This window comes from Ornithodoros turicata, chromosome 9 (genome assembly GCF_037126465.1).
Source record: "Ornithodoros turicata isolate Travis chromosome 9, ASM3712646v1, whole genome shotgun sequence".
Lineage (NCBI taxonomy): Eukaryota > Metazoa > Arthropoda > Arachnida > Ixodida > Argasidae > Ornithodoros > Ornithodoros turicata.
The window spans coordinates 8,668,995-8,740,455 of NC_088209.1; the positions used below are offsets into that span (position 1 = coordinate 8,668,995).

Sequence of the window (71,461 nt, forward strand, 5' to 3'; positions counted from 1 at the left end):
AGTCGATTGTTGGCAGATGTGACCATCCCTTTAAAACTTCACTGCATTGTTCCTCAGGAGCATGGTCGTAAAGAGCGTATGTCAGATTATCGGGGGTCAAATTTACAAAAGTTCATTGTATATGTGTTGGTGTTTCTCAAGTCTCTGCAGCATTGGGGCCATGGGAAGAAAGGGGAAAGCTAATTCATTGTGGCACAAAAGAAGAGAAGTCACTTTATTGGCTGTTTAGGACTCAAAAAGGGTTCATCACATCATGCACGCATTCTGGTGCATGTCAGTGTATTGAGTTTGCACGTCATAGTTTGAGACACTACCCCTTGATGCACACCCTTGTCAGGCTCTGATGTTAAAAGAGAATTTCACAATATGATGGTACCCCCTTATTTATCTTTTTTTTTTTGGGGGGGGGGGGGGGGAGGGGGTTACAGACAGCTAACCTACTTCCAGTGCGTATTACCGCTTTCGTATAGAGATTCGAATTCAGGTTCATGTTGATGCATCTAACTCTCTCACAATTATACGGCATAGCTTTGGGCACAATGCGTCGTCGCAACCTCTTTCCGTCAACTTCATTTCACCTTTATTTATTGGCACCGCTACAAAGCCGCTACGCCGGGCTTCTGGTAAACAGAGTGTGCCTTTGCGGAAACCACTTCCCCTTGCCGTGGCCCCTTAATAAAAATACCAGTCAAGTCCTTCCCATAAACGCACCCAGTGTCCAGGCCCGTACAGTGTGGCCACCTTTGCATCAGGCGAATCGCATCGTGTCCGAAGTAGACGTGGGCTGGACCGTTCCAGAGGCTTCCCCAAGGCACAGATCCTTCTACCACCTTTTTCGTCCCCTGCAGTCCCCCTTCCTCCCACGGGTCTTTAAAGAGAATGTCTCTCATGCCGACCATCTCTTCGATGGAGGTTCCCTCGACGCCTTTTCCCGGCACCAGCCCCGCATGGACCACGACCGCGTTGAGGCTCGGGACGGATATCGTGTACGGAAGTTCCTGGAGGAAATGTATCTGGTCCGCACTGAGCTTTTTAATCCAGCAGTTTTGAGGCGCAAGAATGTAGCCCGGGCTGCGAGATCGCAGGTATTCACGGAGGACCACCTGCGAGAAGAACGGAGAGTTAGCGTAAGAGCGATCGTTGCAGCGGTGGATCTAGATCCTTGGTTTGAGGGGATGCTTTGTCGAAGCTTACGGGGTGGTCAGTCACAAACATTTTTGCGGAGAAACCTAAAAAAAAATTCGTGGTCGCAAGCTACCGCGTAACAAAATAAATGCGGCCACGCAAAACTTTCGTCTTCGAGCGTTTCCTACGCGCCATACCGATGGATGGAGGCGAAAGTTTGCGTGGTCGTATTTATTTTATTACGCGGCGCTTGGTAACCACAATTTTTTTTGTACGTTTCTCCGGCATAAATTCTTTACTCTGAGGCAGAAGAAGTCTTGTGCATCTAGGAGGTAACGCACAAGGAGGTATCACGTCTTGCACGAAAGCGTGACTGACCTTTTAGAGCACTCACCCTGGATAACTGGGGAGGAGGACGAATAATGTGTAACCTAATGGTTACACATTATTCTTCCCCGAGCGGTAGCAAGGTGGAATCTGCTTCCCCCCCCCCACGATGGAACCACCACTGGATCATTGTGAAAAAGTCAAGTTGGAGATATAATGCATAATGTAACCCCCCCCCCGAGACTAGGGAACATGAAGGGACAGACACAAACACGAAGTCTCAAAGAGACTTCCTACAAATTGAGACTTCGTGTTTCTGTCTGTCCCTTCGTGTTCCCTAGTCTCGGGGTTTTTACATTATGCATCATCTTCACCAGCTCGCTTACTTCCTAGCCATTTTTTCATGGAGATATAAACCCTTTAGGTAACAGCTTGTAACAGCAAAAAGCTGCAGGAAAAAGTGTTTGCTGAAAACCTATTGACAATATGCGAGGTCGCATAGTTTGAATAATTCGTCTCACGAAACACATGACTTCACCGAGCCAGTGGTGGTGTCTGCGAATGACCTGAAACCTCCAGTTCGCTTCTTTTGCACCTTTGGTGTTAATAATTAGATGCGATTAGATTAGCTGTGGGGTTCACATCTAAGCTGGGTCAGCCTGTTTGATGTCGTCCGATGTCGCAGTCCCTTATCTCTGATGTTTTAAAGGGACTACATACTTATTTGCTTGTGTACGCACAAACCTACATAACCGTAGCGTGGGTCACTGCTCTGTTCACCAAGAGGAGCGCAGTTCCTCTTGTGCTGGGACTCGGACAGTTCCACAGAACTGCCCACCACACACAACATATATGCGAGCATCCCTCTATAGCCTTCCTGAACCAACAGTAACTACCAGGATGATTTGCAAAAGTCACCCCCATCAGTGCATCCATCAAAGGAACAAGCGACCTGAACTGCTCAATGGTCCCAAAGCATAGCGGTCTGTGTGTTGAAATGCAGTAATGGACACCAATATTGGCATACCTCGTCGTGATTTCCACGGACACTCTGGCATGTGGTGTTATTGTTCATGAGAAAGTCGAGCACCTCTTCGCTCTTCGGTCCCTTGTTGATGACATCGCCAACGAATAGTTTCAGTGTGTCAGGCTTTGAGGAATTCGATTTTTCGAGGAGTTCCACTAGCTCGTCGAAACAACCATGAACATCTCCGACAACGAGGATATGATCGAAAGAATCGACAAATTCTTTACTTAGTGTCAGATGCGGAATGCTGGGAAGCGGTAAACCCCAAGGATGGACTAACGGAACAGGCTTGAGGTAAGACCTCACGATAGAAACAAAGATCGAAGTGAAAGCTCCCATGGCATAGGACTATAAATTACACTTTTTAAAATACAGGCTGAGACAAGAGCAGAGCACTCCTACAGTCACTATGTGACTATAAGCACTCCTATCGCTCCGACGATGTCGCCATACGCCTGTTGCATGCATGGCAGTCTAGTTCCACTTTCGAGACCCATTGTTGCTTACTTAGTTACGGAGTAGTAACTTTTCAACACCGATGCAACCAGATGCAACAACCGAAGTGGATGAACCGATGAACGATTTGTTGCACCAGATATTGGAGATGCAGACGCAATAATGGGGTGAGAGAGTTACCTGCACAAGAAATATGCATAATCATTGACTGCTAATTCTGCCCGATTTTTTCGTTGAACTAAGCTTCTTCCATAATTGTACCCGAAATTATTTTCACAAGAATTATTTACTATTTTGGAACCCATTTTGGTACACGTTTTACACATGTGTTACATATTTACATTGCTCCCATGTGGCCTGCATGTTATTATGCGGAAATTACACAAGTTCAACATAAGAAAAGCAACTGGGAACGAGATTACCGGAAGTGACGTCATTTTTCAGCGTGAGGCAAGGCGGGTCGTTTTTTGAATAGATGCCGTAAGTTTTCTAGCTCCATTTGAAATAATTTAGCGTTTTTATTAAAAATAACTGCTTAATATCGATAGATTAGTCTTTCCTCTACCTGCTGCAACCGTTTTTCTTTCTTTATACACGATTAAACAATAGTTAACACGATTTTGCTGCATGTCGTCCCCAGCGACGGATTATTATGCTTTTGTCATTTTTCCTAGTCTAGTCCTCATATCACGGAACACACTGACGCCAAATATCAATTGATTAGTGCATTCTGCGTCTAAATACATCTACTTCTCTTCATATATCCGCTGTTTTATTACAGGATTCTCCCTTACTTCACGTTTTCTGAAGGAGCACAGAATCCACGGCTACATGGCGCACACTAAGCAATGCAATATTGTCCCTAAATACGTTACCAAGACCATTTCAGAAATTGAACTCATTTAATTTGACTAATGAACTACCTCACGCGACACACCTCCTGGCCGAAGCATTTCTTCGCATTTCAGTGTAGAGCTCAGAGGAATGTTTTTTAATCCAGCCATAGTATAACTCTGCTAAAGAAGTAGACATTGTGGTATATTCCAGAAATCAGTTTCACCTCCTTTCCTCAATTTTTTTCATTACTCAATTCCCACACTTGACGACACGACGCATCTCCTAGCCACTTGCCGATGATTCTTTCCAATCTTAGAAATTTTACTCCCCCACTGAGTCTAAATATATTTATGTTGTCTGTAACTAGAAAGCATGCCCTGCCCTAGAAATGAATTTCATGTCATTTGTTCAATTCTTTATTTCCAGAAATTACATGGTTTGTCCTACATTCCATCCAAGCCGTCAGCAGAAATTATTGCATGTTTTAAAAATATTTCTTCACTGCTCAGACTAAACATATATAGAGCCTACAACTAGAAATCAAGCTGTGCTCTAGAAATGCATGTAATGCCATTTGGTAAATTTCTTATGTGCAGAAATGACACGTTTGATCCTGCACTCCACCTCCCAAGTTGTCATCGTAATGTTTTGCGTATGTTAAACATATTTCTCCCGCACTCAGACTAACCATATTTATATAATGTTCATTGCTTTACCACTCAACTTGCACATTCCAGGGCACGACCTCCGAACCACCTGTTGATATTTCTTGCCAAATTTAAAAATATTTTGACCTCACACACATTCAAGGTAAGTCCATAATCTATAAATAGACATTCTGATGCTTTCCAGAGATCAATTTCACCTTATTTCCCAATTCCTTTCGTCGCTCACCCCACAAATTTCGCTGCATGGCTCATTTTCGGTGCACTTGCCCATTTCCTTGAAATGTTAAAAATATCTCTACCTCACTCAGGCTCAAGATGAGTTCACGTTTGATAAGTAGAAACCCTGAAGCAATCCAGAAATCAATTTCATCTTACTCACTCTATGTTTCGTTCACATAATGGACACATTTTGAAAATACTGCTCCTGTCCTAAGCAATCTTACATGCGAAATTTCTACTAAAAATATTTCAACCCCACTCAGGCCAAGGTAAGTGCATATCCCATAAATAGATATTCTCAAGCACTCGAGAAACAGGTTTCCTATCAGTCACTCAATTATTTCACCACTCAACTTGCACGTTCCAGGGCGTGTCATCTCTCCCAACCACCTGCCGATGTTTCTTTCCAATGTTCAAAATATTTTTACCTCACACACATTCAAGGTAAGTTCATAATCTATAAATAGACACATTCTAAACCCTTCCAGAAATCAATTTCACCTTACTTCCCACTGCTTTATTCACTCACCTCATGCATTTTGCTGCTCGTCCACATTTTTGAAGCACTTGCCTAACTTTCTTTCCAATCTTAAAAATTTCTCTACCCCACTGTGATTCAATTGAAGTCTCTATCCTTCAAATACGCACTCTGATGTCCCCAGAAACCAATTTCACCTAATCTACTCAATGCTTTCCACACACACCACTCACATTTCGCTGAATGGGCCATCTCCGAGGCACTTGCCGACATTTCTTTCATATGTTAAAAATATTTCCACCCCAACTGGATGCAGTTTAGGTCCGTATCCTATAAGTAGACACTCTGTAGTTTTCCAGAAACCAATTTCACCTCATTTGCTCAATGCTTTCCCCACCAAACTCTCACATTTCGCTCAAAGGGCCATCTCCGAGGCACTTGCCGACATTTCTCTCTTATGTTAAAAATATTTCCACCCCAACTGGATGCAATTTAGGTCCATATCCTATAAGTAGACACTCTGTAGTTTTCCAGAAACCAATTTCACCTCATTTGCTCAATGCTTTCCCCACCAAACACTCACATTTCGCTGAACGGCCCATCTCCGAGGCACTTGCCGACATTTCTCTCTTATGTTAAAAATATTTCCACCCCAACTGGATGCAATTTAGGTCCATATCCTATAAGTAGACACCCTGTAGTTTTCCAGAAACCAATTTCACCTCATTTGCTCAATGCTTTCCCCACCAAACTCTCACATTTCGCTGAACGGCCCATCTCCGAGGCACTTGCCGACATTTCTCTCTTATGTTAAAAATATTTCCACCCCAACTGGATGCAATTTAGGTCCATATCCTATAAGTAGACACCCTGTAGTTTTCCAGAAACCAATTTCACCTCATTTGCTCAGTGCTTTCCCTACCAAATTCTTGCATTTCGCTGCAGTACCCATCTCCGAGGCACTTGCCGACATTTCTCTCTTATGTTAAAAATATTTGCACCCCAACTGGATGCAGTTTAGGTCCATATCCTATAAGTAGACACTCTGTAGTTTTCCAGAAACCAATTTCACCTCATTTGCTCAGTGCTTTCCCTACCAAATTCTTGCATTTCGCTGCAGTACCCATCTCCGAGGCACTTGCCGACATTTCTTTCTTATGTTAAAAATATTTCCACCCCATCTGGATGTAATTTAGATCTATATCCTATAAGTAGACACTCTGTATTTTTCCAGAAACCAATTTCACCTCATTTGCTCAATGCTTTCCCCACCAAACTCTTACATTTCGCTGAAAGGCCCATCTCCGAGGCACTTGCCGACATTTCTCTCTTATGTTAAAAATATTTCCACCCCAACTGGATGCAGTTTAGGTCCATATCCTATAAGTAGACACTCTGTAGTTTTCCAGAAACCAATTTCACCTCATTTGCTCAGTGCTTTCCCTACCAAATTCTTGCATTTCGCTGCAGTACCCATCTCCGAGGCACTTGCCGACATTTCTCTCTTATGTTAAAAATATTTGCACCCCAACTGGATGCAGTTTAGGTCCATATCCTATAAGTAGACACTCTGTAGTTTTCCAGAAACCAATTTCACCTCATTTGCTCAATGCTTTCCCTACCAAACTCTTACATTTCGCTCAAAGGCCCATCTCCGAGGCACTTGCCGACATTTCTTTCATTTTTAAAAAATATTTCCACCCCAACTGGATGCAGTTTAGGTCCATATCCTATAAATACACACTCTGTAGTTTTCCAGAAACCAATTTCACCTCATTTGCTCAATGCTTTCCCCACCAAACTCTCACATTTCGCTGAAAGGCCCACCTCCGAGGCACTTGCCGACATTTCTTTCTTATGTTAAAAATATTTCCACCCCAACTGGACGCAGTTTAGGTCCATATCCTATAAGTAGACACTCTGTAGTTTTCCAGAAACCAATTTCACCTCATTTGCTCAATGCTTTCCCCACCAAACTCTTACATTTCGCTTAAAGGCCCATCTCCGAGGCACTTGCCGACGTTTCTCTCATGTTAAAAATATTTCCACCCCATCTGGATATAATTTAGATCTATATCCTATAAGTAGACACTCTGTAGTTTTCCAGAAACCAATTTCACGTTCTTTGCTCAATGCTTTCCCCACCCACCTCTGACATTTCGCTGCAGTACCCATCTCCGAAGCATTTGCCGATATTTCTGTCCAATTATAAAAATATTTTCACCCTAGTGAGGTTTAGTCTCGGCCCATATCCAAGAAAAAGACACTCTGGAGCACTCCTGCAATCTGTTTCTTCTCATTCACTCCACTTTTTTATTCACAGAGGCCCAATTTTGAACACGCTGCTACTGTCCAGAGCAGCTTGAACAATTTCTTTCCAATGTTAAAAATATTTCTTCCCCAAACAGATTGTAGATAACTTCATATCCTATAACTAGACATCTCGAAGGAATCCAAAAACAGATTTCACATCATGCACTCAATTCTTTCATTACTAGCCTCACACATTTTGCATGCATGGCTTACTTCTGAAGCACTTACCGGTGTTGTTTGCCAATGTTAAGTATATTAGGTTAGGTTGCACCTCTACTGAGGTTGTGGATAACTCCAGTATATTATACGTAGATAGTCTGAAGAGCTCCAAAAATTAATTCCATTTCATTCAATTTTGTGTTAACATATTTGCAAAATGTTTAAAAGACTGCTTGTGTCTGCAAGAATTTGCACCATTTCTTTCTGATATTAAAAATATTTTCTCCCCAATGGGATTGAATTTAATTGAGTATCCTATAAGTAGACATTGTGAAGCATTCCAGAAACACATTTTCTGTCATTTACTGAATTTTTTCATTACTCAACTTGCACATTCCAGGGCACATCTCCAAACCGCCTGCCAATGTTTGTTTTCAATGTTAAACATATTCTACGTTACATTCCAAAAATCAATTTCACTTAATTTTCTCAATCCTTCATCACTCTCCTCACACACTTCTCCTCACTGCCCGTTTCTGAAGCATTTGCCCATATCCCTTTCCGATGTTAGGTACAAATATTTCTCCTCCACCGAGATACAATTTAAATCAATATACTAAATGTAGCTATTCTGAAGCATTCCAGAAATCAATTTCGCCTCATTCACTTCATGATTTTATTCACAGATTATGAAAAACATTTTATATTATATTTTACACATTATTTTATATTATTCAGTGGCCACGTTTTCAAAATACGGCTCCGGTCTGGAGCAATTTGCAAATCTGATATCCTGATGCATTCCAGAAACAAATGTCATGTCATTTACTCAATTCTTTCATCACTAAACTTGCACATTCTAGTGACAAATCTTTAGACCACTTGCAATGTTTCTTTCCAATGCTAAAGATATATTTCTACCTCACACAGATTCGAGGTAAGTTCATGAAGAAAATAATATGAGGCACACCAGTGAATGTAGAAAGATGCACTTGAGTTTGGCTAAGATAAGAAAGTTAACCACACACACTGGGCTCAGACCATCAGATACTTTTAATGGACTTAGAATTCATAGATAAAGAAAGTGTAAAATTGGAAGGGGGAGTTCAACAGAAGGCATGCTGGTGCATCAGATTGCTGATGTTGTTTGGAGAGATCATTCTTCCACATGACTGGAAAGGTGGTTCCACTCCATAAATCAGGAGACAAGCATTGTGCAAGAGAAGCAGCAATTATTGACCCATAATTTCATGTACAATACTAGCGCACATTATCTAACACCTAAAATTCTGTTCCTCCTTCTCTCATATCAACCCGCTATTAGAAAACAAATCGTTGTGAAACGCGGCTAGTTCCTTTGCTCATGACTTTCATGTTACACTGGATCACAAGTTCTGCACGGACTGCAGATTTCTTGACTTCTCGAAGGCATCCAATAACGTATCACTCTCTCTCTCTTTTTTTTCTTTTTTTCATAAATTGCACAATCTTGGCATTGATGATAAAATTCTATCTTGTATACATTCCTTGACTAATCGCTCACAGTTTGTCTCTATGAACGATAATGAGTCCAGTCTAACGCCTGTCCTCTCCGGAGTTCGCTAAGATTCTGTCCTTGGACCACTTCTCTTTCTCATATACAGTCAGGTCTCATTATCCAGACACTTCAGTAGTCGTCCCTTTTCATCTGGATACCAGATAACTCAGCCAAGCAAGCTCCTGGGAAAACCTTAAAATTGATACCCCTGCCTACTCCCTGGGCCTTTTTTGTTTGTTCCCTGGCACATGAATTTTTACCAATTTGAAGGTATGGGCCACCAAACAGTCACATCTTTAGCCCTTTCCGGGAGAACCCGACATTTTTGAAACTCTCCTTTATAGCTCCAGAAAAGGGAACAAAAAAAAAGATTGTTACTTCAAAAAATCATGCAAAGGGAGCTGATTGCAATTAATAGTAATGTGTGACAGAATTCTGGTCACACCCACAGCATGCACCGAGTCAACCTGCTAATGTCTTAGAAAGTTGGTCTTCTTCCAGGATAACCGGGACCAAGTCCTATGGTAGCTGGCTCGTTCTCGGTAATGCAAGTTTTCCAGATATGTGAAATCCGGATAAGCGAAGCATAACTATATATTAACGACCTTCCAAATGATCTTACATCAGTGATTTATCCAGACACCCCCCCCCCCCCCCCCCCAGAAAAAAAATATCTGGAGGCCCCCCCCATAAAATCTGGTGAGATTGCGGAATATTGAGTGACAAGCATGTAAATATACCCTCCCCCCCCAAAAAAAAAAGAACCAAATTCTGGTGATAATTTCGCGCTCTAATAAAGTGCATGTGACTTATTCCATTAATAACATTCCATTTGAATCAGTATCACCACGGTCTCTGGGTATCACTTTACAAATACCTCAGCATTTTCATTTCATCTAACCTGTCCTGGCTCCCTCATGTTGAACACATCACTACCAACGCATCTCGAGCTCCAGGTTACACCGCTGAATTTTTTCATCCACTCCAACTAACACTATAGTGACTGTATAAATCACTAGCCTTTCCTAAGTTGGAAGACATGGCTCTGTGTGGGATACCGACCACATCAACATTTCAAACTCAATAGAAACAGTACAATGCAAGACAGCCTGTTCATATTTGGTAACTACAACCCCAGTATCACTGCTATGAAACATATCCTCCATCTGCTTCTACTTTGCACTTGTCGAAAAATAACTAGTCTTTGTTTCAACAAGATTTATTATCATTCATAATAATCACCTCAGAGAATATTTGGTCTAACAGGCTACATATATCTCATATCGTGCCGATCACCCGTAGAAAGTGGGTATTCCCTCATGCTCAAGGAAGTCATTTCTGAATTCATTTTTTCCTCGTATGTCGTTGTAGTGGAACCGCCTTCCCGGTACCATTGTCAAGCAATTCAAGAACTGGTTATGTGTGTGTGTGTGTTTCCATTCCACATGTTGTACACTTGTGCTGTATTTTTTGCTCTCTATTAGGCTGAATACCTTCATTTTTTTTTCACATTCTTTTCAATTCACTTTGTGCAGTTTTGTTCATGTGGACCTCATTTGGAAATATTTTTGTATGCTGTTTATATTAACATCGTACCAATTTTTAATCCATTCAGGCTCGATGTAAAGAAAAACTAAGATTGTGAAGCTACGTGGAACCCTAGTGAGAATCATTGTGCAGTATGGTGCATATATATATATACAGTCAACCCTCGATTTATGAACCTTCGATATATGAATTCCCTCGTTTTATGAACACGAGCACGGGGAACCAAACTTTTTTCCATTCATTTTTCCCTCGTTTTATGAACCTCGATATTCGAATAATGAATAGAATTTCTGGGAACCAACTAGGAGTTGCCCAGCGTTTTTCCCCTCAATTTATGAACGGATCATTCCGAGGTCAACAGAAACCTTCAAAGGGATAATTCCGTGGTCTTATGAATGACGCCTGAACGGACAAAACGTTTTCCAGGTATTACCACCCTCGGTTCTTAACCCCTCGAAATCCGAACAACAAACCGGTTTTCCGTTGTGCGGCCAAGTGTTCCTGACCTCAGTTGATGAATAAGGTGGTTGCTGTCACCCGGAGGTTAAAAATTCCGGAGGAAACCCGAGACCAGTCCAGTGCGAATGTGGTGACATCTCTTATTTCCAAGATTGACGCAGCGGAAGGCATAATAAACAGTATGAATGCGCTAACGTCTGTTCTTTGTGAGATTGATACAGCAGAAAGCATGGTCAAAAGCAAATTTACACAATATATGGCATTATAAACACAAGCCCAACTTGGAAATACTGTTGCATTTGCTCGATAGTACTCAGTTAACTGAATTTTCGATTTATGAATCCCTCGATTTATGAACGCTTTTTCGGGGAACCGAGGTGTTCATAAATCGAGGGTTGACTGTATATATATTACATGAAAATAAAAAAGAAAAGGTGCTAGTAAATATTGTATTGTGGTCGTCAGTCTGAACATATATAATGATAATCATGCACTGTGTTGAAAGAACAAATTATCTCGTTTTGTGCCCTTCTTCCTTTCAGAAGTGACTAGGTTTATCTCAACAGTGGACAGCCAGATTCTGAACATTCCATCTGTTTGATCCACAGGATTCCATCTGTGCAGCCCAAGTCTATAAAAGAGAGTGGTCAAACAACAGCAATGATGCCCGAGGTGCCTGTTCGCCCCACATGAACGCCAACAGTGTAAAACTATCAACTTTGAGGACAACGAATCCGTCAAGATTATTCGTAATAGTGAAAGCGGCACACTTCATCGGGTGACACCTCTAGAGTGAACACCGCAGATTATAGGACTTCATATGTTCCTGTCATCCACCACAAAGGTCCAAGTGTTTCACGATGTAGGCAACGTGCAAGAAAAAAAATGACCTTTGGCGGCCTGCAAAGGCGTGCCAATTAGTCGGTTGTAACGGCAGTGGTCACGCATGGGGCCAGAAATGTGCGCTCGCTTGTGCATTCCATCACTGCCAGTCAGAACTCATGTTGAGGAAGGCCATCTCCTCCTCATGGTCCTGATGGTGAGGAAGACTCCTCTACTAGAGGAGTAAGAACACACCATGTGATGCCATCGAGAACATTCCACCTCTCCAGCAATCTTTCCGTCCTGTGTGAGTATCACCATATCTGTCGTGAGAAACACTATAGGGGCACAGAGTCTTGGTAGCACCCATCTAAGCCCTACACAGCCACATCCCCCATTCCCTGACACACATCCTTTGCCAGCAGCAACATTAGCAAGGGTGAAGCAAGTTCCTTAACTGGCTTAAAACTGTGAGTAACGCGTTTAGCTACGAGACAACTTTAGCCCCTTGGTATGAGTTAAGGAATCCTAATTGAATTGACAATTTTAGTGTACCGGATTCAATGTGCAGAGAAACTTGTCTAAGATTGTGAAATGTAAAAACATATGTATAGTTCAAAATAAATGATATACAATGCGAAAACATCTATTTATCTTGGTTAGAATTAGAAATAAAATTGCCATATGAATACAGAAGAGACGCAGGAATTGCTTGGTTACATGGTTCTTGGTTACATGGCTAGCTGGCTAGGATGCAGCTTGGAAGAAGGTACATGAAAGTGCTCTTTCTCCACGTATGTGAAGTTCAGAGAAGGAGATCGGAGCTCTGAAAAACAAAAAGAAAAACAGGATACCAAGACGAAAGCACAGCAATATCAGAAGTAGATGTTGGACAGCATATATTTCATGACATGCAATTGTCATAAAAAGGAAGAAGGCAAAAAAAATTAACTGTAGTAACCTGCACAACAGCATAGAACTTGTAGTCATAAAAGTCACACATTAAGCATTGCAGCATTTCTTACATTTGCAGGGATTTCTTAGAAGGATTCGGCATTATAGTATAAGGGGAAAGGAGCAAGGTATCAAAAAAGAAGAAAACTTGTATGGCAATGAAAATAATTTACTGGCATGCTTCATAATGTCCCGTTACAGGGTGTTCAATTTCTGTATAGATTCCGAATGTCAACTTATACGATATGGACTTCGATTGAAATCAGTGGAGAACAATATTTAACATTGGAACGAAATTTTGTGAACTGCTCCAGACAGGAGCTCTATATTCAAAATGTGGCCATTATGTGAATAAAAAGTTAACTGAATGAGATGAAACAGATTTCTGGAGCACATCAGAGCATCTACATGCAGAATATGGACTTGAATCTCTGTAGGGTAGAAATCTTTTTGACACGGGAAAGAATTAAGTTAAGGCGGAGATTTGGGCAAGTTGGTACATAACTAGGTAGAAAACAGCGCAGAGACGGGACACGAAGAAGAAACAAGTGCACACACGGAGCGCTGTGTGTGTGCAGCGCTCCGGACAGCGCTCTGTGTGTGCACTTGTTTCTTCTTCGTGTCCCGTCTCTGCGCTGTTTTCTACGGGAAAGAAGTTTCTCAAACTGCTGAAGACACAAGCGATATCTTGAAATTTGTCCTATGTGAATAAAAGATGGAGTGAATGAGATGAAAATGATTATTGGAGCGTACCAGAGCTCTATTTACAGAACATGAACTTAAATTGGATCTCAGTGGGGAGAACTATTTTTAACATTGGAAAGAAACCTCACAAACTGTTCCGGACAGGAGCTGTGCCTTCAAAATTTGGCAAATATGTGAATACAAATGAAGTGAATAATGAGGTGAAATTGATTTCTGGATTGCTTCAGAGTGTCTATGTCATATGTTATGTTACAGTCTATGTTATAGAACATAGACTTAATTAAATTTCAGTTCAGGTCAAATTATTTACCATTGGAAAGACACATGGGCAAGTGCAGCAAAACGTGCGAGGTAGGTGATGGAAGAATTCAGGAAATTAAGTAGGTTTCTAGAACGTTTCAATGTGTCTATTTACAGAATATGAACTTGAATATATGTGGGGTAAAAATATTTTTAACGTTGGAAAGAAACATCGGCAGGTGGTTTGGAGATGTGTTGCATCCTGGGATGTGCAAGTTGAATGATAAAAGAATTGAGCAGAATGTATACTTATAGGATATCGACTTAAATTGGATCTGAGTGTGGGTGAAATTATTAACACAGGGAAACAATTTTGGAAATTGCTCCAAACAGGAGCACTGTTGTCCAAATTTGGCAATTGTGTCAATAAAAAAAGAAAGTGAACGCGGTGAAATTCATTTCTGGAAGACATCAGAAGGTCTCTTTATAGAATATAGACTCAAATTAAATCTCAGTGAAGCAGAAATATTTTTAACGTTGGAAAGAAATATAGGCAAGTGCTTCTAAAATGGGTCCTGCAGCGAAATGCATGAGGTGGGTGAGTAAATCATTGAGTAAATGAAGTGAAATTGGTTTCTGAAAAACATATCCTACAGGATATGGACCTAAAATGAATCTCGGTGGAGTAGAAATATTTTTAACATTGGAAAGAAATGTCGGCGAGTGCCTCGGAGATGGGCCGTTGTATGGGTCGGACGTAAGAGTTTGGTAGGGAAAGCGTTGATCAAATGAGGTGAAATTGGTTTCTGGAAAACTACATAGTGTGTATTTATAGGATATGGACCTAAACTGCATCCAGTTGGGGTGGAAATATTTTTAACATAAGAGAGAAATGTCGGCAAGTGCCTCGGAGATGGCCCTTTGAGCGAAATGTGAGAGTTTGGTGGGAAAGCATTGAGCAAATGAGGTGAAATTGGTTTCTGGAAAACTACAGAGTGTCTACTTATAGGATATGGAGCTAAACTGCATCCAGTTGGGGTGGAAATATTTTTAACATAAGAGAGAAATGTCAGCAAGTGCCTCGGAGATGGGCCGTTCAGCGAAATGTGAGAGTTTGGTGGGGAAAGCATTGAGCAAATGAGGTGAGATTGGTTTCTGGAAAACTACAGAGTGTGTATTTATAGGATATGGACCTAAACTGCATCCAGTTGGGGTGGAAATATTTTTAACATATGAGAGAAATGTCGGCAAGTGCCTCGGAGATACGTACTGCAGCGAAATGTAAGAGTTTGGTAGGGAAAGCATTGAGCAAATGAGGTGAAATTGGTTTCTGGAAAACTACAGAGTGTCTACTTATACGATATGAACCTAAATTGCATCCAGTTGGGGTGGAAATATTTTTAACATAAGAAAGAAATGTCGGCAAGTGCCTCGGAGATGGGCCTTTGAGCGAAATGTAAGAGTTTGGTGGGGAAAGCATTGAGCAAATGAGGTGAAATTGGTTTCTGGAAAACTACAGAGTGTGTATTTATAGGATATAGATCTAAATTACATCCAGATGGGGTGGAAATATTTTTAACATATGAGAGAAATGTCGGCAAGTGCCTCGGAGATGCGTACTGCAGCGAAATGTAAGAGTTTGGTGGGGAAAGCATTGAGCAAATGAGGTGAAATTGGTTTCTGGAAAACTACAGAGTGTCTACTTATACGATATGGACCTAAATTGCATCCAGTTGGGGTGGAAATATTTTTAACATAAGAAAGAAATGTCGGCAAGTGCCTCGGAGATGGGCCTTTGAGCGAAATGTAAGAGTTTGGTGGGGAAAGCATTGAGCAAATGAGGTGAAATTGGTTTCTGGAAAACTACAGAGTGTCTACTTATAGGATATGGAGCTAAACTGCATCCAGTTGGGGTGGAAATATTTTTAACATATGAGAGAAATGTCGGCAAGTGCCTCGGAGGTGGGCCTTTCAGCGAAATGTGAGAGTTTGGTGGGGAAAGCATTGAGCAAATGAGGTGAAATTGGTTTCTGGAAAACTACAGAGTGTCTACTTATAGGATATGGAGCTAAACTGCATCCAGTTGGGGTGGAAATATTTTTAACATATGAGAGAAATGTCGGCAAGTGCCTCGGAGGTGGGCCTTTGAGCGAAATGTAAGAGTTTGGTGGGGAAAGCATTGAGCAAATGAGGTGAAATTGGTTTCTGGAAAACTACAGAGTGTCTACTTATAGGATATGGAGCTAAACTGCATCCAGCTGGGGTGGAAATATTTTTAACATATGAGAGAAATGTCGGCAAGTGCCTCGGAGATGGGCCGTTCAGCGAAATGTGAGAGTTTGGTGGGGAAAGCATTGAGCAAATGAGGTGAAATTGGTTTCTGGAAAACTACAGAGTGTGTATTTATGGGATATGGACCTAAACTGCATCCAGTTGGGGTGGAAATATTTTTAACATATGAGAGAAATGTCGGTAAGTGCCTCGGAGATGCGTACTGCAGCGAAATGTAAGAGTTTGGTGGGGAAAGCATTGAGCAAATGAGGTGAAATTGGTTTCTGGAAAACTACAGAGTGTCTACTTATACGATATGGACCTAAATTGCATCCAGTTGGGGTGGAAATATTTTTAACATAAGAAAGAAATGTCGGCAAGTGCCTCTGAGATGGGCCTTTGAGCGAAATGTAAGAGTTTGGTGGGGAAAGCATTGAGCAAATGAGGTGAAATTGGTTTCTGGAAAACTACAGAGTGTCTACTTATACGATATGGACCTAAATTGCATCCAGTTGGGGTGGAAATATTTTTAACATAAGAAAGAAATGTCGGCAAGTGCCTCGGAGATGGGCCTTTGAGCGAAATGTAAGAGTTTGGTGGGGAAAGCATTGAGCAAATGAGGTGAAATTGGTTTCTGGAAAACTACAGAGTGTCTACTTATAGGATATGGAGCTAAACTGCATCCAGCTGGGGTGGAAATATTTTTAACATATGAGAGAAATGTCGGCAAGTGCCTCGGAGGTGGGCCTTTCAGCGAAATGTGAGAGTTTGGTGGGGAAAGCATTGAGCAAATGAGGTGAAATTGGTTTCTGGAAAACTACAGAGTGTCTACTTATAGGATATGGACCTAAATTGCATCCAGTTCGGGTGGAAATATTTTTAACATATGAAAGAAATGTCGGCAAGTGCTTCGGAGATGGGTGCTGCAGCGAAATGTGAGAGTTTGGTGGGGAAAGCGTTGAGCAAATGAGGTGAAATTGGTTTCTGGAAAACTACAGAGTGTCTACTTATAGGACATGGAGCTAAACTGAATGCCATTGGGTTGCATATATTTTTAACGTCGGAAAGAAACACAGGTGAGTGCTTGAGAAATGGGCCATTGAGCGAAATGCATGGTGGGTCACGAAATGATTGAAGTGATATGAAATTGATTTCTAGAAGGGTTTAGAATGTCCATTTATAGCATATGAAGTTACCTTAAATATGTGTGAGGTAGAAATATTTGTAAAATTGGAAAGGTGCTGAGGAGCGGATGGTTCGGAGGCGTGATGCACCCTGGAAAGTGCAAGCTGAGAGGTGAATTGCATGAGGTGAGTGAATAAAGCAGTGGGAAGTAAGGTGAAATTGATTTCTGGAAGGGTTTAGAATGTGTATATTTATAGAGTATAAACTTACCTTTAATGTGTGTGAGGTAAAAATATTTTGAACATCGGAAAGAAACATCGGCAGGTGGTTCGGAGAGATGACATGCCCTGGAACGTGCAAGTTGAGTGGTGAAATAATTGAGTGATTGACACGAAACCTGTTTCTCGAGTGCTTGAGAATATCTACTTCTGGGATATGCACTTACATTGGCCTGAGTGGGGTTGAGATATTTTTAGTAGAAATTTCGCATTTAAGACTGATTAGGACAGGAGCAGTATTTCCAAAATGTGTCCATTATGTGAATAAAAAATGGAGTGAGTAAGATGAAATTGATTTCTGGATTGCTTCAGGGTTTCTACTTATCAAACGTGAACTTATCTTGAGCCTGAGTGAGGTAGAGATATTTTTAACATTTCAAGGAAATGGGCAAGTGCACCGAAAATGAGCCATGCAGCGAAATTTGTGGGGTGAGTGACGAAAGGAATTGGGAAATAAGGTGAAATTGATCTCTGGAATGCATCAGAATGTCTATTTATAGATTATGAACTTACCTTGAATGTGTGTGAGGTAGAAATATTTTTAAATTTGGAAAGAAATATCAACAGGTGGTTCGGAGGTTGTGCCCTGGAATGTGCAAGTTGAGTGGTAAAGCAATGAACACATGACATGAAATTTGCTTCTAGAATGCTTCAGAATGTCTGCTTATAGGATATGGAATTTGATTGAATTGACTATTGAATATCAGTGGTGAGAAATGGAAAGAAACTTGGCAAACTTCTACAGACGCGAGCCGTATTTTCAAAATGTGGTCATTATGTGAATAAAAAATGAAGTGAATGAAATGAAATTCATTTCTAGGGGAAGGCATGATGATTAGTTGTACGCCATATTATATAAATATGGTTAGTCTGAGTGCGGGAGAAATATTTTTAACATACGCTAAACATCTTGGGAGGTGGAGTGCAGGATCAAACGTGTCATTTCTGCACATAAGAAATTTACCAAATGGCATTACATGCATTTCTAGAGCACAGCTTGATTTCTAGTTGTAAGCTCTATATATGTTTAGTCTGAGCAGTGAAGAAATATTTTTAAAACATGCAATAATTTCTGCTGACGGCTTGGATGGAATGTAGGACAAACCATGTAATTTCTGGAAATAAAGAATTGAACAAATGACATGAAATTCATTTCTAGGGCAGGGCATGCTTTCTAGTTACAGACAACATAAATATATTTAGACTCAGTGGGGGAGTAAAATTTCTAAGATTGGAAAGAATCATCGGCAAGTGGCTAGGAGATGCGTCGTGTCGTCAAGTGTGGGAATTGAGTAATGAAAAAAATTGAGGAAAGGAGGTGAAACTGATTTCTGGAATATACCACAATGTCTACTTCTTTAGCAGAGTTATACTATGGCTGGATTAAAAAACATTCTTCTGAGCTCTACATTGAAATGCGAAGAAATGCTTCGGCCAGGAGGTGTGTCGCGTGAGGTAGTTCATTAGTCAAATTAAATGAGTTCAATTTCTGAAATGGTCTTGGTAACGTATTTAGGGACAATATTGCATTGCTTAGTGTGCGCCATGTAGCCGTGGATTCTGTGCTCCTTCAGAAAACGTGAAGTAAGGGGGAATCCTGTAATAAAACAGCGGATATATGAAGAGAAGTAGATGTATTTAGACGCAGAATGCACTAATCAATTGATATTTGGCGTCAGTGTGTTCCGTGATATGAGGACTAGACTAGGAAAAATGACAAAAGCATAATAATCCGTCGCTGGGGACGACATGCAGCAAAATCGTGTTAACTATTGTTTAATCGTGTATAAAGAAAGAAAAACGGTTGCAGCAGGTAGAGGAAAGACTAATCTATCGATATTAAGCAGTTATTTTCAATAAAAACGCTAAATTATTTCAAATGAAGCTAGAAAACTTACGGCAACTTATTCAAAAAACAACCCGCCTTGCCTCACGCTGAAAAATGACGTCACTTCCGGTAATCTCGTTCCCAGTTGCTTTTCTTATGTTGAACTTGTGGTTCAGCCTTATTATGCGTGCGTGGTGCGTGCGGCTAGGTAGTAAATAGTTTGTTTTGGTTCGGCGCGTTGCGCATTGGATTCGTTTCTTGCTTCACCGGATAGCGCTTCGTAATTACTTGCGCCTACTTTACTTCCTCGTTTTTGATTCCAGTGAGCAGTGTAGGTCGTGTGAGTGAAGCAATATTTCATCAAATTTCAGCGTTTGTATAGTTCCGGTAGTTACAGGTTGTAGTCTGCTAGCCGCCTGCTTGTAGTATAGTGTCTGGCAGGAACGATAAAAAAGCAGTGTTTACGTTGTTAAAACGTTGAAACAGTCTTCCCTTCGGATGGACCATGCCTGTTTCTTCGCAGCCTAATGTGTTGGTTTCCGATTTCGTCGTATCGTTGTGATCGCTTCCATTCCCCCTTCTTTTCTTTCATTCGGTAGATAAGACAAGCAACATGCACTGTGCGTTTCGTGGTGTCTTTTCCAAAAGCATTCAAGCCAAGAAGCTATTTCTAAGTCCACTATCCACGTACAAGGTACGGGTAGAGCGTAGTTGTTTGCACTGGCGTCAGCCTTAATCGCTCGCAGCTTAATGTTGGACCCACAATGTGCACGATTAACGGATTGAAACTGTATCATTAATCCCGCTGGTGCCGTTGCCATCTGTAGACGAGGAAACCACGCGGGGTATATCCACCTAATTAGGTCATACGACCGCCGGATCAAGAGATTCTTGTAGATTTTTTGTTATCACGATCTCCACATTGCTGCTCAGCAATTTGAACCATTTTATCACCTTCGTCTTCCAGATGTGCACGATGGCAAATGTTGTGGAACCAGCCCAGCGACTGAAGGGAATGCAAGAGAGTGTATGGTGAGTTGCTGTGTGTGTCACACTTTGTTCCCTGTCATAAGCCAACCGTTGCGCTCCTTAAGCATCGGTGCTTGCAGTTATATGTTCAGTCTGCGCTGCCTCAGATATCGTGGTGCGTTTCTGTTGGAGGCGTAGTCATGTTCATCATAAGAAGAGCGTCGACAAAAGCGAAATGGTGCTTACAACCTGGTGCGTAACCGCTGAACCCGATAATTTGTCTGTACTCCTTGTCTCTAGTTTGGTTTTCAGTAAGAACAGCTCGTCTAATCCTACGCTCGTCACTTTTGGTTGCAGTAGCACCCTGCGTCACGACAAGTAATGTGCCGACCTCCAAAACTATAGAAGCTCTATAGGTAGCACATACTATTTCTCCCAGACTTTTCAAGGCAGCAAGGGTTCACTGACTATATTTCATGCTGTGCTTAGTTTGAACATAGGCAACAAATGTTCTCAGTGACACGTGTCATCATACAGTGATGAAACAAGCTTGAGCATGTATTTTTGCCACCAGCTAGACTACGTTCACGTTATTTTAGCAGCCATCATACGGGGTATACGGGTGGTGCAGGCAAATAATGGGCTATACGGGAGGTGCAGGCAAGCTCTGGTATGAACTCATAGTAAAGGGCACCGAGAGAGAAGGGACAGAACAAGGACGGACAGCAGATTTGTTGTCCATCCTTGTTTGACCGTGTCTCTCGGTGCCCTTCACCATTATACGGGATATTTTATTTTCCTTCGCGTTTTTCACACATTTTTTTTTTTTCTTCTAAGAAACTAGGATTCGCTAAAATTCGTTCATATGTTTACCCTTTAATTATGGGCTGTTGGGCAAAAGTGAGATAGCAGAATGTGAGACAATCCTCATTGAAAGCCATTCCTTCTCTTCAAAAAAAAATTCCCGATACTGGAACGTATGTTGAAATATCCGCAGGATAAATATTTTGCTGAGCTGAATTATTTTATGAACTGAAAGTGCGCGGATCAGGTGAGCCTCCATTGGCGAGGGTCACGCACTCCTGCGGCATGTAGTTTTGGCACGTTTGCATAGCAAAATTTGTTGAAAGGGTATTTCTAGTGTCACCAAATAAGCTTCGCTTCAGAGTACCGACACTGAGTTCCAAGAGCGAGCACGCGCCATCTTGTTTCCGCGCCACTGTAGCCATGCGCAATGCGCACTTTAGCGCACGATGCCATCTATCGTGCGCGGGTGAAATGTTCCTTTCATTGCAAGCAGCAGTTGACGGCTTTGAATGCGCCTTGACATCCTCGGTACGCTCTCTGTCTCTATGTTCTCTTTGAGACAGCATTACAACAGATTTACCTCAGGTTTAGCTTGTTTGTTCGTTTGATAAGCCAAGTGCAGTACACTATAGATAGTGTAGTAGGCTACCTAGACCCGCAGAGAGCTAGGCCCACAGAGCATCCATTTATACTTCATCTCACTTTCGACTTCATCATCCTCATCATCTTCATAATCTTTCTCGTCCTCAGTCCACTACAGATAAAGCCTGACTTTTTAGGGTTATGCCCGATGACAACTGACATTCTCCCCCCCCCCCCCCCCCCCCCAAATTCAAATCGGCAAAGACTGGATTCAACCCGATGTTCCCCTGAAAACTGCTGAATCGGGGGATCTAACGCCATCACAACTAACGTGGGACTTTGGAAACTCTATTGTAAATGCATAACTTTGCTCGTACAAATGCCAAAACAGAAATCCTGCTGCCTTTTAGATGCATTGATTAAATACTGATACTCTTTGTCTAACGGTGTATCGTGCGCATCATGCTGAGTAAACCTAAGATTTACACCCGATTCAACCAGAATTGGGTTGAAATAAATAGTGGCCGTTATTTTTCACTTATGGAATCTGGTTGTTAAGCCTAATGGGTTTCAATCCCGTCTTCCACCCGCAAAGGAGAAATAAACTGAAACTGGTTATGGTCCCCATTTGCTAGATTTTGTTGCCCCGTGCTGTTCTGGTGCTCCCCCTCCTGTTGAATTTGTCACGAGTTAGGTCCCTGGTTTTCTGCTGCGACAAATTCTAAATTCTGCGGCACCGACTCGCAAATTCCACGATTTTCTGCGGCAAGGAGTCACTGGCTGCTTGAAACAGGAAACACTTTATTTTCTCGCGTAATGCGGGACCAAAAAATATTTTGCAAACCTAAATATTCTAAGCACTGTTACGGCTCAGCATTACACAATATCTTGCGTTCTGCTCTCACAGCAAATGCCGTCTCTCACCTACAATCATTTTATACCTGCTGAAAGATCTTTCAGCATCTGCAGAGTTTATGGGAATTGACAAATATTTGCAAATTCTGTGCAAAACATTGCAAAATTTCGAGCAAAATACGGGATTCCACAAAATTACGTCACACAGAATTTTCGTACTGTTCGTCTGGCACGTAATTTTGCGGAATCCCTTATTTTGCACGAAATTTTGCAACGTTTTGCACAGAATTTCGCAGAAATTCGATTGGGTCGAAGGAGCGATTGGCACAACGTGAACAATTATTATGACACGCGGCATCTCAGGAGAAATATTGCACTCTCACGCAAAGGAGTGGCAGAAGAAACAGCGTGCTGTGCATGCTCCAAGCTACTCCAAGGTATACACGACCCTTCGACATGCATTTGGGTCCATAACTTAAAAACCCGAGACTAGGGGACAAAAAAACGACAAACACAGACATGGTTTGTCCCCAAAGTTTGTTTTTTTGTCCCCTAGTCTCGGGTTTTTAAGTTATGGATCTATACCACCAGCTCGCTTGCTACTTCTCTATCCTCTCGTTATGCATTTGGGTTTTGGAACTGAATGAGGGTGCTTGCTCTGAATTCAGCATCTATAGCAATCACGTATTTGTCAGTTCCCATAAACTCTGCAGATGCTGAAAGATCTTTCAGCGGGTATAAAGTTTAATAATAATAATAATTGGGGCTTTACGTCGCGAGACAACTGAGATCATGAGCGACGCCACAGCGGTCGGTCTGTGGATTGCTTTTGCCCACCTGAGGGTTCTTTAACGTGCGATGAAAGCTCATCACACGGCACCCCGTATTTAACGTCCCTCGCGGAAGACGGCGTGTCTAAGCAACTTGTACCCTGCCACCAAGTTGCTGGCGTCCTCGGCCGGGTTCGAACCCGCGATCTCGGGATCAGAAGGCGAACACGCTACCAACTGAGCCACCGAGGCCGGTGGGGGTATAAAGTGATTGTAGGTGAGAGACTGCATTTGCAGTGAGAGCAGAACGCAAGATATTGTGTAATGCTGAGCTGCAACAGTGCTTAGAATATTTAGGTTTGTAAAATATTTTTTGGTCCCGCATTACGCAAGAAAATAAAGTGTTTCCTGTTTCAAGCAGCCGGTGACTCCTTGCCGCAGAAAATCGTGGAATTTGATAGTCGGTGCCGCAGAATTTAGAATTTGTCGCAGCAGAAAAGCAGGGACATAACTCACGACAAATTCAACAGGAGGGCGAGCACCAGAACAGCAACAAAATCTAGCAAATGGGGACCAAACCGGTTTCAGTTTATTTCTCCTTTGCGGGTGGAAGACGGGATGACAATGCATTACTCTGTTCGAAATTTCATGCCAAGCGAAGGACTTCACGTTGAACCCGAGATTCTGCAAAAACTCTGCAGAATTTCACGGAATCGCTGAAAACCCAGGGCATGAGTCATGAGCGAAGTCAAAGTGTACGCCTCAGACACCCCTACTGAGCATGTCAAGCACCTTATCAGAACTGGGACTGTTTCAGGGTGGAGTTTATTGCGTTGGCACTGGAGACGAACCCGGTGAATTTGGGTCAGGGCTTTCCGGACTTTGCTCCACCCGAAGTTGTGGTGAAGGCACTGGAGAATGTTCTGTGTGGCCCCAACGTTCTGCTGCACCAGTACACCAGGGGATTTGTAAGTTGTCATGTGTCTCCTATTTTTTGTATAGTTTTTGCTTTTTTTATGTGCAACGAGTGACTTCATTGATATGCACGCTTTTCATTTATTTCATTTATTTGGACCCTCGAAGAAATCATTACAGAGGGAGTGTTGATGATATTTCGAAAGCGATTGGGCTTAACACATAGAAACGAAGAAGTTCCAGTTGGTACTTGTTTTTCGCGCAAACGAATTCAAGACTTAGTCCGCCACTGCACTTGAATAATGTGCCATTTGTACATGCTCCAGGTAATGTCAGATGTTAGCGAAAATCACCTAGGCACTTACAAATAGTAACAGTTTCAGGATGGGTATTGCTTACAGGGTACGAGCTAGGGTCTCTAAATAGGGGTACAGGGTATTGCATTCCTTTTCCGCACAGAAGCTACCGTTCCGTGTTTGCGATTGGGCCGACCATATCACATGGTTACTCCTTCCAAGAATTCACCGTCCATGTTGAGTCCCCTCCATCCAAAACCGGTTTCCTCGGTTGCGAGCTGGCTCGACTGCGCGCAGTCCTTCGGCAGAGAAAGGGGAGATTGGCATCCCACTGCTAGGCGACGGGGGAGCACCGGAACCAAGACGGCAGTCCCGCTTGCTTGCCGGTGTGGCTCAGTGTCACTGCTCTGCTCTCTGTTTAGTGACTCTAGTACGTGCAACCCATGGTGGGTCTATGATACACTCGCATATGTTTTGTTGGGTTTGGAGATAGTGACTTATCTCGCGGCCGGTGCAGCCGGTTATCATCCGTTAATATCGTACACGTGTAGTAGTAGGGGGCGCTGAAGACTGTCATCGATACCCTTAAAAAGACGGGCGTGTTTGTATTGTGGGACTTCCCGGGAGATCCTCGAGCTGGTCACGGATCATTGGCATCGCAGGGTATGCAAGTATGGTAATAAATTGTTGTATTCTGCTATTTGAATGGTTGTTTCGTACTACCTCCGGCGAGGCGAACGGATGCGGAAGGCCCCGGGAGTGGGAGCCCTGTGCCTAGTTGGGCAGGGGTGGTAGTTTTCCCACAGTTTGCATTTGGGGAGGCTAAATTCCGTGCCCCATTTCTGACAACAAAGCAACACTCGCGACGTACGTATCAGACTGGATGTTGGGCGTGTCAATACTGTTGAGAATTTCACGATATCTTACACAGTTGTCAGCGCATTAATCATGTTGATGAAAAGAGAGAGAGTTTGGGAGATTGTTGACGTAAATAAAGAATTGGGGTAGACGTATAGCAGAGCCTCGTGGCATTCCAGAAGTAATCTGTAAGTAGAGTTAGTCACTGTCAGTTACGATACTGTTAGAATAGATAGGAAGCGATAAAGGTGGTGATATAGACCCATACTCAAGAAACCCTGAGACAAGGGACAAAAAAAAAAGAAGAGAAAAAAAGAAGAAAGGATGGGGGGGACAAACGCGACAAAGTCTCTAGTGTTTCGATAGTGATACTTGTGGACATTGTTGTGGTTGTCTTTCTTGCTTTGGTGCTGAGCAGTGAAGATCGTTTCAGACTGTGCATCGGTGTTTTTAGTTCATGCGGCGCGTGCCATGCCATGGAGCAGTCTAGGAGTAAAACATAGTACGCGTTGTGAAGGGGACTGGTGTTGCTGTCCGATGGATGCGAAGATAACTGTAAAGGAAACATTTGCGAGAACTGTTGTGGGCTACAAGTCAGTGAATCTGCATTGAAAAATGCTGCAGCGCGCACCATGACGCGCATATACGGAACACTACGATCAGACCTGTTCTGAATCCACACAGATACGATAGGTATATGGTCGCTTCTCCTTGTGTCTCATTGGATGCTGCCAATCTTTGCCTCCTGGGCATAGCATTCGTTGCCGCCAAAGGCGTTCTCATTGTGTTTCTATTCTAAATGGTAGCGCTGTGTGAGCTAATTTTGCTTGCATTATGTTAATTGGAACGCAAAATTTACTTGTAATGCAAGTTGTTTTTGCATTTTGGTGCCGCTTTAAACGTACCCCAATTTTCAGGAACAGGAGGATAGTCAAACCCACCCAAGAATACATCAGTAAAGCCTTGGGGCTGGCTCCGGGGAATTTTCTCCCCCAAAGTGAGACGCTGGCACCGAAGGGGACCATACGGAGTGGCAAACAGGTAACTGGGCTACCCAGTCACATGTCCGCCTGTCCGTATGGTACCGTTCCCTGCTGGCATGGACACTGTCTGCGTATTCACACGAGCAACATTCCCACGGAAGATTCTAGTGGAAGAGAGAGCAAATACACTCCTTGCAGAGACGAACTTCCATCCCGCGTTATGTTGGGCATCCACACGGTGCGGAATACCGGGAGTGGCGTACTGCGCACTTAGCAGACGACACCGTCTGCGTCTTCCTTGTCGTCTGCTACACAATATCTTGCGACTGCGTTGCAGGATATTCCCGGAGGTTTGCAGTGTGCATGAAGACAGGACGTTGACCGCTTGCGCTCAGAAAGCTGCGACGTTTTTCGCATCTTCCGTCTCCGCAGGGAATGTCGCTCGTGCGAATACACGGTCTGAGGAAGGAATGCGTCGGGGCGTGTTCCATAATCTTTTGTCCAGCACTGTGCCTACCACGTCTTACTCACTGCGAGAGTATTCAGAGTGCAAGATGTCTTGATCTCCCTTACTGCGCTGCACCAAAGACAATCTCTGGAGTTTTTATTCGCCGTATTGCCTGTGGTGATGATGTGCACGTCGAGAAGCTCCTCTGTGGCCATTAGGGTGTCAGAGCGAAACGAAAACCAGAACCAAAAACCAAAAAAAGAAACACGCTATTTTGGTGTGAACCGGAATTGAATCGAAACTGTATACTTTTTTTTTTTTTTTTTCACTCACGTGGGAGATCGAAAAATTTATTTAACGGTTTTTGATCCAAGAAAAAAACTTCGCCATTTTGGACTACGAATAGGCGAATGAAAGTGACGGCGTGTTTTCTGAAGTCATATAATGGATGCTTTACGAATGTTACGGTCACGGTGGAATGTACGTCGGTATACTATGACCCTTAGGCTCCCTTTGTAACATTTTATCGTTCGCGCACATAAACTTGGAGGTACATATGTGACCGGTTGTGACTCTCTACTAATGTGCCGTAGTGTTCGTTTTAATTTCAGCCGCCCAAACTTTCCTCAAGTAAACAACGACCCAAGGGGGCTGCGTAACGGCTTCTCCATCGGTAACGCCACGCATCGCGTCCCTTGTATGAGAGCAGCGAAGTTGAATACATTTAGGTATCCGCGAGGGCAAGCGCGTGCGAAGTGGCGCCTCTTTGGTGGACGAGACACGTGAGTGAAGGTGTTCCTCAATTTGTCTCGTGTGGTGGTGCTTGTTGGCTAGGCAGCAACAGCAGACATTCGGATGGGATGGGATCGCACCAATCCAGCAAGAAAGTTCTTTACGTATGACATCACGACAAACAAGTCCGTCCGTATCATGCGCTTCAAGAAAGGAGAAAGCCTATTTGAACAGACAGTCACCTACAGGAACCAGGCGCTATCAATTTCGCTGCTGCCTATTAATATTAAATACCATGTATGCGGAATAAACGGGTTTACATTTTGCAACATTCATTTTTTTTCTGGGAATGAATATGGCCACCAGAAGCGGAACCAGTTAAAAACGGTATGAACTGCGTTTCTTTTTTTTTTTTGCTCTGGAGCAGAACCAGTACCATAACGTTTATGGTAGAACCGACACGAAAACCGGAACGAAAAAGGTTTCGGTTGGACACCCTGGTGGCCATGACAGCTTTCCGGTAGCATGTGGGAACGTTAACGGCTAATTTGGAGCTCTAGACTTGCTGAACGAAGAAACAAAAAAACAAACAAACAAACAAAATCCAAGCCTTTTCTTTTTTTCTTTCTTTTTTTGTGCTGGTATTTCAGCAACTGTGGAGTAGCGCTTTTGTAACTACGAAGTACCAACGAGGCTGTAAGCCAATTCTTTGACATTCCAGGGTCATCCAAGACTAGTGAACGCCCTGGCCAAGCTGTATTCACGATTGACTGGCCACTCCATTGATCCAAAGAAGGAAGTCTTAGTCACTGCTGGGGCCTACGAAGCACTCTACTCCACTTTCTTGGGATTGGTGAATCCTGGTGATGAGGTGACCACCTTTTTAAGGACAGATACATTGGACTTGAACTTGACATTAACCAGAATTAACAGAAAACAGACAAATACTCTAGATTTCCTTTTGAGTTCAAAAGGATGAGGTGATCGAGAGCGTGGCACCACATATATGTTTCATATGCGGTACGGGTTTCTGGATGTGGACGTTCTTTGAAGAACGTGCCTCACAGACGCAAAGTGATTTGATCACGTGTTGTATTGACATTGTATACGTGGAATGCCAATGTGAGAACCTTGCAACATGACTTTCTTTTTGAACAGGTGATTATCATTGAACCCTTCTTTGATTGTTATGAGCCAATGACCATAATGGCTGGTGGAGTGCCTGTCTTCATCCCCCTGCGTCCGGTAAGTCGACTACATCCACGAATTCCTTGGAGCAGAATGAACAACAAAATGTATTCGCAATCAATGTTGGGTTGCTTTAGAAGTTACTCATTGCCGAAATGCTCTAACAACTTGAATCTCATATTTTCTCGCAAAAGAAAAAAGGAAATGCCCAGAAAATGCAAGTTTGCATAATTTGTGCACCTACATTTTTTCTGTGCTGATATCTGGCCTGTGAAATTTTAATGTTTTTTGCTTGACAAACAATTTTTTGCAATACCATCAGTGCTGCCAAAGTTACTGTGTCGGTACTGTTTCATTTCTGTTCGCCATCCGATCATGGTCTACTGGCACGATAGACTGCACTGTCACTCGAACTGCGTAACAAACATGAAAAAAAAAAGTGCACAAACACTATGAATAAGGTCTCTGGCTTTCTGCTGCGGCAAATTCACAATTCTGAGGCACCGACTTGAAAATTCTGCGATGTTCCGCAGCAACGAGTCAAGGACTGCTTTGAACGGGAACCACCTCATTTTCTTGGAAAATGGGGAACAAAAAATAGTTTAGAAGGTTACAGGTTCAAAGCACTGTTGTGGCAGAGCATTACATACATGGTATCTTGTTTTGTCCTCTGAGAAAGAATGCCATCTATCACCTGCAATCATTTTATACTTGTTGAAATACCTTTCAGCATGTACGGAGTTTGTAGAAACTTTGTAGGAAGTTTATAGAAATGTATACGAAGAGGGGAGTCCAGTCCTGTAGATCACATAAACAAAATACAGAAACCGACACTGAAGATTTTTGTTTAAGTTTAATTTGTACAAGCTTTCGCGTGGAGGTCCACGCTTCCTCAGGTACAAAGTGAAGTAGTGACACACATAAGTATATATAGTATAGACATATACACGACTAAACACACTGCTGTACAAAGAAAGGGAAGGGGAAAGGAGATATGGTGCCACATGTCTGTGTACAATGAATTGCTGGGCAGACAGATAAGTGACCTCTAACAGTTTAAGAACAGTAAAAGGTCGGAAGGGGGGTCAGGAGTATGGGAAACGAGTGGCCCAGAATGGACAAAAGGGAAGGTTACGGATTATCTAACTGAGAGCCAGACGATGACTGAAGCGAAGATTCAAGGCTTGTGCACAAATAAATATAGATATATAACTATTAAATCTAAATAAGCGGATATAACGAGCCAGGACTAAGATTCGGACCATTTGGTGTGAGACGCTTGAATTGCGAAATTAAGTAGAACTCTCCATTCTTAGGTTTAATGTCAGTGCAGAACCCAGATTCTAGCAATATAATTTTCAAATCAGTTTCAAAATTATGATTAGGTTGATTGAAATGAATGGCGACAGGAGTTTGGCAGGCATTTAAGGAAGTTTAAGGGCATTTAAGGAAGTTTATAGGAAGGAGTTTACAATACATGCTTCTTGAATTCAAAGTTCGGAATTTGCCCATGAAAATGCCCATGAAAATGCCCATGAAAATGCCCATGTTGAAATAGCCCATGACTTTAGTGTAATTTTTTTGTCGTTCACTGTGACAAGAGATGTAATTCTTCTGTGGGCCCCTACTCTTTAATGGTACATGATCGTGTTTCATGCTTTTCAGGTGAATACATACTGGGATAACTACTACCTTGATTTCAAAATTTGATATCAGGAAGTGCCATGTTATGCAGATATGCTGTAATTATTTCTGAATTGCTTCTTCTTTGCTGGAGTGTGTTTGTCTCACCTCGGAAGGTTACATTTTTGGGACACCCCTTTTTGTTCCTGGGCTCTAGGCATTATTTAAGAGTCTTAATTTTTTGAAGTGCACACCCCAGACATCAAATCTAAATCCCCAAGTGCCACAGCTAAACTGCACACGGGAGGGACGTTGCCCCTTCCTCAGGCAAAGTACGCACAATAAAGTTGGGGCTCACATTATCTTAAGCTAAACTACACTCTGTCTGTGTTAATCCTGCAGAATGAGCAGTTTCGTAAAGCAGGCTTCACCTCATGCACGGAAGCGTCAGGTGAAGCCCACTTTCAGGAGGTGTCGTTCATATTCGGCAAATAAACAAAATACAGAAGCCGACACTGAAGATTTTTGTTTAAGTTTAATTTGTACAAGCTTTCGCGTGGAGGTCCACGCTTCCTCAGGTACAAAGTGAAGTAGTGACACACATAAGTTTATATAGTATAGACATATACACGACTAAACACACTGCTGTACAAAGAAAGGGAAGAGGAAAGGAGATATGGTGCCACATGTCTGTGTACAATGAATAGCTGGGCAGACGGATAAGTGACCTCTAACCGTTTAAGAACAGTAAAAGGTGTTGTTGTGAACAAAAAGGCTCGCCAACCCAGTTTCGCGGAAGGGGGGTCAGGAGTATGGGAAACGAGTGGCCCAGAATGGACAAAAGGGAAGGTTACGGATTATCTAACGGAGTACCAGACGATGACTGAAAGTGGGGATTCAAGAATCGTGCACAAATAAATATAGATATATAACTATTAAGTTTACATAAGCGGATATAACGAGCCAGGAGTAAGATTCAGACCACTTGGTGTGAGACACTTGAATTGCGAAATTAAGTAGGACTCTCTATTCTTACGTTTATTGCCGGTGCGGAACCCAGATTCTAGCAATATAATTTTCAAATCAGTTTCAAAATCGTAATTAGGTTGATTGAAGTGAATGGCGACAGGAGTTTGGCGGGCATTTAGGATATCAAATTTGTGGCCATAAAATCTTTTTCTCATTGTGTTGGAGGTTTCACCGATGTATTGTGAATTGCACTTGCAGCAGAATATCAAGTAACAAATATTGGGTGAATTACAGTGGAGTGAATGACGAATTTTCAAACAGAAGTCACCCAAAGTGCTACGGGCAATGGTGGATAAATTGGCGCGATAAATTTACAGGTCTGGCACCGTGTACTACCACAGGGATAGGGATTTGATTTCGCAATTCAAGTGTCTCACACCAAATGGTCTGAATCTTAGTCCTGGCTCGTTATATCTGCTTATGTAAATGTAATAGTTTTATATCTATATTTATTTGTGCACAATTCTTGAATCCCCACTTTCAGTCATCGTCTGGTACATAATCCGTTAGATAATCCGTAACCTTCCCTTTGTCCATTCTGGGCCACTCGTTTCCCATACTCCTGACCCCCCTTTACACGAAACTGGGTTGGCGAGCCTTTTTGTTCACAATAACACCTTTTACTGTTCTTGAACGGTTAGAAGTCACTTATCTGTCTGCCCAGCAATTCATTATACACAGACATGTGGCACCATATCTCCTTTCCCCTTCCCTTTCTTTGTACAGCAGTGTGTTTAGTCGTGTATATGTCTATACTATATATACTTATGGCTAGTTCCATCTCAAATCGAACAATCCGGTGCACTTGATGTCTCGAATGAACGGGAAAAAAATATATGTTGAAGCCATCGGTGAGTTAGGAGAAATAAACGGTTTCCGAATTCTCTGCGCTGCGCGGTTCGGGAAGTAGGAGAGGAGGAAAAAACTGCCTCTCATAAGACGATGTCGTCACGCGCGGGTTTGAGCGTTCGCTACAAGGCTATTTCTTGTCGCATTATAGAAATTTCTTGATCTGGCTTTAGACCACTTAGGGCACAATAGGATCCTGCACTGGCAGTGCTGTCTCCGTTTTTGTTTGTCTACAAAAAAATATCAAAGTTGACTCAAAGTGCCGAAAAGCACCGGATTCACTGCAACTTTGCGGACGATGTACAAAACGGATAAGATTGAGCTTTATGCCGTTTAATTTGTCATTCATGTGGCTATCGAATGATGTATAATTTGTTGCTCTACTCTGTCAGGAACGTAAGCGATACCTCTTTCAGTAACACCATACCACCGAAAAATGACGAATTTCGGAAGCCTTTATCTAAAAAACCCCACCAAAAACTTGCCTCGAAAATTTTATATTGTGTAGGTAGTTCCTTAGACTATGCGCAGAAGAAAAATCAAAAGTCGGACTTTATCGGTAGGCGCACTGTGAATTTTTTGCCAGCCCTATACGCAGAGCGCATTCAAGCCTTGGCACCTTGTCCCGCCTGTTGCAAAATCGAATTTTCCAAAGGGACTTTCAACTTCTGTCTTCACATAAAAAGTAATTGCTATCATTTGCAACCGTTCTGAGCGCTTGCGTTCATAATAGTGTTGTAATCGCTGAATGTAGATTGTGGAGCAACCATATGTGCTCACATTTTTTGCGGGATGACGCACATGCATTGCAAGTGCTGGGAGCCCGTCAAGAACAGAATGCTTTAGAATACTTTTGCGTCTTTATAAGAGGTATATTTGTCCACGGTGATCATATCGAAGCATATTTACAGTACACAGAATAACAAGAACTTGACAGCGAAGAAGACAAGGTGACGAAGGTAAGAAGGTAACGTAAGTTATCCAGAGCATTCTGAGTGGATGAGAGTGCTCATGTCATGAACTGCTTTAGGCCGTTGTGGAAGCCACTTTCCTTTATGTTACTTTTGACGGCAGGTTCTTGTTAGATTTTCTTTCAAATGTGGGCAACATTGCTGCGTGTTGTGATTCAGCCACATTTGCTGTGAAGTACTTGAAGCAGCTTCTGCATAGCTGACCCACTTCTGTTACGCCTTCGGCTTGATCTGCTGGAACCACAGTCTTTATGGCAGCTACGCCGATCTCCGAAGAAAAGCGAAAATCCTTTGTCTATAGCACATTTTTCTTGTGTATGGGGCGGTAGTCAGCGAAATCCACACGATCAGCACTGTACAACGAAGAAGTCATTGAGGTAGGTGTGATACCAGGACGACACACTACAGTAATGCAGATGTCGTCGCACACTCTGTATAAGGGCACTCCATGCACTTCTGTAGTCGAGAAGTGAGTGAAGCGTCTTCTGTGTGTAGGCGAAACTTTGCGCAAGGTGTCTTCAGGGAGTAAATGCGATCAGGACCTTCCCATGGTCGCAGCATGTCGAACCGAATGACATATTGGACAGCGGCGCCGGTCGGGCTGTTTCGGCAAGGTTCACAAAAGGCACCATGAATTAGCCTTGAGTGTGTGCGTATGACACTACAACATTTTCCTCAGTGTAATTTCCCCCCTCCGAGGTCATGAGGCCGTAGGAAAGGAAATGTTTCAAAGAATACTGGAAGTCACTGCGTCCCTCCTGCCATAATGCGTACAGTAAATATGCTTGTTTAGAATAACCCTGAACAGATATGCCTCTTACAAAGATGTAAAATCATTATGTTCTTTCCTTGATCCCAGCACTTGCAATACATGTGACATCCCGCAAAAATGCGAGCACATCTGGTTGCTCCACAATCTAGATTCAGCGATTACACCATTGTTATGAACGCAAACGCTCAGAGCCTTGAAAAGGAAACCTTGAAACCTCAGAATGGTTTCAAATGACAGCAATTACTTTTTATATGAAGACAGAAGTTGAAAGTCCCTTTGGAAAATTCGATTTTGCAACACGCGGGACACGGTGCCTCCGCTTGAATGCGCTCCGCGTATAGGGTTGGCAAAAAATTCACAGTGCGCCTACCGATCAAGTCCGAATTTTGATTTTGCTTCTGTGCATAGTCTAAGGAACTACCTACAACATATAAAATTTTCGAGGTAAGTTTTTGGTGGGGTTTTTTAGATAAAGGCTTCCGAAATTCGTCATTTTTCGGTGGTATGGTGCTATTAAAAGAGGTATCGCTTACGTTCCTTACAGAGTAGAGCAACAAATTATACATCATTCGATAGCCCTATGAATGACAAATTAAACGGCATAAAGCTCAGTCTTATCCGTTTTGTACATCGTCCGCAAAGCTGCAGTGAATATGGTGTTTTTCGGCACTTTGAGTCAACTTTGATATTTTTTTGCAGACAAACAAAAACCGGTACAGCACTGCCAACGAAGGATCCTATTGTGCCCTAAGTGGTCTAAAGCCAGATCAAGAAATTACTATAATGCGAGAAGAAATGGCCTTGTAGCGAACGCTCAAACCCGCTCGCGACGACGTCGCCTTATGAGAGGCAGTTTTTTCCTCCTCTCCTAGTTCCCGAACCGCGCAGCGCAGAGAATTTGGAAAGCGTTTATTTCTCCTAACTCACCGATGGCTTCAGCATATATTTTTTTCCCATTCATTGGAGACATCAAGTGTACCGGATTGTTCGATTTGAGATGGAACTAGCCTTATGTGTGTCACCACTTCACTTTGTACCTGGGGAAGCGTGGACCTCCACGCGAAAGCTTGTACAAATTAAACTTAAACAAAAATCTTCAGTGTTGGCTTCTGTATTTTATTTATGTGATCTACAGCAGCGTTTCCCAAACTTTTGGCGGTGACGGACCCCCGCAAGCGATGAGAACCAATTCACGGACCCCCCCATAAACTTCAAGTATTCTGGCAAGTACGTGCGAGTTTTCCCGCTTACTTCTTTTGCGCTCCGGCTGCACGAGGCACCCTCGTCGTCACTGTTTGCGCCAGCGTGTGCTCCCTTCGCTGTCTCCAGCTAACGTTTCATTAGGCTGATGGTCAACGTGTCCCCCTTTATATTTATGAAGACAAAGGCCACACACTTCTTGTTTGTATGTGTATGACGCAGACAAACGTGCATTGCAGGACTTTTCTATCAGAAATTAGAAGCTAGCCGTTGAAGCATGCTTGTAGCAATTTTGGAAGTCCTGGGTGTTTGGAAATCGGGCAGCATGTACGAGCGCGTGTTTGTCGGGACGAAAATCCTCCGAAATGTGAGAGACGGTCGCGGACCCCCACGGACACTCTCGCGGACCCCCAGGGGTCCGCGGACCACACTTTGGGAAACACTGATCTACAGGACTTGACTCCCCTCTTCGTATACGATTTGGCAAATAGTTGAATATTCCCAAACCCGAATATTGGGTATCGAATACTTCGAGTGATTCATATTCGATTTGAATATATGTCAGACCCGAATATCCGTACCACGCCTAAAACTAACTGATTCCGTGAAATTCTGTTCGCGAAATTTCACGGAATCGCGGAAAACCCAGTGCCTTAACTATTATCTTAGCGCACAACGCAATGAAAAAGGCGAACATAGCATGCTTTCAGTTACCAGTGCGACTTGTGACGTTTTCAGCACACTCTCACTGTATTTCACCTGTAGGGTGAACAGTAGTGGGCAAGGCACTTTGCTTCCAGATCATCGATGGTTGCGTGGTAGATGACTACTTCTTTCACACTTGTGCATGCAAAAACTGGTGTATAAAAATCTTGGAATTTTGTGTCATTTTAATATCGTTACGAATGTTCCCATGCAGTTTGCGCGCCCTGAACTTTTGTGACTTACGTGGGAGAAAAAGTGCGAGCAAATACTGTAGTATACAATTCGCATGGCTTGTCTTGAAACTGATGAAAGTTTTCAAAAATATTTCTGCGCATTTCTTTTATTCATAGTGCTCATACATCTTGCTGTCGTCGTGTATGCTTGAGATGCATGTGCAACAGAATATATTTGTATTTCTAGCTGTAACATCTGAGCGCACAAACAATATGTGACCCAAGAAAGCTTCCTAATTGTCATCATCCTATCATTGGGTGCATCTAATGGCAGCAAACGAGAATAAGCACTAAGGCTATTAAAACTTGTGTGACTGATATTATTGGTAAAGTATAGATTTGCAATAACAGTTCTTGTTGATAGAGGCAAGAACAACTTGTTTATGTGTAGAGCCTTGTGTTGTAGCGCTAAATGAAGGAAAACTCTCGATGATAAGATCACCACCACGAACTTGCTCTGTGGTGACAAGACATTTTCTCCAATTTTATTGTTCTAGAGGACAGCTAAGAATTTTGTGTCGTTAATAGGTTTGAACCGGTTTTGCAGGGAAGTAGAACAACCATCTGTACACTGTTGCTATGCTGTATGCTATTTACATAATTTTCCGTGACAGTTACCGCCAAACTTTTCCGACTTCTGGAGGCCACAGAACTGTCGCGAGTTAACAGCATATTCCTACTATCCAAATAAATTATCGTTATTAAGTTATCTAAATTATCAAAGTATGCATTATCAAATAATTATGCAAATTTAGCACATACAGATGCTGTAAGTGCTAAGTGACATTCTCTACTCCTTCAGTGATGTAGTTGACAATTCTGCAAAAGCTATGCATGTACAGGCTGTGTAATTGAACTTTTTTTGTTTCACTGTTACGGGCTTTCAGAAGAAGGAGAGTGGAACCATGTCCAGTGCAGATTGGGTTTTGGATCCTGAGGAGCTGGAATCAAAGTTCAGCAAAAAGACGAAGCTAATTATCGTTAATACACCGCATAATCCCCTTGGAAAGGTATGCACGAGAGCTTTTTGTTCAGTGTGTACTTACGAAAAGTGTCTTGGAGCTCATGTATGGGGCTCTCTGAGGCAGGAAATTGACATTTCCGCTAAGTGAGACTTATAAATCCATGGGATTCACAGATCTATGGGATTCCTCAGGCAACAACGACAAAATTGAAATATGACTGGGAAACGACTAGTGTGGTTCCCAAAACGTACCTATTTTACGAGTGAGGCAAATTTGCATTTTTTTATCTCCTCAGATGCAAGCCTTAAAACCTTCAGAACTTCGGAGGCAATGCTATCCACCCCTGACAATATGTGAAAAAAAAAAAAAAATTCAGCTGAATATGTTGAATAGTTATGAAGATATGCGGCGTCAAACTTTGTAGGAAACGCAATAATAAAAGATTCCTACAAAGTTTGTCGTCGCATATCTTCATAACTATTCAACACATCCAGCTGATTTTTTTTTTTTTTTTTTTTCACATATTGTCAAAATGCCCACATCTGGATGATGATTCATTAAGAAATAACCACCAATTATTTTCAGCTGCTTTCAGCACCCGTATGCCTCCTGGGGATGAGGCTTTAATATACGTTTGAAAGAAAAAATTGGAGAGGTCGACGGTAGCACCCTGCCTGATTCGGCGTGAAATCACCCAGCAGTAGAACAGCGTAGAGCAGTCTCTTCTCGATATATCTGTGGCTTCAGAGGCGGATCCAGGATTTTTCTGGGGGTGGGGGCCTTGCCCAGCGGCATAGCACAAGGGGACAGGGGTGCAAGATTTTTTGGTGAGCAAATTATCGACACAGAGAAAAAAAAATCAAAATAAATAAGTGAAACTATCTAAACTATCAAAGAAATCTAAACTCCTTAACATTGGGCGCTCGTAGAACAATCTTCTGGGCGCCTCAAAGGTGGGGCACTTTAAGCGAGGTTTGATATAGCACGCTGGTGTAAAATTCTGTGCTGTCTGTGCTTCGGCGGTAGACTGTGTCCATTGAGACAGCAGTGCATATTTTCAAACTCAAGCATCAGAAGCACAATGTCCATCAAGCGGCTCCTATTGCATGCGGGGGGGAGGGGGGGGGAGAATCCCATGTATTCCCGTGTCTTGTGTGGGGGCGCTGAGAACCCAAGCTATGCCGTTGGTCCTGTCCTGCATGCTATTACATTACCAGGTTCAATGGAAACACTATGATAGAAATTGTTCTAGTGTTTGGCTCATTTGCATAGTTAAACGCATGCTCGTTTCACGATTTAAAAAAAAGGAGGATAGGTTCCAGTAATGGTTGCCTCCAATTCTGTTCTCTCATATTTTTCCTGAAAACATTAGTGGTTAATTAATGAATTTCAAGTAATTAGTCATCTACTCTCCCACAGGAAATACGCCTGGTCACATAACCCGCCTGCAAAAAATGGCAACAGTGCTGCTGTAACATCTTTTTATCTTAAAAAAAAAATCTGTAGAGGATAAAAGCAAACATTCCTGTATATGCTGCTTAAGTTTTGCTCATATGTTGTACTCTCTCTCACTGATGTGTGCCCTGAGCATTGACAAAAATGATCATAGAGCCTTGCAGGGTGTCACAGTCAGACGGCCAATCAATCAATCAATCATGTTCACTGTGGCTACCCTTAGCCTGAACCTCGATGTCACCCTTAGGTGTTCAGCAGAGAGGAATTGGAGGTGATTGGCTCCCTTTGCAAGAAGTACGACGTCATTTGTGTCATGGATGAGGTGTACGAGTGGATTGTTTACCGGGGATGCAAGCATGTCAGGATGAGTAAGTAAGACCTCTATTGTCGTAACGTGTCCCATTGTGCAGTTCCTTTGAGTATGATCAGCTACGAGCAGAGTTGTACGTAATGCGTTACTAGTAATCAATTACTTTTTTCAGTAATTTTTAACGTAATCAATTAATTTTGTGAGGAAGTAATTTTCCAAGTAATCTGATTACAATCTTCAGTAATCGATTATTGAGTAATCGATTACTTTTTTAACCTTCTGTCAACAATGGCAACCATTTTCAGCGAACCAATCTGTTCTTCTGTTCCACCACGAGTTCGACTGAAACAATGGTGCAGAGGTCACTGTGAGGGCTGTCTCTAGTCCACACGTGTTCCATGCACACCACAGTAATATGATAATCCCTTGCAACCGCGACCTACTGGAGCAACAGTAAAATAGGTGACTGTACTGACAAATTGATAGTAACAAAATGAACTGGATGTTTCGATGTTGTTTTAAATGTGTATATAAATCTGTAATAAACGCGTGTATGTGTTTTGTATGTTGCTTTCAAATGTATTTGTGAATTTCACTTATCATGTATGTTGGTGTTTCATATTAGAATTTGCAACAAGAGCTGCATGGTTGCATTCACTGCAGGCTTGTTGGCTTTGCTATGGGCCACAATTTAAAAGTAATGGGTAAAGTAACACGTTACATTTTTAAGCTGTAACGTATTACATTTTTGATGAAGTAATTTGTAACGGTAAAGAATTACTTTTTGTGCAGTAGTAACAGTAATTGTAATCAGTTACTTTTTTTGAGTAACGTGTACAACTCTGGCTACGAGGAACTGTTTTTTCGATCCGCAGGGAGTTGTCAACTAAAGGAGGTCGACTGTGCTTGTACTGTTCTCATTTCGTCACCGCCGAGTGGCTTATTACTTGCAAAATTTACGGATGTAGTGCCACGAAACGTTATCCATCAACTACTCGCTCAGTACACATTGAAATGCCCTATAAATAGAGCTACGCATTCGATTGCCCTACAGATAGAGTATGAAGTTTTGGGGGAAATCTTTTTTTTTGCTTCTAAATTCGGGTTTAAAAATCAGGTTAATAAGCATGTGCTCTAAATTCACGCAAATTCGGCTGAAAAAAAAAACTTCCAGTAAGGACTGCATTTGCTGCCAAACAAGTTTGTGTGCGTTCCTGCAGATGTTTCAGTGAGGGCAATTTGCCGGGTAAAAATCTGTTTTCAGCCTATAGAGGCAACCTTCAGTTCGGGGCGCAAATTTGGGGAAGAATAGGGATAAATAAAAGAAATTCAGGCTCTACCTGTAAACCGTATCATTTGGCTTATGTTTCGATGGATTGCAAAAAATTAGTGGTGCGCGAATCCAAATATTTTAAGTCGAATTGAATGGGGGAAAAAATTCCGAATACCAAATCGGATACGTATAGAATATTCGTGCAAAATTTACAATATCTGACTTTCACACTAAAAGTTCCATTTTGTAGCCCATGACCTTAGTGTAATTTTTCTGGCATTAACTGTCACAAGAGAGACATGCAATTCTTCCGTTTAAAGACCCTACTCTTTAATTTTACATGAGAGTGCTTCCCGCTTTCCAAGTGAGCCTACACTTACTGGAGTGGTTACCTTCATTTAAAAATTTTATGTCAGGCAGTAGCATGTTATACGGATGGGGCTGTAATTGTTTCAGACAACCACAGGCCATTTGTGAAACAAACGAATTGGCATCCTGCCTCAGCTTTGCCATGAACACCCTTTAGTTTCTTTGCACTCGCCCTAGGAAGTTGCACTACTGAAATTTTAGTTGTAAAGGACATCTTTAAGATACCCTTCTTGTTCGTGGGCTATAGTCATTATTCGAGAGTCCTAACTTTTTAAAGGCAACCTCACAGCCATCAAATCAAAGTCCTTCGTCGGCACCGCAAAAACTGCATTCGGGAGGGGCGCCACCCCTTCCACAGACAATGTCTATACAAAACTAAGTTTAGATTACGTTGTCTCAAACGAAACACCGTCCCATCAGGTGAAGCCCACTTTCGGGCAATGTCGTTCATATTCGTGGAAGATTCGAATATTCGAAAATTCAAATATTGGATATTCAATTCGCAAATTGAATAGTTCGAGCGTTTGATATTCGACTCAAATCTGACAACTCGAACATTCGCACACCCCAACAAAAAACAGAATATCAAACACATGACAGCGCAGCGTTGTAGGCACAGACACAAGCACACCTCATTCTACATGAGTAGCATTAATTTAAGTTGGCCACATTAACTGCTTATAGGCCCAGGTACACCACTGACACCTGATGGTGGGTGTCTGCCACCTGCGCTGTTGATTCACATGGTTTTGGTCTCACCTGATTTGCACGCAAAAATCTGGCGATAGATATGCTCTTTTCAGTATTTTTGAAAGATGAGGTAGCTTCAAATAGAATAACCGCCTCCAACTTGCTACTCAGATTTCCCCAAAAACCTGCAATGGAAAAGTTGATTGACGTATCTTAGGTACTTTGTCAAGTAGCCCTTAACACGCTCGCAGTAGCTAGCAACATTTGGGAGCTTGCACGTAAATTGCCTCAATTCGGCTTTTGTGTTTATCGGAGTACATGCTCATTTCATGTTTAAGATGTTTATACACGAGCGGGGTTCACGGGAATTACAGTGCTGCTGCCAGAGTAACTTTGATGTGTATGATTCGTGGCGTCCTAACTAGCCTTTGTATCATGGTGACCAGCAACACCTTTTGTGTGTGTACGTGTGCGCTTTTTTTTTTTTCATGTCTATCTTGCATTTTTCCTTCTGCAGACACCCTACCTGGTATGTGGGATCGCACAATCACAATTGGCAGTGCCGGGAAGACCTTCAGTGTGACTGGATGGAAGGTACTGCAGAGATGGTTTGCCATTAGACATCGCGCGTTCGACATGTTTAACATTTGCCGCTTGCATCGATCCCGTCGTATGAATGCGTGTATGAGTGAGCAAAAATGTAAGAGTGAAAGGAGGATGAGAGAGAGAGTGGCTGGTTTGTCCCTTCAGATGACGCACCCTGGAAGTCTCTGAGAAGGCGTGTTAGCTTAGCTCAATTGGTAGAGCCCTGGACCGGTAATCCAGAAGACATGAGTGCGAGTCCTACAGCTGGCTAACCTTTTCAGCGACTTTCATCTTTCATCGTTAATTTCATAGGCAATTTGAGGCTTTGTTTGTATTTGTCCCCTCTATGTTGTTCCAGCCTCAGAACATCAGTTCTCTCATGTTAAAAATAGTGCCCGATTTTTACCTCCCCCAAATCTGAGAAAGGCATTTAATGCGAAAAAGTCACTCCTTATTTATACATAAGGCCCTTCCTTTTCTGCAATTCTGCAAAAATAGGCGGAATTGCGGGTCTGCCGCGGAATATGAGGTTTTGCGCAGAATTTTGCAGAAACCGTGCACTTAATTCAGTTTATGCGCGAAATGAACAGACTTTGCTCATCGCACCAGGTAGGCTTGCGTTACAGTTCAGACGTGCCAACCAAATAAGGCCCCATCTGTGTTCTGGAACAACCCTCTGGCTCTTCTCTCTAACCTTCAACTCTGATTCTGGAGTGGAGCTGACCCCTGCCCTTTGGTGTCCATAGCTGTTAAGTACCCCTGTGTGACAGTAAAGTATGTACATGCAGAGAGGTCACTTAGCGAGCACTGTTTGATAGTCAGTGACAAACGTCACTCCTTCTCAGAAGAGAGTACAACGTATCTTGTTACGCTAAGTCACAAAAGTTTTTAGAGTTGTAACCGTGTTTCTTCACACTAAGAGCTAACAGAGAGTATTCTCTGGCTGAACTAGGGCAATTTGCTTTTCACTGCAGAAAAATGCAGAATTCATAGTTCCCTGCTGCGGAATTCAGGATTTGCCGCAGCAGAAAAAGAAGGGCCTTATTTATACACAACTGGTACAAGTCATTTGTGAGCCACGCATGAGGCAAACACTCGATAGTGTTTGCCATTGTTGTGCTATTAAAGCTCAGCTCCGCCGATTTTCGACTGCGACAGAATGGAGCCATGCTTGGGCTGTGCATTCGTTTCCGCACAGGGACCATACATGTGAAAAATTTTCACCCATTTGTTTGTAGTTTTTGAGAAAACAATTTTTTAAATTTCCCTGGCACGGCGGTCCTGTGGTCGGCAAACCCTGACCAATCCCGGCTTCGTCCTGGCTTAGCCGCGCTCGTGGCTTGGCTAACGCCAAATCGTCGATGCGATGGCGAAGATCTATGGGCGAAGGTGAATGTTTTGGGTGTGTTCCGTGATAATTGCTGTCTTTAATAGCCTAAAAGATAGTTTTGCCGGTCTTCTTTAACACGCCTTACAGGATGGCCTCGTTGTGCAACGACGGCCGTCGTGAGCGGACATTCTGTGCCCGAACTGTGCTTCATGCTACCAACAAGATCTAACACCTAACGTGTGACGTACTCGTACACATTCTCAATAGCTTTGGCAGCGCACTATGCGCGGACTTGCTGCGCGTGCAGAAAGCACCACCAAAGCTATTGAGAACGAGAACGAGTACGTGCTCGAAGACGAAGTATTTCTTATAAGAAACGTGATAAAACGGTGCGGTGGTCCCCAATAGCTCGTGACAGCTATTTCAGCACGATACAGCGGCCATGACGGAGTGTAAACACAAACTGGTTGCCAGGCAGAGCTGGCTAGGTGTGGCTATCCAATCCGCGCAGTTCCAAGTATGACGTCACAAGTGGAACCGCCGCCCGGTAGTTTTTCTCAAATTTCTCATGAAGGAGTATGGAAATTTGGAAAGCAACGTGCGTTTATGAATGAAGTTGGGACCACGGTTCTGAATATCACAACGTCTTGATACTTTCGGAACAGCAGCGGAGCTGCACTTTAAGGTACTGAGTTGTCCACGGGGTGCCATGATAGGTGGTCTTCCGTCACAGCCATAACCTTTGAATGCCTTCAGTTGTACGGGCAGTTACACGGAATGTCATTTTCCCCAGCTAAGAATGTACGGGGAGATTCACATTTTTATGTGAATTTGTGAAACATTTGGAAAAATGCTTTCCTAAGCAGATATGATGGCGTGGACGCAAGCAAGACTGTGGATGACACCCACAAAGAAAATAGCCTAAACTTTTGCAGCGAATACACATGCACATAGCCAGCCAGAAAAAGACAAAAATGGATAAGAGCCTGAACCGGTAAAATGACGTAGACTATGAACTGCCCTCGATTCTAATGGTCGCCCATAGAAACTTTTTCAATTCCTGCCCGTTGGTTCATGATGTCGTAATAGTCTAGTTTTCAGTCAACGTGCTTTCATTGTAAACAATGGGTAGGGCCTGACTTTTTAGGGTTAAACCCGTATGCGCCTGATATTTGCCCCTGAACGAAATCTGTAAAATTCGGGTTTAACCCGAATCTACCCGAAAGCATCTGGGTCGCGTGGCACACTCATAAGCGTGCATTAAAATAAAGTTTGATAACATTGCTAAACATTAGTTCCATGTTACGACAAATTTATATTAAACAAAAAAAAAATCACCCAAATACACCCGAATTCCTGACAACAGAATATGCCGTAACGGGATTTAACCCGAATACACCCGAATTTTCAAATGAAAAATATCACCCGATATTTACCCCCGAATTTTGCCAAAAATAAAACCAGAAAAAGTCAGGCCCTAACAATGGGCTGCTCGAATGCTTGCACACAGACTTGTTGTCATGTTTCCCACATGTGGATTGCACTGATGTAATTAACCCGTGTTTTTACAGTTAGGGTGGGCCTATGGACCAGAGCACCTTCTGAAGCCACTTCAGTTGTTGCACCAGAACTGCGTCTACACAGTATGCACTCCCACGCAGGTTTGTATCTTCCGCAACCATTTTTAATGCGGAGCGCGCAATTCTTCTGGCGTCTCGTGTATCTCCCCTCTTCAATTTTACTCTCTGCGAACGATCCACTCAAAAATATGCCAGACATAAAAAACAAACCGAAAAGAAAAAGAAAAATATTTAGTGTACCGAATGGGGTGCAACCAGTATCCTTTGGTTTTCGAGCCCCCACGCCTTACCACGGTGATACGGACGGGCTGCCATGGGCGCGTATTAAATAAATAAATAAATAAAATAAAATAATGGCACGCAGCACTTACGCAGTGACGACATACCGAAATCACAAATATGCAGGTAGTCGTGTCCCTAAAGTGGCAGGATCTCTCGCAAATTTTTGTGCTATTACGCATATTTTTTATGCATATATTTTGCGTAGGAAGCTGTAGCCATAGGACTGGAAACTGAGATGGAGAGAATAGATGACCCAAACGGGTACTGGAATGACCTGTCGAGATCCCTGGAGCAAAAGAGGGACCGTATCTGCGCTTTTCTAGACACCGTGGGCATGGCTCCCACCATTCCAGAAGGAGGATATTTCCTCATCGCTGACTTTTCAAAATTGGGTAAGTACCAGTTTGTGCAGTATAATAGAAAGGGGGAAAAGTAGTAATAATCATGCAGAAAGAGACCATGTAACGCGGAAGAGTGTTTCGTCCACGTACCTTGATGTAACCGGTGCATCAAATAAACAAAAACGGGTGTAACAAACGCAACAACGTCCACTATTTGCAAGATCTCTCTACTGTTGAAACCAGCATACTTTCTGTAATGGCATAGTGTTCCTTTCCTGTGCATTGGTCTACTCAGCATACGAGGAAGAAGCCCCGGTGTGGTCCCTGGTCTGTATAAATTATGGTGCAATCCCGTTAATTCAAAATATCTTCTTTCGAACATCCAGATATAATTTGAACTCGTGCTTGGGTCCCAGCAAGGCCACGTGTGTTTCAGTGGGGGAAATTGTGCGGTAATTTGAACACATAAATGTATACACAGTTCTATTCGAACATGATCGCAGTGTCGCGCCCAACTCCCGAACACACATTTGCTCGGAAGTGGCCACTCCACATTATTCAAACTGATCTTCGGTCCCCTTCAAGTTTGAATTAATAGGATTGTGCTGTACGTGCATCTACAATAAAATGCACTCTCCCACTGACTCACCCTTGCTCAGGTCCTCCTCTCCCGAATTGCAACACTTCACTGTCGGCTTCCTCATTTCGTTCTTTCCTGTCCTGGAAGTGCATACTTTTATGTGTGACATAAACATGACAAAATTTGTGCAAATTGAAAATTTGCTATGCAAACATCTTGTTCGTACAATGTAAAAAACAATCTGTTGCACACGTACAAATACAAGATAGGCATAAATTTATGAATTAATGATCACTGTTACAGCTGATAATGCTCTAAGTTAAACTGGTGACAGATCATACAGTCTTCGTCATACGGGACTTGGCGGGGATCGCGGAAAAGTCTGAATAATCGAGCAGTCCAGAGAAACGGACTTCAGTTCAAAAGTCAACTTTATTAAACACTAGTAGTCCTAAAAATGCGTCTAAGCCTTCTTGGCAGACAGTCCTCTATCTTCGCCCCACGACATGGTCTTCTACTTTCCGTAGCAACATTTCGGCACTGTATATGGACGAGAGCACCGCCGTGCCCTCATTGGCTCAAAGCTTGACGACTGCACCGTGTCGGGCTCTTGAGGGTCGGTCCCACTTTCCGATTTCTCGAGCGTGTGGCGAATGGTCTCGTCGTCGCTCAGCTCGGCACGTGATAGCAACGCATCATTTGGGCCCTCGGGCCTTATTTTTAGGGGTGTGCGGATATTCGAGTTCTCGAATTTGAACCAAATACTAGTCACTCAAAGTGTTTCATTCATGAATCGAATAACCAATATTCGGATTTCCGAATACAGTATATAAGACTATTCGCAGAATATGAATGACACCCACCTCTTGAAAGTGGGCTTCACCCTCGTCAGTACTCATAAAAACAATGATAACAAATAAAATGAAATAGACAGCTGAAAGAATATACTGCTATACTGCAATTCAAAATCTTGCAGGCAATTTCATTAGCACAGTAACCTGAGCTACACCGTGATCCTGTGCTGTTGAAAATGACATATACATAAAATTCATGGGTGACAGGAGCCAACAAGTCAATGACTATCGCTGTCAGCATGAATATCATTTGAATGCATATCGTGCAGTTTTGTGGGGAATGTTTTTTATTTGTTTACGGTAGTACCTCAAGGCGCTCCATTGGGGCATTACATGAGGGGGAATTACATGTTATGTTGCATGTGGGAATGCCTGGTTACTCCCTTAAGTCATGCCTTTCCAATTTACTGTTCCAATTTACCAATTTTTATTGCAGCTGGCAAGTTAGACTTGAGTGGTGATGGACCGAGGGACTACCAATTTGCACGGTGGCTGTCGCGAAACAAAGTATGTTAGACAGAGAATAATCTTTCAAACCTGGGTCATTCAGAGCCTGAAGCTTCCGGGAAATATTTTTTTCTAAATTTGGGACGTAAAAATCGGGTAAATAAACACGTGCACTAAATTCATGCGAATTCGGGTGGAAAAACTTCCATTACGCTAAAATCTGGGAGAAATCGGGCTCAGTTATTCAAACTAACTGTAGCGGTTTGGTACAAACGGAGATGTAACTGCATTTTTCTGCCAACCAAGTAAGTTGGTGCATTCCTACAGACATACCAGAGAGGGCAATTTGCCTGTTAAAAATCTGCTTTCACCCTAAAGAGGCAACCCTAAATTCGGGGAAGAATCGGATAAAACCCTAAAACTTCAGGCTCTATTCATGACATGTTCTTGCACCTGAAAAACGAGCGTAAAGTTTTTATGAAATTTGAAACCGCGACAGAACTCCTCTCGGGAGGACTCCATTGTGCAGTGCCTAGTGCCAATGTTAGCATTCTTTTTTTTCTTTCAAACTTGCAGAAGCTTCAGGGAATCCCACCCAGCGCATTTTACGGACCCGCAGACAAACCACTGGCTCAGAACTTGATAAGATTCTGTTTCTTCAAGGTAACATAGTAGGAGTGTTGTGTTGTAGTATAGCATGTTTAGCTTTTGTTTTGTGCTCAGTCATGCACATAATTGTCAATATCAGCTCACATCTGAAGCTATTAGAATTGCTGTCAGGTGGGCACATTTTAGGCTTTAAATATGAAGAGCATAAAAATATACAAAGATTGAAATCATGGCGGTGGTAATCTGTTCAAGGAGAGACTGAGATACAAAAGGAGCATAGAGCTAGTGAAACCAATTTACTGCTTACAGAGCAAAGCACGGGTGAAAACGTGTGCCAAAGAGGTGTATACATAGGGTTCTTCTTTTTTGGGGGCTAAACCTGATTTTTCACGATAGTTGCCCCCGAGCAGGTTTTCAAGAATTTGGGTAAAACCCAATAACCTTGCGGTCCTTCAGCTTGTCGTACTAGGTAAACCGTCTGAAAAGTTAAAATATCAGCAAAGAGTGCTATTTGTGGCAAGCTATTTGTCACATCCCCTCCTCCAGGAGAAAAAAGACGAGCTTTCGTGGAGCTTGGACAAGTGTTTGAATACCACGATCTCACTGCCCCAGTTCTGAACGGAAATATTAAGATTCTTGTTTCTTGTCCCAGTATCACAGCAGTGGTTTATTTCATCTGCCTTTCCTTTCACCTTAAAATTCCCCTGTGGCATATCAAACAGAGATTGCAGCTCCTGATTTCCCAAGTTCTCGAGCGTAAATAGCACCCGATTTTCCGGCCACCGATTTTGAAAATTCATAAAACCTGGCTACGAAGAACCCAAGGTGTATATAGGGATAATATTTTAGAGCACCACGAAAATGCTCATAATACATACAAGTTGAATTTGATTTTACATCTTTACTCAATAATATTCTTCAGCAGGCTTTATCTAATTATATTATAAAAAAAACTACGAATAGCTCATAAGGCCAGACAACCTTGCCCAAACAAAAGGGAGCATCAATACGAGGGCCCCATCAGGCAGTACCGGCAGCCGGGCTCCGACACGTACGCACGCAGACTAGGCCGCGCTTTCATGAGCAAATTGCCAGAGTACGCCTTTTGAAGTAGATTTTTTTCTTTAACATCGGGCCATGACCTGGCAAAATATACCGTATTTTCACGCGTATAAGCCGCACCGCAGATAAGCCGCAGGACGCGTTTTTAGGAACATTTTGAAAATTTTCCGGCAGATAAGCCGCACTCGCAGATAAGCCGCGGGCAATACGAGACGACTTTTATGTGCGACAAAGGAGACCATAGAGTAATGCTATAAACCCTGTGGTCCATACTCCGGGATCGGCATAGTGCACAACAAAGGAGGTCAATTCTAGAGTTCTACCAAGATCGGATTGTGCCCTTGTTGGGCGCTTTTCATGTATTGATGGGTCAGTGGTCTTCCAGAAGGCATGAATGACTGTCACCACTTTCGTTAAAGCTGCATGGGGGCAATCTACTCTAATGTGGACGCATCCTTGTTAGGCACTGTTCGTGCATCAGCAGGGCAGTGCTATTCCAGAGACACTGTCGACCCTTTCGTTAAAGTATCGTTCGTAAGTGTATGGGGAAAATACCTGAAAAAAAAAAGTCATCAGATAAGCCGCACCGGTGGATAAGCCGCAGAGCGCCCATGAAAAAAAAAAATCGCGCATGAGCCACGGCTAATACGCGTGAAATTACGGTAAATTAAATGAAAAGGGGCCTTTTCGAGAAACGGATGCTTGAAATCCTCGTTTTTTCTACACATACCTTAACATTTGCCTGTTTCAGCAGATACCTGTAGGGGGTACATGCATGATATATACATCAGATGAAAGTGCATTAAAAGCTGAGTGAAGTGATACCAAATATGGTATTGAGGAATATCCACAGCCAGAGAAATCAAGTATCGTTGGAACAAAACAGCGAGAGAAAGCGTGTTCGCCATTTTTGATATGACGGAGCTGCTTTTGTCGAGCTTTAGGTGTAGTCCCACGGTCGACTCTACATAGTGCATTTTTTACTTTTACTAGGAGGACTCTACTCTAAAAAAGGCAGAAGACATCCTCACAGAAATGAAAAAAAGCATGTTATAAGTTGCATTTTGCCTAAAATAAATGTTGATATACATTCAGATATGTTTTATGATGTTTTACACATTTGATCTGACACGAAAGCCACATCCACCGATGATGTTAAGTAGCTGATGTGGCTGACTGCATCTTGACCTGTACTTCAGTACAGATGTATTTTGTGAACAATTCTTTCATGTACTGTGATGTAAGAATGAAGCCACTGAAAAGGTTAACGAGCTGTAGGACTCGAACCCACATCCTCTGCTCTCCAACGACTTCCAAGGGTGCATCATTTGGGTGCGTCTGTGATGTGCATCGTTTATACATCTTGTAATCTTGTATAAAAACAGACTTGTTGATTGCATTATCACAATCTTGATCAATATGAATGATATGATATGATAGTACCCTACATGATGACACTTTTTTTTTCTTTCATCTGGGAAGGTTAGAAGGAAAGTTAGAAAGTCGCATTTAATAAGCACTTGGCTGATACGTGTATTCCTGAAGGGTACCGCATATCTCCCTTACCTTGTGAAAGGATTCACTATAACACCTACTTCCTGTCCAGCACCTGCCTCTTTTTCGAGAGTGTCAATTCCATATGCTTTCTCTTCAGTGTTGTAGTACAGGTCATAGGACACACACTTTAAGGCTTCAATGGACTGCTGGGGTGGTAACACTTGGGGTAATAGGAAAACATGGTGACTACCTAGATTTACTAACCGGTAACCTCTTTTAGAAACGGCCATGGTGATTAACTGAGGGAGGGAAAAGTCCATCTTGGGCCTTTGCAACACCAAGAAAAGTTGAGGTTGAAAATAAAGACCACATTTTGGCTAACTTAGCCTGGGAAGCACCATCCTACTTCTGACATTGGGGGGGGGGGGGGTCTCAACACATCCGAGATAGGAAGGTGTCTGGCTTGGGAGGTTGTGCTGTGTTTCAATATGCAAAATGAAATAATTGAAGATGAATTATATAAATTAATAATATTTCTGCCTTATGCTAAATCTACTCTTAATTACATTCCAGTGTTTCGTCATCAAGGATTGGTGTTTCACACAGCATAGATATTTGTACAAAGTCACCTCGCAGTGTTCTGCTCATCGTATGCCATGTGCACTTTCTTTGCTAACGTTTGAAGTTCTTCAGCCTAAAAGAACCTTGGTGGTAATGAGCATTATCTAACTGTATAAACCATTCAAACTGATCCATGTTAGCTGCACTGCTGCATGCCACGTGCTACTCCTTGGGTATTCGGCAGTTCAAAATAGCACCACTGACACGAACTGCTTCACTTACTCTAAAATCTGTACACATAGACAAACATGGATGTGGTCCGAGGACTTTCTCGAAAAAATCCGGGAATTTTTTCCTCACTCGGTGAGCTCTATGCAGGGCTTTTTACGGGTATCGTGAGGTAACGGCACGAGTGCGTGTGGTGCCGCACTCGAAAACAAGGGAGAAAACGAGAGGAAGAAGGGGGGAAAGGGGTTGGTATAACTTCTACGACAAGTGCACACACGAAGAATAGTACCTTCTCACAGATACCGGGTAGTCGAACCAGCGTGTGCCTTCACTAACTGCAGGCCAAAGGTGGACTGCAAGTGCAGGAGGAGCAAAATATTGCAAACTTCCGGAGCCTCTGCAGGAGGTCCGAACAGACATCTCCCTCAACATAACTCGAAGGCTTGTCACAAGTGGTTACTTCGATGGATTTTCCCGGCGATTTTTTTCGAGGAGGGTGGGGTGGGGCAAGGTGTACAACTGTTTTCCTGGAGACGCGCGTTGCGGACTGTGCAGGTGTTTAGAAGTGCATGTTATTCTGCCACGTGAGAAAAATCATTACGACCTGTGAATAAAAGGTGCAAAATTTTTGCAAGTAACCTCGAAGCTTTCTTCCCCCCCTTTTTTTCAGTAGCCCATGGTTATTTTTCGATACTGCACTCCTTCCTCAAATCAGAAGTGATAATTGTGTCATTTGGTACAGAGCAAGTCCCTCTTCGGTCTGGTATTGCGCTTGCATTCTCCACTGTAAGGAGGTGTCGATGACGCTTCACTTACAGGTTTTGGGCGTTCTTATGTCATATTTTACTTCATCTACCCATACCTACTGCTATATGCTATCTATTTTATGATAGCAATGTTTATGGTCAGGGGGTAATAGAGGTACTTGAGGTAGATTGACACGCAACACTATTTTTCAGCCCGGTAAAACCCAGACATTTTGATATGAGGATCAGACAGGTCACAGTACTTAAAAGAAAGGCCCACCCACGGCCCCCTAGGAGCTGCCAAAAAAATGACACCATGAAGACACCACCCAAGCACACACAGCTACCTTTATTGGCTGTTTCAAGATTATTGCAGTTGAAAATGGCTAAAACGTTGTTATGCTTCGGACCGTTACGCTCTCCGTAGTTCCGTGTGTCCGTAGTACTATAAACAACAAACGTCTGATTGTCAGGCTTTTTCATTCCTGATGATGTGTCCCGAAACGTTAAGCGCATTCTTTTCACTTGCACTGGACTGCACTATCTTGAACTCCACGCAAGACGGGTTTTCGGGAAATGCACTTTCCAGCTCAAAGCAAGTTTATTAGTAATGCCTTTCTTTTCAACAGGAAAGTGCAGCACGCAAATAACCCAGTTCAGATCTGGTGCAGGAGGTGCAACCGAAAAGAATGCACCTGTTGTCTGACACCAGAGACTCAATCACTAGCTTGAGGTCCGCTCACATGGGCTCAAACCTAGGTGCGAGCTCCTCAAAAATGAGACAACTTCAATTTCTGTATAACTCAAAACCAGCAATGCAACTTACACACCATTCAAGACCACCTCATTTCTACCATTCTAAGACATCCGAAAATGGCACTGGTCTATTACGTACGTGGCCTTCAAATCGTGTAACTTGTAACAAGTCACCACACTTGGTGAAAGTTCGCAATATCTTGTCTAAGCCTGAGAGTTCCAGTGTTCTGACCCAGGTGAGCCCCACGGCCCCAACAGCTAGAGTCACTAAATAGCAGAGTTCGAGGTAACTCGTTACTGTAACTAAGTTCCCTTTTTTGGTAACTTGTAACTTAACTCGTTACTTTTGCGCCATGGTAACTTTCAGAGGAACTCGTGTCTTTTTCAGGTAACTTTGCTCAAGTAACTGAAGCTAAGTTCCAAGTTACTTTTAATTAGGTTTTTCACTCATGTCCACATATTTTCTTGACTTTCTTGCTTTCTCTCCGGTTCTTTCATGGCATTTTATACCACAAAACGTGATATTCAATCAATGACAGTATTCTTTTCAGCAAATAAGAACCGCTGCCATTGAAATGAAGCTGAACCATTGTGCGCCCACAGGGAGTAAGATGTAAAGCGTTTGAACTGTTGGACATAAACGAAAACAATCTAAGCGTGTTGCACTCCTCTGCAGGCAATTCAAGGTCGAACTCAACTGCTCACGCGCGTTGCACCTGTGTAGTACTATTTTGTGTCCGAAGTAACTTGGAAGTAACTCGTTCTTTTTTCTAAGTAACTCCGTAACTGCGAGTTACATTTCAGGTTGAAGAACTTCGTTATTAACTTAGTTACATTTCTCACACGGTAATTTAACTTGTAACAAGTTCTTTTTGACGGGTAACTTCCCAATCTATGCTAAATAGGGAAGCAGAGTAGAGACATCGAGCCACGCCGGCAATCAAGCAAGCATTCCTTGCAAGTTAGTTCCTTGCAGTGCAAGTACCTGGGTGTAACAGTAACACAAAATTTGACACAGTTTAAGCATACTGACACCATTTTTTTGTTCTAGGAGGACCTATGCAGTGCCCAAAGGACACAAATCCTCAACTGAAACAGATAACCCTCGTACGACCGGTCCTAGAATATGCTTGTACACTTGACTCCCCATTTATCCGGACACCCCAGCGAAAGTGTTCGGACAGCGGGGCACACGGATAAGTGAGACACAATATTTTGAGGTGTCCCACGAGGCCAGTATTTATTTCGTAATGCGTACGAAACTGTCCGTACTCATTTGTGCATGATTAGGTACTAAAGCACCAAGCTCTCCTCAGCCCTTGGTTGAAGCACTAACTTTGAGAACACTACTTTTTTGCTAAAAAAAAAAAACACCAGAGCAGCTCCGAGTGCATTTCGGGTTTCTTGGAGTGTCACCACATGTACTTCTTCAGTGTCGTCACATAACTCGCGGCTGTCGTCATTGCAACTGACAATATCGACCGATCCTTATCGTGAAGGAGCTCATTATACAGTCGCCGACCGATTTTTCGGACCTCGATTTTTCGGACATGCTCGATTATTCGGACTCGTTCGCGGTACGGCCGCGGGTCCCATATAGAGGTGATGTATAAGAACGTCCAAAATTTCGGACGCCGTGCAGCTCCGTCGCTCGATATTTCGGACTCTGTTTGCCCAACCCGCGAATTTCTCTCGTGAGGTGACGGAAAACATTGGTATCATCCGAAATTCGTATCAAAAGAAATCAACCAACTAAAATATTGAGGCAAAAAAGAATAGGCAGTGATGATTGTTGATTTTCCATTCCGCTGAGTAGAAGAGGTCTGTCGTAGCGCTTTTGCGTCTTCGTTTTTGGCCAACGTCCCAGCACGTGCTGTCCGCCAGCGAGTCGCGCGGCAGCGCTGTAAAGCGAGCTTCACCTAAAGCACGCATGCGTTAGGTGAAGCCGACTTGCGGACTTGATGACGGCGGTGCCTCTGTCACCGTACTTACAGTGACGAAATGTCTCTTCGGGAAATAGAAGCTGACGTTATCAGGCAGAGCTGGAAGCGGGTTAGGAAAGCATCGACAAATTTTTCCAGCCTACTAGGGCTTAGTAAATTTTATTTTGAAGCGAAACTCGTCTTTTCGGACTGCTCGATTATTCGGACTCTTGCACGATCCCCGCCGAGTCCGAAAAATCGGACGGCGACTGTATTTCATTCCCCACACCACCACCACCACCAGTAGTATCGCCCCTGGCAATGCAACTCCCCATGCATCAGAAATGATGGCACACGTTTCGTCACAGATGTCCACATCGAGGTACTCGAAACCTGCTGGCGGACTCTTTGACCAATGTCTCCTACTTGCGGACTGAAGGTCCTTCCTTCCCCTGCAGTTTCAAACAACTGGCCTAGTCATCACCCCTCATGGGTACAATGGGGAAGAGGGAAGTCGTTGAAGTAGTACTCTCTACTCTCAACCCTCTACCCTCAAGGTTGTTGCCCCCACTGGGGAAAATGTGTGCCACACACCGACTTCGACGCAAGACTGGATAAGTGAGGCACATTGTTAGGTACTTTCCTACAATGGTTCCTGGAAATTCTTGTCCGGATCCAGAAACTGCAGCCCGGATAAATGAACCTAGAATGCATGGACTGAAATCCGTCCCCATGGTTTCATCTGGATAGCGTGGGACCTGGATAAGTAGAGCCCAGATAAATTGGGGTAGACTATATCGGGGTGTCTACCAAATAGCAGGCTTCAAATTCCATCGACTTTTCGACCATTTCAAGCAGATTCCCTGACCAAAACAGAAGGGAGGCTTGATGCTGGTCTTCCAGGTTAGTAGACACCCTGCACATATTATGAGGTCCTCACACTCGAAAGGAAATACTACGATGAAATTAGAAAAAAATTACGAGGCTGGATGTTCGTTTCAACTATGACAGGTACGGCAGATGTAATTTCGCTCCACAAATGCAACTTCGAGCCCAACTTGCTCCTTTAACAAATCGCCGAAAGCGTGCTCGTCTCGAATTTATGTAGCCCTCTACTTTGGTAGACTAGGGATAGACCCACATAACTACATATTTAGGTCAAACCGTCGAAGTAGACACAGTAACACCAATGCACTGACCCCTACATTTGCTAGAACTGGGCTAAAATAGTCTTACTTTCCTAGGATCAAAGAGGATTGAAGAAATTACAACTATCAAGCAGGTTTGATCATTGCCGATATAGTACAAAGTATCCTCTTGTGTCTTCAAATGAAGTGGTATTGTGATGCCTACAACTTGCTAACCTTGTACCACATTGGCCATTTGTACTCGCCCTCCTGCTTGGGCTCTTAGGGCCTGCAGGATATCGTAAATAAAATACAAAGACAAAATTGTCACATGCACAGGTGGAGAAATCTGCAAGAGAGTTGCCTTAATACAGGATGGATTAATTTTATTGCATATCAAAATATTTCACTCGTAAACCTTATAAAAATATCAACTGTATAGTATCTACTACAATAGATGAAAAAAATGCAATATGTGTAGCATAGTGTCCACTCCTCCCTGTCACAACACACACACAGGGATGCAGACATGATATTTCCATCAACATGCATTATGCATGGATCCTAGTGTTTTGCAAAATTGAGGGGGGGGGATTCAGTTTGTATAATTCAAAATAACACAGAACTGGGCGGCATCTGCCGACATGATGTGCAGGAGTAGATATTTGGGTGGAACAGAAGCGAATTAAATAAATAAATACGTAAAGCCAAAATTTTTGCAACCTTCAAGCTGTCGGACTCAACGATCAAGTTCGACGAGGTGACAAAACAGTTTACGGAACATTTTGTTCTGGCTCGTGACGAAACCTTCGAAATTGGCAGATATAACCAACGTTATCAACAACCGGGCGAAATTATCGATGAGCACCTGACAGCACTGAAGTACTGTATGTTAAAGCACTGCACGGGCTCGGGCCTACCCGGGGTAAACCTTTCTTTTGTGGGCTTGGTTTGACCATTATGGGCTCGGGCTCGGGCTCGGGCTCGTACATTGCTGGGCCTAGGTCAGAGTCGAGGATATTATATCCCTCTCTTAGTTAGCCACGGTCACATTTTACAGCCTCATGCGGTAGGTCAGGCAGGGCCTGGGCTAGGTATGCAGCGGTCGCGCTGAGCGGGTAAATCGAGGGAACGGTGGGCTCGGGCCAAATCTGGGCCTAAAAATATGGCCCGTGCAATGCTCTACTGTACGCCAACCCGGAAAGTTGCAACTATGGTGCCTTGAGCGATTGTCTCATCCGAGGCCGCTTCGTCATGGGTATACTCGGTAAGACACTCTCCAGTCAATGACCGATGTTAGTGTGGACAGATTTTGTAAAAAAAAGAGCCAAAGTCAAGGAGAACGTACACGGCCAACAGGAGACCGAAACAATGCTGCATGTACGTCTCTCGAGATAGAAGCTGCCCTATCCACGATAAATGACAAGGAAATGAAGGAAAAGCAGCACAATCACAGAGCAAAAGCAACAGCAATCACAAGAGCTGTCAATTCAGTGGAAAATAAAAAAATAAAAAATAAACAAACAAAAAAACTAAAAGAGAAAAACCAATTCAAGGAAAGATTGCCCTGCAATAAATGCTTTCAGCAACTTTTGCAAAATGGAGCGGCAATTCAGCCTAGTGCGTCGCAAACTCAACGTGTCCACGCAAGATGATCATAAAATGAAGATCAGCGAGCTCATCAAAAGTCAACGTCGTGCACGTCGGACCACCAGAGTTTGCTCTCCACAGTGTCTCTACCCTTAGAGTACGCAACAATGTGTCGCGTAATCGCAAAGCACTCAAATCCCAGGTCAGCACGGGTGCCGAGATGACGGCAGTCCCTACCACTTAATTTCAATGGCGTTCCCACGCAGCCGGCTGAGGGCCGCGATAGATATTATCTGTGATGTGTTACCGGGCCCCCGACTCAAATCGACTTTCTGTCGAGGAAAGGTTTGTCAGTACCACTGGATGGGACAGCGGGACCGTAATGGAGTGTAAATGTGGGGTCAACTCGCTGTCAACACTACTGCTTGGTTTGCCAGCTGTGGAAAAGCTAGAAATCTGATTTTTTTTTTTTTTTAGAAATGGCAAAGCCATCGCCAGGAGGATCGACAACACTCAAACAAGGATCGGGCGGAACAAGTGAGACTTTCACAATCACGCTCATACTTGATGCCGTTCCCTGCAGCATACCATCTGCAAGGTGGGTTCCAATAGCTCTTTGAGGGAAAGTAAAAGAACGTGCACTGGACATCATCCAGTCTATACGCCTACAGCACGGTGCACAGGAATAGTTCGAGTGCGTGTTTTGTGTGAAAGACACGTTATGCCTAGTGTAGCAGTAATCCTGGGTATGCGTGATGAGGCCAAATATTTTTCTAAGCTAGATGCTTAGAAAAATTTCTAAATTTTCCAATGTCTAATTTTCTAATTTTTCTAAGCTGGATTCCACCAGAGACAACTGGATGACAAAAGCCAAGAGCTCACTATGTTTCTAACCCCGTTTGGGAGATTTTGGTATCAAAGGATGCCATTTGAGTCTCTACAGTCCACGGTTCAGCGTGAAATGTCGCGCATCCTTGCAGGCGACATTTTGCTGTTTGCGACCAGTAAAGATGAACACTATCTACGCTAGAGAGAGACTGGCGCCGACTCAGCTGTGCTGGATTTATACTCAACCAGGAAAAGTGCATCATGTGTGTCTCCAGATCCTGAAACAGTTTGGGATATACAAAACCTCCCAACATATGTGTCAGCAGTTAGACAGGTACTGAGGACGGTGAACCATCTTATGCGTTCGTTCCATACCCAACTTGTCGGAAGTGACATAGGCCACTTAGGTCATCATTAGCCAAGAGTAGTTTGTGGTACTGGGGAGATGCACAAAACAAGGCCATGGCCAAGATCGTGAATTTTTTTGAAGGGACTGTTATTTACCATGAAGACAGATCACAAGCCGTTGGTAACCTTGTTAGGCTCTGCGACATTGGATGATCTCCAACCTCGAATCTTGAGTGTTTAGGCCAGTTTCACTTCTGGTACAACGTGTATGCACCTGGATCGGTCATTGCAACGGCCGACATCCCATCCAGAGTCCCCCTGACAGGAATCCAGCACAGACTCGGTTGTCATGCACGAGGCAGAGCATCCATCTGTCAGATACCAGACTCACAAACCTGCCAATTCAAGACAGTTTCTGAGGCTGAAGAGATCTATCGATAGAATAGTTAGGAAGCAAGCGAGCTGGCAATATAGATCCACACTGAGGAACACGCCGAGACGAAGGACAGGAAAAAAAAAAGGGGGGTGCGGGGGAGAGAGAGACTTGGTTGTGTTTGTCTCCTTCTTTCAGTGTCCCTTGCCTCAGGCAGAGCCATATATTAAAAGAGAGTCTGGCCATTAATGGGCCATGCCTATACCTGAAGCTCTACCCACTTTTTCAGCTTTCTGACCGATGGAGTCTTGCAATATGGGGCACTATCAATCAACCTATCCTCACTAGTTGTCCCCCTATCCCAAAATTGCAGCACCGTACTTGGTGGCAAGTGGAATAGATGTGATTGGAATGGATAGCTCTTGCAATCTGCAAAACTAGTGGATTTCTGGTGCAAATTTGATCTAAATTATCTATCGTCTGCTTCCGTCGTCGTACCACTGCCTGCAGAACCATCTGCTAGGACACATTCTGTCATCTGTAAGACTTTTAAACGAAATCTACATGAATAGTTGGAATATAAAAGGCAAGAATTTTATATTCATAGAATACAGTAGTTGAACATGAGATTGTACAGCAAACCGCCATTTTTGTTACGATTTCGCTGCGATTGCCGTGACCATTAGGCCTAACAGCGGCGACAAAACGTATTATTTTCGGTTAGATACCGATAGAGGACCATTAGTTGAAGCCGATTTCCGAGAAACATATATGAGGATGTACATTTGCAGCGTAAAGCCAGGGTAGTTTGCGAAAATTTTTTGTCACGAAATCCCCGCCTCACTGTATTTGTTTTCGTCGCCATTTTGGGTAGCAGTAAGGTGACAAGGTGACCCCATTAGTAAAAAGCAAACCACTCAGAGGCGCGAAACTGCGATTGGCAGGTCGATCCTCTTTTTCTGACTCCTCCCAATGGCCAGACTCACTTTTAATATACGGCTCTGGTCTTGTGGTACTTCAGTATGGATCTATCGAGGCTGACCAGGAAAGTCAGCTACTTCTCAACAGCATAGGTAGCCTAAAGGCTGAACCGCATGGCACGAAAAACTGTCCGAACCGAAATTGGGACCAAACTTTTTTCTGTGCATCACCGCTTGCTACCGAAATGCACCCCAAATTTCGGCTGAAGACCTCTTGCCTTGGGAAACATCGCCTTTCAACCATTCAGCTCAATGAGATAATCCCTGTATTCATAGGGGTAGAAGTCGCACACACGGGAACAGTCAACCCGATTGCTATGTCATCGTTGCTATGGTTCTCCTTCCGGCTGAATAGCCATTGGATACTTCTACTCTTTTGGTTGGCGCCACTTCCCATTTTGGAGAAGAAATCTGGCTTGGCCAGATCGGGCCGAATGTGGCCCGGAATTATGTTCTCCGAAAAAATTTCGGTCCCGAATTTGGTTTGGAAAGAATTCAGATGCTTTTCGGGCCATGCTGTTCACGCCTAACAAGAAGGATGTATTATATTTGCCTTATATTTGTCAGCATAATGAACACATCAGGGTTTGCTCACAGATGGCTTCATACTAAAAGGTTCTTGTCTTTTCATCCCAAAAGACTTGGGGGCACATGCGCTGCATCTCATCCATTGGGGACATCTGGGCATCACAAAGTGCCGGGCACATACTAAGGAATCAGCTCAGTGGTCAGGGATGTGAAGGCAAATCAAGAGACTGCTGAACATTGTGAGGAATGCGCCAAAGTCAGTCGTACTGAACCGCTATTTCCGCATGAAATGCCGCAGTTTCCATGGCAGTGTGTTGAGGCACTTTCCAGTGCAGGAACATACTGTATGTGGTGGATTTCCTGTCGAGGTACCCCGGGGTTTTTGGCCTTACAGGTAAAACATCCCAGTGTGTGACTGAAAAGCTCAAGAGTGCCTTCTCACGGCATGGCATTCCACTGGAGGAGATCACCAATTATGGACTTCAGTTTTCGTCAGTGCAGTTCCAACATTTCTCTGAACAACACAACTTTTGGCATACAACATCTAGTCCTCATTCTCCTCAGTCCAAAGAGTCACAGAAGACAGAAGAGTCACAGTCAAAAGAGAGGAGAGTAGTTGGTCAGGACAGTCAAAGAGCTCCTTACGAAGAATGCTGATCCCTACATTGCATTGCTCAACTATCGCAATTCCCCGGGACATCCGGGGCTCAGCGCAGCGCAGCTGCGTACGGGACGTTACCCGTGCTTCCTGAAAAGCACTCATCATCAAGTACATTAAACGCGAGGGTGGAGGGCGGAGACAAGCAGTACAAGGAGAGGTAGATGTAGAACTATGACAAGTGTCACGGTGCAAGCACTCTACAACCACTGCACAACACAACACTACACAACCACACTAACACAACCGTATGGAATCGTGACACGAACGAGCAAGGCACAGGATGTACGACGGCACCATGCTCGTATAGCACAATGGAAACCCCACAACGGGTATGCAGAAACAGGAAACATCTCGTACCACGCCAGATGTCTAATTCTACAGGTTACCCTTCCTACCATCCAGACAGCCCAGAGTGCACACGTGAAGATCCGCAAGTGGACACATAATGCGGATCAAACCCAAAATGGAGGATCCACCTCTCCGACTGCCCCTGCAGGCAGGTCTCGATAATGGAAGGCGTTACAAACCTAGAAGACCATTGGATCTGTAATTCAGTAGATGGGGATGTAACGGCACCCGATACTGTGTGTAGTGTGTTGGGCTGGCAACAGAGAGAGGAGGCGAGGTGAAGTTCCCAGCTGGGTCATGTTTGTACTCGTGCTGTACTTGCTGTGGAAAAAGGCTTAGCGATTTAACGAAACATAACGGAACACATCCCACCCTGTGGGCTGCGGGCGTAGCCTCGATGAAGTAGACCTCAGATAAAGAGTTCCTTGAGCATGACAAGAACAATACAAGGACAAGTGAATGTTCTCCTGGCTCCTGACCAATATGGTCAATTATTTCGCAGCTGTTCACCTGAGCACTCGAAGTTGTGAATGAAAAAAAAAAAAAAAAAGAAAGTGAGACTGCTCCTTTGCAGCTTCCTTTACAAGGACTCCAGTGTGCCACGCAGTTAGAGAACAAATGGAAACACAGCTTTCCTGTGCTTTGGATATTCGCGGAAGTTTTCCCTGTACCAATAATGACTGAGGAAAGAGACAGCAATTTGGTTGCTCCAGGTCCAGTACATCATGAGCCACCACGTTAAATTAGCTCTCCACAGTATCAGGGTGAGTGCACTGTACACCATGATCTCGGCAAAGTAGTGGGGGCAGGAGACCAGCTCGAACCATCCTCCGTGAGGTATCTTGTGGCTGGTGGTGATTACTTTGCCTGAAAAAGGGAAGCTGGTATGCGTTACCTTGTCAGAAGCATTCCCTCTCAGAATCAAAAATGAAATCACTGTATTCCAACCCTACCTTTCAAAGATATTGCATCATCTTAATCACACGAGCCTGGTTGCAAAGGCATTACACGTATTTAAAGGAGCAGAGAAGTCATTTTTAACGCACTGTTTTCTTCCTATAAAACTGCTAAGTAGGCCAGTAAGATGCAGCATGCGAAGTAATTCACACCGCAGAGTCATAATTATCGCAGAAACTGAATTTAAAGTATCCCGCAAAAAGCGACCATGTGCAACGGTGGTGAACACCAGTATCAGCCTGTGATCTGCCTGGAACCTCGCACTGATGCTATAAGGAGAACGCTCCATGATTGGTCTAGAGAAATGTTGTCTGCTACTCCTCTGTCGTCTGCTACTCGGCTGTTCGAGGTTCTGAAAAACCCTTCCTCCGGGCTCAGTAATGATCCGGCCGCTCCCCTTATCCCCAATTCGCCGGGAGAACTGGTAAAACTGGTTTACGGAGCAAAGGAACAAGTCGCTGACCCCCACTGCGAACCAGAACCAGAACCAGAAAGAGTTCTCCTTATGACGTCATCAGGTGATGTGGCATCATACCCTCTCGTCCTCGTAATACCCGGAGTGGCAAGTTAAGGGTGAAGGCATAGACCCACGTTTATGTGTTTTTTTTTCTGGAAACAAATTGCACTGATCAAAACCTCTAGTGCCATTTGGTAAAATTTCAACAACAATTTCAACAACAATTGGAAACTATTGTTTCGAATTGGTTTGGCAAACAGTTGTGCATTACCTTTTGTTTTTGTGACACTCGGACAAGGATGGTATGAAAGGTGTGAGGGACGCACCAGTCTGGGATCGGAACCGTTATTATTATTTTCTTTTTTTTTTCGGTTCGGGTTCATGCTCAGCTGCGCAATAGTGCAAAATATCATCCGATCCTTCCGATATCAACCGGTTCGGGAAATGAATTTTGAACAGGCTGCCATTGGTTAAAAGCAAGGACGTCCTTACGATTCTCAAACAACACAAGTGTATTTTTTGTTGTTGCCGGCACAGCAGTGGTTCGCAGCAACACGGCATGTTATAGATATGAATTTCAGGTACAATATTACGGTAGCGTACTTTACCCTCCATCTTCACTCGTCGTATACAACACCTTGCTACATCTTGCTCAAAGACTGGCCGTTATTTTCACAGCCCAAAATGAAAACTTGGGGTTGTGTTGCTGGACAACAAAGATCGTGCACAGGGAAGACTTCAACTGCCAGAAGGACGACCTCAAGACTAACACAAATGAATAAATGCAATAGCTCTGAAGTGGAAATGCAGTTGCAGTGAAATGGGTTGCACATTTATTCTGTTCAGTTTTGGTTTTGAATTTGTGGCAACGTGGCTCAATTGGCTGTGCAAATTGTAGTTCTCTCACAAATTGTAGATCTCTCACAACGCACATTACGTCTGAACCAATTTGCGAACCCGTAACTGGTAACTCAAACTGGTAAATTAATTTCAGCACAGTTCCGGTTCAGCAAAAAATACGGGTTTTTAGTGGTTTCTGGTTCGGCTTCAGTTTCGGTCCTAATCCCTGCTAGTCAAGGGCTAAACTGCCTCAATGCTGCAGACGTTCAAAAATAGACGATTTTAAAAAGATGCGAGCGCCACCTAGCGCGCAGAGCTAAGCAGCATGGGAACTTTGAGGGGCACTGCTCCGTCGTCTGCTTTGGTTATGGCTTATACCGGCTGATCCTGCAGCTGTGCACACCAGAAAAGTTTTTGTTGTTCTTCTTCTACCTCCGCCTGAGGCCGCCTCTTAATGCTCTGAGGTAGGGTGCCTACTCTGAGGCGCTCTAAGTTCCCATGATCCCTTGCACGCCACAGGTGGCGCTTGCTTTTATAAAAAGTTCTATTCCCTCTACATGAGAATGCAGTAGACAATGCTCATAATCCTGTTGGTTATGTGCTTTGTGTGTTTGAGTCAAGTCCCAACTGTGAGCCGTGTTTTTAACTTTAATACGAAACATATTTTCGTTTCTTTGCTAACTCTTATTCATCTACTGTGGGTCTGTGGTGATCTGGGTGCCACAAAAGAGTAGGTACCCTATCGATAAAAGATGCATTCAGTATTTTACTAACATTTTCTTGCTTCTTCTACTTCCATTCAGCAACATGCATGTGTGCTTGCATTGTCAACAACTCATCATGCACATCTTAAATAGGTAAATCAATGTTTGATGTCAAAACACTCTCGACTTCATGTGTTCCTTACACTTCAGTATATTACCAGAGAATATTGGCATAACTTTTTGCCATTACTTCGCCCTCTCAAAGTGAATGGGAGCCACACCAAAATCCATGTGTGTCTGTGTGCAGTTGGAAGTTTAGTCAGCAATCACTAGACTGGCTGTACAGTAGCCGACCGATTTTTCGGACGTGCTCGATTATTCGGACTCGTTCGCGGAACGGCCACGGGTCCCATAGAGTTGATGTATAAGAACGTCCAAAATTTCGGACGCCGTGCAGCTCCGTCGCTCGACATTTCGGACTCTGTTTGCCCAACCCGCGAATTTCTATTGTGGGGTGACGGAAAATATTGGTATCATCCGAAATTCGTGTCGAAAGAAATCAACCAACTAAAATATCCAGGCAAAAAAATAGGCAGTGATGATTGTTCATTTTCCATTCCTCTGAGTAGAAGAAGTCTGTCGTAGCCCTTTTGCGTCTTCGTTTTTTACCAACGGCCCAGCACGTGCTGTCCGCCCGCGAGTCGCGCTACGGCGTTGTAAAGCGAGCTTCACCTAAAACACGTGAAGCCGACTTGCGGTGACTTAGGTGAAGCCGACTTAGGTGACTTAGGTGAAGCCGACTTAGGTGAAGCCGACTCGCGGACTTGATGACGGCGGTGCCTCTCACAGTGTACGTTGACGAAATGTCGCTTCGGGAAATAGAAGCTGATGTTATCAGGTAGACCTGGAAGCGCGTTAGGAAAGCATCGACAAATTTTTCCAGCCTACTAGGGCTTAGTAAAGTTTATTTTGAAGCGAAATTCGTTTTTTCGGACTGCTCGATTATTCGGACTTTTGCGCGATCCCCGCAGAGTCCGAAAAATCGGACGGCAACTGTATATGTATTGAAATCAATGACAGCAGCAAACTGCAACGTGCAAGACTTAACCAAAATTGTAAAACAGAAAATATTAGAGTGCGACTATTTCTATAGTCGTCGACTTCTGTTACTGCAGATTGTCGTCAAAACCCTGGCGTGAGTCTCACCTGGCGCTATAAATGCTACGAATATAAATTTTCGCTGCAAAATACACACATTTTTGATGCACTGTAGTGACTGAGCTTTGGGTATTATGAATTATTTTGCCCCAAACACAAGCATACTCGATTGTTCATGTATAACAAGGCTGATACGAAACTTTGCTCAGAAAGAAGGTTTACCTGTACTATCTTTCCTCAACGATGCCATCCGCAGGTGGCTGTCAAACTGCACCTTGTATGCCCACAAGAACAGAACTGTTCCCACCACATGGTTCCAAGACAGGTCGTACAATGAAAGTGAGGGAATGGTAGCACCTACAAAGGATGAATTCACAAATACTGTACAAATGTTTTTTTTTTTTTGGCGCGGAATGATTTTCCGCGTTTTCCGCGAGTGCCAAACATTCGCGAATTTAAGTACCCGCGAAGTAGACACACTGACGTCATCGAGAAACACGAGCTCGTGTTTTCCACGAATTCAAGTTCTCGCATCAACAATGGCCTGATCCTGGCTCCTCACAAGTTGCACAAGGGTCGACGCACCGCAAATTCAAGGTTCCGCGAGAAATTTCCTGATCCTGGCTCCTCACAAATTTGCGAATTATTGAGCCCGCAAATTTAATCACTTATACAGTAATTGAGATATTTTGTAATAATGAGTAATTTGTAAAGATTTGAGTAAATAATTGTAATTGAGGGTTTACGTCCCGAGACAACTTGGATCATGAGCGACGCCACAGCGGTTGGGCTGTGGAAGACATTTTCTACAGTGACCCTGGGCAACACAAGCTCTGGTATGAGCTCAGACAAGACCTGGGCTAGTTTGCACAGAATCATCCTCAATAAAAGGACGGTTAAGCAGCAAGTGAGCTGGTGATAAGTATCCATGATAGCAAGACCCCCGAGATGACGGACAAGGACGAGTACGTTGCTTATATGATCGGATAAGAGAACGCTCCGTAAGAGTAAGAAAATAATGATCACTGTTCAGAAACTGTACAACATTTGGAGCTGTGCAAGGGTCCCTTGTGGGAGGATACTCTTGAGATAGCGAAAGAGGATAATCAACGGAGGAGGCTTTTTTGAGAAATGTTCTCCTTGCTGGGAACTGTATCAGCAATCCCTCAGGCCTTCAGGAAGCTGCTCACCTTTCCCTGTTATCAGAATAAACTCTTCAGCAGCGTTTTAGATTTTATGCGTGTATGTCCCCTTCAACCCGAGGTTGAGGCATGACACACCTCATGAATGTCCTTCATGTCGAGCTTTCGCTATCACGGATCGTTCTTAATAGCCCCAGCATGCTTTCAGAGAACTGCATGTAGTGAGCAGAGGCTCCTGCAAAAGCTGTTGACACATACTGAGTATATGAGCTGCCCACTTAATTTTTCCGCCGTGATAATAATCGCTGTACTCGTTCAAATACTGCGGCGCATGTTGTTGGTGAAGCGAGGACGATGCAGTAGACGTATGCAAAGGCGTAAAAGCCGAAATCGTACATATGGTGGGAGATGGAAACACAGGGACAATTGCCCCCCTCCCAATTTAAGGTTGCCACAGAAGCTCCCTCCGAAATATTTTTCTGGCTACCATCCTGTATGTAAATATTGTAACTATTGAACATCATCCGTTTTGAGGGCTGGCTATAAGTCCGTAGATTTTGAAAGCTATTAAATGTGTAATAGACGTCTCCCTGTTTGTAAACAAATGGCGTCATAGTGTTTCGACAGCGCCGCCAATTTGGTAGAGTTGAACTACGCTCGAAGCCAGGGCGAACAAGGTCTTGAGGGGACAACGGTGGTCTCTGAAAGGGATGTGTCCTTCAGTCCTTCTTTTCTTTCAATGGGAGGCAGCGAACAAGTGCCCATTCATGGAACCCAGCTCTCCCCCTTGCGATTTTTTTCGGTTTCAGTCTGCCTATGTACGTCATGATGACGTTTCTCGGGTAGTGGTCTATTACTGTTATATTCACTGTTCATACATAGTACTTACAGAAAGTGACATTTGTGCACATATGTTACTCCGCCGAGTGAACAGCAGCACCGCAAGTAACACTGGTAACACCACTTGGAAAGGGTCTGTGTGTACGAACATGCTGACTCACTTGAACTGGCGAATCCCGGAGCGTTGGAGAGGATGCTCAATTGTACTCCGAAGTAGAACAGGTACCCCATCAAGTAATGCCAGATGTGCATTTGTGCATCCGAGTAGACCGAAACGAACATGCATTCGTAGCATCTCCTGAACACTTGCAGAGACTCCAAAATTTGAACAATTAAAATAGTCGATGCGGAAACTGTAATGAAGGGTGTGAAATGACACGTGCCCCTGAAGTGTCGCGTTCTGGTTCTGCCTTACCTGAAACAACACTCCGGTTGGGTACCGCTATGTCGAGAACGTGGCGTACGATCGAAGGCGGTTGTTGCTTAAACACGAACATTTGCAACATGACGAATGTGCAAAATGCGAAGATGACGACGCCAAACTGGTAAAAGTGAGCGAACCACCTGTAGGCATGTCGCACATGATCACATTTACACGAGCGTGCGTTAGATTATCTCCCTTTACGTACCGTTTCGGAATCGATATGTCCTTCAATCGTAACGATTTCTTTTCCGTCTTGGCCATTTTTCCATACAGCATCGCTGCAGTCAGAAGTTCTGGGACGCTCTCCTTTTTCCATACGTAGAGTGAGCTCACGACAGTGATTGTCGTCGCGACGATTATCCAAAAGACGTCCAAAGGGTTCCAGATCATTGTGGCTTTCTGGAAATGTGTCCTGTCAAAACGTTCAGTGTATAAGCTAACGTAACAAACGAGTGACAGAGCACCCTGGCACGAACAGGAAGACAGAACACAACAACAACACAGCCGGCGTCAAACGTCAAAGTCAACAACCTACTCCTATTGGATTGGATTGGATTGGATAAGCATGCGTAGCCATAGATCTGTTTCTGCCAGCGGAGGGACGCGGCACTTTTAAATACATGGAATATGATCTCAGAGCATGCATGGTCTCGTGTTCCTTGTTCACACTTGGTAAAAGATGCACCACCTTTCCTACAGGTATTCTAGCTTTCCTTGGCGCCGTGCCGCTTGAAACACGCCTTATAAATTGTATTAATTGTATTGCATAGCGTGTATATGATTTATTTATTTACTTCAATATACCTCCAAAGTTCCTTCGAGGGACATTAACATGAGGATGTGGGTTACAGCAGTGATGTATGCGATTATATGTACATAACTTTTAGTACACAAAAATACAAAGGGAGTACAGAGACACGAAAATATGAGACAATAAGGTAACATAAATATTGCGTTTTTGTGTAAAATGCAAAATATTTACATATTGCAATTTTTGCACATTTGATTTCCACATTTAAATTGCACATATTTACATTTAGATGTAAAATATTTACATTTTGTAGCACAATAGCAATAATAAAGTGACATTACAGCTGTCAAGAAGAAGCTCTCTGCAGTCAGTAAGAGTATAGCACTTGGAAACAACTATCTTTGCGGGTTCAGCCTGCTTCTGACCACCTCTGCACACTTCTGTGCACATGAGGTGATGGTGACCTCCTTGTGGTTTTTTGGTTTCTTTTTGGCCGTTTATTTTTCCGTCGTCAAAAGCAGACGAAAAATCACGAGCCGTGGCCTTTCTGTGTCACCTTATTGGTCGCCAGCTATCCCACAAATTGACGTGTTTTATGAAAACGGATTTAAATTTGTCTGTTGTTCATCTCACCCTGTGCAGTTCAACTCAGAAAAGTTGGCAAAAAGTTTCCGTCGTCGGAGTTTTAGTTTCTTTGTGGGTATTTGTCCCTCTATGGTGTTCGAGCCTCAGAACATCAATTGTTTCATGTACTTTACATGCGTCGGGAGTCGAGCGAACAAAGGAGGCGTTTTAGAATCCCAAAAGACAAAGCACGGATGAGCTGCTAAGAAGAAAGACATAGCATAGGGTCTGGAATATGGATGTGTGTTTGTGTGTGTGGTCTGCAAGGAATACCATAACGAAAGGAAAGTTAGGTAGCAAGCGAGCTGGTGGTGACGATCCATGACTTGAAAACCCGAGACGAGGTAGGGACAAAAACAGACAAACACAAACAGGGTCTCAAAAAGACCATGACTTTAGACTTGAGACCGTGTTTGTGTTTGTCTGTTTTTGTCCCTACCTGGTATCGGGTTTTCAAGTCAAGGAATACCATTTTAAGCTAGAGTCACTAAATAAGCTTCGCTTCAGAGTATCGACACTGAGGTCCAAGGAAGAGCAGGAGCTCCATCTTGTTTTCGTCCCGTACCGGTACCATCCGTAGTTGAGGATCAAAGACGGCAAACATAATGCTCGCCGTGGGACAGAGAAGCGTGTGTGATTGTTGGGCAATAATCCTTGTATTGTCCACCAGACCGTCCCGAAGATCCATGAAGGTGTCAAGGTGAGTGTTCCTTGTAAACGAAAGGAACAATTCACCCGCGCACGATAGATGGCATCCTGCGCTAAAGTGCGCAATGCGCGTGCGCATGGGTAGAGTGGCGCGGAAACAAGATGGCGCATGCAAGCTCTTGGAACCCAGTGTCGATACTCTGAAGCGAAGCTTATTTAGTGACTCTAGTTTGAGCTCTGATAGTTGCGAAGTATGCGAGTGTTGCGATGGAACAACAGCTGCGGTGGAAATACATTGTCTCCAGGAATTCTTGTTGCAACTTTGAGACACAAGTAATCATTAGAAATTGTAATGCACAAGTGTTCACGTGGGCATTGGCAAGAGATCAAGAGAACACTTCTTTGTTTGGTGTGGTGATGACAAGACGTGCCCATATGACGTTAGCTCTGACCCTGATGTTTGCAGAACTCTATGACTGTATGTCAAATGTATTGGTGAACAATACATATTTTGAAAACCCTTGGCACACACGCGTTTATATGTATCTGACACCTTGTCTAGTCTTGTCTAGGGACACTTCGGAAGGATTCGAAAAAACTTAGGAGAGCATCATATGGAACACGGACCACTCCCTTGATACCGAATTCAACATTCGTATTCATTTTGTAAATGATGCAATACCAAGCCGAAAACAAAATGCAAAGCGCAGAGCTGTTCGCTCGGAGGAAGATACTGTGACGTCACCCGGCATGGAAGAATGCAAGTTTCGTAGCTGACGACAATGTCGGGTGACGTCACCGTATCTTGACGTCACAGCATTGTCGTCTGCTACGAAGCTTGCATTCTTCCATGCAGGATGACGTCGGTAGCGTTGCTTTCAGCGCCCTCTTGCTTCACAGAGGCACCACAGAGGTACCTAGGAAGAACAGTGTCGATAGCATCCTCAGCAAATGTCACATGAGGCCAATTCCGAATGGAATACCCGTTGAACACGGTTCTCAGTACATCTGTCTCGTCCTTGTTTGCCATCTTGTGTCGAAGACAGATGCCTCCTGCGTCGCGTTGAGCGTGCGTGTCTTCACGTTCATGGTCAACAGGGTCTTCTGCATGTCCTCGTACGTGTCCTCGATGTACAAATTTGCGGAACCAGGAATGACCTTACGGTACACCGGTTCGGGCGTCTTGATCCATCCGGTGCACGCTTGATCCCAGACGCTGGTACAGGGCGAGATGGAATCGTTGAGACTGTACATGAGTGCGTGGCCCATAGCTCCACATCGCGTGTTATTGCACATCTTGTGTTCCCGGATGGCATCTATGATCAGGGATTTCGCATCTTCTAGGCTTCTAGGTGTGACGGACACCACGTGCGTGAGCCAGTGCTTGGCGATATGGGACGTGACGATGAGAATGACGAAGGTTGATATGTTGCGCAAGAAGAGGTAACATGGGATGGACATGACCTGCCGAGCAACCTGCCTGAAATATGGTATATTTTGTATGCCGGCTTCCCTGGAGGTGGTGGTACG

The 71,461-nt window shown here is 43.4% G+C and overlaps 3 protein-coding genes and 2 long non-coding RNA genes across 14 annotated transcripts; 2 read left to right on the forward strand and 3 right to left on the reverse strand.

Moving 5' to 3' along the window:
• Nucleotides 1-408: 408 nt before the first annotated feature.
• Nucleotides 409-2,995, reverse strand: LOC135369270 (serine/threonine-protein phosphatase 1-like). Its single transcript, XM_064602877.1, has 2 exons — nucleotides 2,480-2,995; nucleotides 409-1,103 (listed from the first exon to the last, which is right to left on the reverse strand). Exons 1-2 carry the CDS (start codon nucleotides 2,816-2,818, stop codon nucleotides 597-599), a joined length of 846 nt encoding a protein of 281 aa, XP_064458947.1. The 5' UTR covers nucleotides 2,819-2,995; the 3' UTR covers nucleotides 409-596.
• A 364-nt stretch (nucleotides 2,996-3,359) lies between these two features.
• On the forward strand, nucleotides 3,360-12,618 carry LOC135368091 (uncharacterized). Its single transcript, XR_010414664.1, has 5 exons — nucleotides 3,360-3,415; nucleotides 4,369-4,424; nucleotides 4,510-4,582; nucleotides 5,027-5,103; nucleotides 11,762-12,618. It is a non-coding gene; the product is annotated as an uncharacterized LOC135368091 (long non-coding RNA).
• Nucleotides 12,606-19,491, reverse strand: LOC135368092 (uncharacterized). 8 transcript variants are annotated; one of them, XR_010414669.1, is made up of 5 exons: nucleotides 19,447-19,472; nucleotides 18,449-18,493; nucleotides 18,062-18,134; nucleotides 17,541-17,617; nucleotides 16,974-17,434 (listed from the first exon to the last, which is right to left on the reverse strand). It is a non-coding gene; the product is annotated as an uncharacterized LOC135368092 (long non-coding RNA). The 8 variants fall into 8 exon arrangements; XR_010414667.1 differs by lacking the exon at nucleotides 18,449-18,493 and having other exon boundaries at nucleotides 19,447-19,491; XR_010414668.1 differs by lacking the exon at nucleotides 19,447-19,472 and having other exon boundaries at nucleotides 18,449-19,439.
• Nucleotides 19,492-19,540: 49 nt separating this feature from the next.
• On the forward strand, nucleotides 19,541-49,987 carry LOC135368093 (kynurenine aminotransferase-like). Of its 3 annotated transcripts, none has more exons than XM_064601167.1 (14): nucleotides 19,541-19,716; nucleotides 19,976-20,070; nucleotides 20,344-20,408; nucleotides 24,177-24,327; nucleotides 28,313-28,462; nucleotides 28,750-28,836; nucleotides 37,049-37,171; nucleotides 38,829-38,949; nucleotides 41,741-41,817; nucleotides 44,710-44,799; nucleotides 45,206-45,392; nucleotides 47,212-47,282; nucleotides 47,799-47,885; nucleotides 49,887-49,987. In XM_064601167.1, exons 2-14 carry the CDS (start codon nucleotides 19,990-19,992, stop codon nucleotides 49,947-49,949), a joined length of 1,353 nt encoding a protein of 450 aa, XP_064457237.1. In that variant the 5' UTR covers nucleotides 19,541-19,716; nucleotides 19,976-19,989; the 3' UTR covers nucleotides 49,950-49,987. The 3 variants fall into 3 exon arrangements, with proteins under 3 accessions (XP_064457237.1, XP_064457238.1, XP_064457236.1); XM_064601166.1 differs by lacking the exon at nucleotides 19,541-19,716 and adding an exon at nucleotides 19,736-19,907; XM_064601168.1 differs by lacking the exon at nucleotides 19,976-20,070.
• A 6,112-nt stretch (nucleotides 49,988-56,099) lies between these two features.
• Nucleotides 56,100-68,430, reverse strand: LOC135368094 (polyprenol reductase-like). The gene is made up of 5 exons (XM_064601169.1): nucleotides 68,114-68,430; nucleotides 67,900-68,048; nucleotides 67,646-67,837; nucleotides 65,725-65,859; nucleotides 56,100-62,253 (listed from the first exon to the last, which is right to left on the reverse strand). Exons 1-5 carry the CDS (start codon nucleotides 68,296-68,298, stop codon nucleotides 61,994-61,996), a joined length of 921 nt encoding a protein of 306 aa, XP_064457239.1. The 5' UTR covers nucleotides 68,299-68,430; the 3' UTR covers nucleotides 56,100-61,993.
• Nucleotides 68,431-71,461: the final 3,031 nt, after the last annotated feature.

Bases quoted from the DNA above. Each gene is read 5' to 3' on its own strand.
- LOC135368093 (XM_064601166.1), top strand. The intron at 24,328-28,312 runs GTAAGTTGTCAT...TTGACATTCCAG, and splicing joins ACCAGTACACCAGGGGATTT to GGTCATCCAAGACTAGTGAA. The intron at 37,172-38,828 runs GTATGCACGAGA...TGTCACCCTTAG, and splicing joins CGCATAATCCCCTTGGAAAG to GTGTTCAGCAGAGAGGAATT.
- LOC135368094 (XM_064601169.1), bottom strand. From the start codon at position 68,298: ATGATCTGGAACCCTTTGGACGTCTTTTGGATAATCGTCGCGACGACA. The intron at 67,838-67,899 runs GTAAGGCAGAAC...CCTTCATTACAG, and splicing joins CAACCGGAGTGTTGTTTCAG to TTTCCGCATCGACTATTTTA. The intron at 65,860-67,645 runs GTGAGTCAGCAT...CATCCTTTGTAG, and splicing joins TCCGGGATTCGCCAGTTCAA to GTGCTACCATTCCCTCACTT.
- LOC135369270 (XM_064602877.1), bottom strand. From the start codon at position 2,818: ATGGGAGCTTTCACTTCGATCTTTGTTTCTATCGTGAGGTCTTACCTC. The intron at 1,104-2,479 runs GTATGCCAATAT...TTCTTCTCGCAG, and splicing joins TCCGTGGAAATCACGACGAG to GTGGTCCTCCGTGAATACCT.